This window comes from Callospermophilus lateralis, chromosome 6 (genome assembly GCF_048772815.1).
Source record: "Callospermophilus lateralis isolate mCalLat2 chromosome 6, mCalLat2.hap1, whole genome shotgun sequence".
Lineage (NCBI taxonomy): Eukaryota > Metazoa > Chordata > Mammalia > Rodentia > Sciuridae > Callospermophilus > Callospermophilus lateralis.
In genome coordinates, this window is record NC_135310.1 from 43,953,316 (window position 1) to 44,025,404 (window position 72,089).

General features: G+C 35.4%; 1 long non-coding RNA gene across 1 annotated transcript; it reads right to left on the reverse strand.

Annotated features, from left to right (window-relative positions):
* Positions 1 to 8,876: 8,876 nt before the first annotated feature.
* Positions 8,877 to 21,846, reverse strand: LOC143402352 (uncharacterized). Its single transcript, XR_013091713.2, has 3 exons — positions 21,758 to 21,846; positions 11,028 to 11,137; positions 8,877 to 10,304 (listed from the first exon to the last, which is right to left on the reverse strand). It is a non-coding gene; the product is annotated as an uncharacterized LOC143402352 (long non-coding RNA).
* Between the last annotated feature and the right edge of the window lie 50,243 nt (positions 21,847 to 72,089).

Here is a 72,089-nt window from a genome sequence, read left to right on the forward strand (position 1 = left end):
AGGAGAATTACGTAAAATCATACCAAAGGTTAATCTCTTCTTACTAATTTTCTGAACAGTGATATGATATCACTTTGTTATGTACCTTCCAACCAAGCTGTTAATAATTTTAAATCACCCAAGACTTACATATGACCAAGGACCTGGGGGGAAAAAATGAGACCATGGGACTCAATTTTGGACTCCAGCATTGGTTATCATAAGCTTGTGAGATAATATAATCACATATATTATTTTCAATTATATACATGAATATTTTATTTGAATATTCTACCTGAAAGAAGATATTTATAGACATAGCAGATAAAAGTTTTATCATTAACTTTGCACAATGGGTATCCCAATAATTTACAAACAGTAGCCCCTCCTTATGCATAGTTTCGCTTTCCATGGTTTCAGCTCAATCACAGTCCAAAAATATTAAATGGAACATTCTAGAAACAAACAATTTGTAAGTTTTAAATTGTGTGCTGTTTCAAGTAACATGATTAAATTTTGTGCATCCAGCTTCTTCTCACCAGAAATGTTGATCATCCTTTCATCCAGCATATCCAACTGGGCATACTACTCACCCATTATTCACTTAACTGATCAAATAGCAGATCATTTTTGCAATATCTCAGTGCTTGTATTTGTTACTTGAATACAAGAACTGAGAGCAGTGATTCTCTCAATTCAGGTATACCAAAAAGAAGCTATAAGGTACTGTTAAGTGAAAAGGTGAAAGTTCTTGACTTAAGAAGGAAAGGGAAAAAAAACATATGCTGAGTTTTTTAAGATGTATATATGGTAAGAATGAATTTCCTCTCCATGAAATTGTGAAGAAGGAAAAAGAAATTCATGCTAATTTTACTATTGCACCTACAACTGCAAAGTTACAGCCAGGGTACATAGTAATGTCTTAGTTAAGATGGAAAAGGCATTAGATTCCTGATGAAAGTCAAGGATAGAAAATGTGATCCTTCTAACAGCAACACCGTGAGTCAGAATGCACTGAGTCTGAATGAAGACTTCAGCACACTTCTTCTGAAACAAGGCAGCCAAGGCAGCCATTACAAATAAGGGATGATTACACAAATTCAGGAGCAGGTTTGGACAAAAAATATAACATTCACCAGATGGCTGCATAGGTCAATAAAGGACTTCTTGCTGCATTTCTGTGAGAGATAAATAAATTGATTAAGGAATGAGGGTTTCATACAAAGTTGTACTGAAACCAGGCTTTTTGGAAGAAAATGCCTAAAACAACTGACATTGATATAAGTGCAAACAAAGCACAAGGGCATAAAACAGGGAAGGACAGGGGCTGTCACTGTGCAGCAGTACTACAGGTTGTGTGATAAAGCCAAACATAGTAGACAAATTAACCAAAACAAACAAACAAACAAACAACTAAAATTGTATTTTGAGAGAAACATTCACATAACTTTATTACAATATATTATAATTGTTCTATTTTATTAATATTTTTAGTCTCTTATCTGCCTAATTTAAACTTTACCATAGGTATGTATTATAGAAATAACAGTGTCTATAAAGCTAAGTACTATTCATGGTTTCAGGTTTTCACTGGGATCCCTAGAATGTATGCCCATGGATAAGGGGAGATATAACCTGTTCATTGTAGAGAAACAAAAAAGTTCCTGCCACAGAAAGCACTGGAAGAGAATGCAGAATGCCAAAGAGCATTAAGATAAATGTGTCTTGCATTTTCTTTGTGCAAAATACTGTCTTAGCTTTATGACCTTTACTCTAAAGGTAAAGAATTCAAGAGAAAATCTGTGTCAAATGATACTGGAAAGAATAGAGTTTACTGTTCTTTGTGCTTTGAAAAACTCAAGTAAATATTTATGGATGTGGAACAAAAGCTATTCTTTAATTGGGATAATGTGTAGCTAGAGTAAGCCATCTCTTCTACTCCTTCTTGCCTACTCCCACCCTCACCCATAGCATCACTTATCAAATGATGCGCAGAATACATATTTTGAGTTCTCTGCCTCAAAACATTATGCAATCTCAGGTTTGGGGCACCAAAAATACCAAAAGTTGTTTTCTCTTTCCTTCTTGGAGGATTTCATTTGATCTTTGCAGTTTATCTTAAGAATCCTAAGACCTTGGTAAACTTGAGAGAATGATAGTTGCCTAGGAAATGTCCATGAGCCAGCTAGGTATCTCATTTCAGCTAATTTGATAACAGAAGGAACAGTACAGAATGCAGATATACAATTTGATGTTTTCATTCTCTTGCCTTTGTGATAATGGCAGTTTATATACTAGGAGAAGCACCATTTTTTTTCTTTCTTCTTCTAACAAAGGCAGTGAGATACTAAAGTTATTCTGAAAATGTATAATTTATGTGATTTTGAAGTACATGAGCAAGTTTTGAGCATTATCTGGAATCAAATATAATACTATATCATATTTGTGGGCATTTTAAAGCAAGTACAGTGACAGAACTATTTACTTTGCCTTCAATAGATTACTGTAACATTCAGAATGAAATGTTTGGAAAATGTATTAACTTTCCTATGTGGGGTCATTCACATTCAAGTTATTAACCTTCAATGGCAGGGCTGCAAATGTAACTCTCATGCTACAAAAACGTAATAGCTGCTTGTTTACTGCTGCATATTCTAATCTAAATGTGAGATTCCTGGGCAATATTTCCACAGCTGTTAGTCCACAAAAAGGCATAAATACCAAGTCTAAAGCCCCTTAGCGATGATGCTGTTATCTCTGAAGCTGTGTTTTTTATGCCCATTCTTTACTTTTCGGTCATAGCTCACATGCTCAGGCATTTGGTCCAGTTATTTGCACTTAAATGAGAACAGTCTATGGAATGGGAAACCATATGCAACCCAAATCTATAACTTCTCCATTTCAATCTATCAAGAACTGAACCATTAATTTGACCCCGAGCTGATGATTATTTTTTCATCTTCAAGAGATACGCCAGAATCACAATCGTCATGCAGTTGATTCTCTCATGTTTACCTGTCTCCATTCTGGCATCAAAACTCTACTCAGATGGCTGCTAATACCCTCTAAAAGCACTAGGTGTGAAAGTCTCCTTTCTGGTACCAGTTTCCTTGGGGAAGCTACTGAGGGACACTAAAGCCATTTTCTATATGCAAGTTCATGGGTTCCATCAATTGTTACAAAATAATGGTGAAATCTGAGTCATGATTGTTTATGTTTTCATATAAGACATTTAAACAACCCTAGATTAACATGTAGATAAACAAGTAGAATATCTTTTCTTACTTTGTTCCTCCCACAGAAGGTTTATAATTAACAATCATAGTAAACTGACACCTTCCACTTTGAGGGTTCAGAGAACAACAGCCAATATATAAATCATGGCCACCACATCAACAAAACTCAAGGTCTGGTTAGATAAATAAAGTGTAATTAGATTTTTATGTCTATGCTATTCAAGTTATTCATAGATTAGCAATATGTCAAAGGATTGGGATTAAAATATAGGCCGTAAGAATTGGAGAAGGAAGGAGAAAAAGAAAAGATGAGAGCTGAGATGGAGAAAGTAGAACTCAGGGTTGGCTGTGACAAATGGGTTGGGCTTAGAAATGTCTAGCAGGAGACACAGCATTATGGGTGCATACCTTAAATTTAATAGTGAAAGTTAAATGAGCCCATGAAAAAGTTAACTGATATTTTTAGCATGTTTTCCAGTTTGATATGTACAGGGTGATAAGTGTTGACAAACATATAAAATGGTATATTAAGGAGAGATTGTACCAAAAATTGTACTAAGTGCAGAGAGAGGAAAAAATACAAAAGTTTTCTATGTAAAGCCCTTACAATTTACGCACACGTGCAGTCATCGACATAAAAATATTTGGGCAACTCAGTAGCATTATTCTGGACAAAACAAAACAAAACTTAAAAAAGAAATTATATTGGTTTATACTGGGAAACTTTAACTCTTTTGTCATCAGAGAAAAAAAGAAAGAGAGCAAAAGGGAATAAACTGTCTTTTTGCTGTTCTCCATTTTAGCCAGAGTGTGTATATAAAAAGGGGAGAAGGAAAATGGGGAAAAGGAAAGTAATGACAGAGGCCAGGAAAACAGAAGTGAAGGACTCTGAAGGCTGTGGCGAAGGGAGTGGGGGCAATACCAGGAGATCTCCCACCAAGCTCCAAACTAGGCTGGTCCTGCCAATATCTGAAGTTTCCTTTATATATTACACTCAATTTTTCTTGATTTCCAATAAACTTTTAGATAATTACATTCCAGTTTTTATCAAAATCATCTGAAACACATTCAGCTGAAAAAATATATATAATTATAAATATTCAGGTTCAGAAGCTTTTAAGCAACTTGTCCAAAAAGAGACTAAATAGGCATAACAGGAAATGTATTTCTTACACATTAATAAAATATCATGAGATTTTCAAAAAGCAGTTATTTTTGCCAGATTTTAGGTGGGAAAAAAAAGAAGCATTTCCAGAAGAAAAATGAAATGAGTAGGAATATATCTAATGTTCAAATCAATAACTAAAATATAGGGATAAATGATGCGAATCTTAGATCAATTTAAGTTTGAAGTCCTGTACAGATTTTTTCTAAAAGCATAAACTATTTCATCTTTCCCAATACGTTGCAACCTTATTAAAGTTCATTGGCCCAATTAAAATGCAAAACAAAACCAAGGAAAAAAGTGCAAACGTGCTTTGAAATAGAAGCATCAAAGAGGGAAGGCAAAGAAAAAAAGCCTTCCCTTCCTGTTCTCTCTCCCCCACACATTTTCATCTGTCATATTGAAATAAATAAGGGAGCAAGAGTTTCTTTCTCCCACAGTGCTGTTTGTGGTTAAGGAAACAATAAAGGATATTGTTACAAATAGGTAGGCCATATAATGAGAAAAAGAAGTGGCCTGTGGTCATAGCTGCAGCTGTGTAGGCAAGACATAAAGTTTTCAAGGGTGTAAGAAAGGAGCTGGAAATGCCCATTAAAGAATAAAGAGGTTTTTGACTGCTGTGTACAATAAGATTATTTGGAACATATTAGCTACCTCTAAGCTTAAGTTCTGGCCCTAGTCTTTAAAGTTTATTAGTGATTTTTTTTTTCAATTTACCTTTTTCTGGAGAGCTTTTACTTTAGTATCTTTTTCTTCTCTACATGTTTTTTTAATTCTTCCCCAAATTGAGGTATTTTATATAAACAGCTTGGCAGAAACAGCACAAAAGTGCAATCTTTGTGCAGATTTGACTTGCACAGAAGGTCATGGGGTTTGTGCTATTAAAGGGAGCTAGGACAATGGTTTTCCTTATAACTCCCAAAAAAACTGCAGAATTCAACATCTCAGTCAGGGATTAAGGAATTAAAGTCATTATTATGAGAACTGATTTAAATGTCCCAATTTAGAGCTTGTTGATTGTGCGACATTCTGAAGTCAGGAAACTGAATGTCCATCCTACATTTCTTAGAGAACAAAATTGCAGGGAAAAAAAAATCCATTAACAATATAACCAGAGGCTCAGAAAATAGTCTCCCAAGTAGTTATACCCACTGTATCACTTAAATTATTAAGTATTAAGGTATTGTTTTTAAAAGATAGGCAAATGAATACACATTTTTATTTTTTATTTTATTTATTCTTAGTAGTTATATATGACAGCTGAATGCAATTCAATTCAAATTATACAAATAGAGCACAATTTTTCTTGTGTCTGGTGGAACATAGAGTCACACCATTCATGTTTTCATGTATGTACTTAGGTAATGATGTCCATCTTATTCCACCATCTTTCCTTCCTCCATGCCTCCACTTTCCCTCCCTCCCCTTTGCCCTATCTAAAGTTCATCTGTTCTCCCATACTGCCCGCCCCATCCCCATTATGAATCAGCAACCTTATATCAAAGAAGACATTTCAGCATTTGTTTTTTTGGTATTGGCTTATTTTACTTAGCATTATATTCTCCAACTTCATCCATTTACCTGCAAATGCCATGATTTTATTCTCTTTTAATGCTGAGTAATATTCCATTGTATATATATATACCACATTTTCTTTATTCATTCACCTACTGAAGGGTATCTAGGTTAGAGCCACAATTTAGCTATTGTGAATTGTGCTACTATGAACATTGATGTGGCTGTATACCTTAGTATGGTGTTTTTAAGTCCTTTGGGTATAAACCAAAGTGTGGGATAACTGGGTCAGATGGTAGTTTCATTACCAGTTTTCCAAGGAATCTCCATACTGCCTTCTATATTGGTTACACCAATTTGCAGTCCCACCAGCAATGTATGAGTGTGCCTTTTTACCCACATCCTTGCCAACACTTATTGTTGTTTATATTCTTGATAGCTGCCATTCTGACTGTAGTGAGATGAAATCTTAGAGTAGTTTTGATTTGCATTTCTCTAATTGCTAGAGATTTTGAACATTTTTTCATATATTTGTTGATTGATTGTATATCACATTCTGAGAAGTGTCTGTTCAGTTCCTTGGCCCATTTATTGATTGGGTTGTTTGGGTTTTTTTTTTTTTTTTTTTTTTTTTGGTGTGATGATTTTTGAGTTCTTTATGTATCCTAGAGATTGGTGCTCTATCTGATGTGCATGTAATAAAAATCTGCTCCCATTCTGTAGGCTCTCTATTCACTTCACTGATTGTTTCTTTGGCTGAGAAGAATCTTTTGAGTTTAAATTCATCCTATTTATTGCTAATACACATTTTTAAAGAAACTTTTCATTTTGTAATAATCCTAGTTATATAGAAAAGTTGCAGAGATAGTCCAGAAAGTTCCTATTTACCCTTCAGCCAATTTTCCCTGATATTACCCTCTTTTATTATCATGGTACATTTGACAATACTGAGAAGCCAACATTACAATGAACAAAACTTCAGATCTTATTCAGATTTTGCCAGTTTTTCTACTAATGTCTTTTTTATATACCAGAATTCAATCCAAGATACTGCACTACACTTACAAAAATGCTTATTTTCTTTAAAACATTTAGTACAGGATCTGGCATGTAATAATCATTTGCTAAATGTTATTTAATCTTCTAAGGCCATTTTCATACAGGTGAGATGGAATGTTTCTATGACTGTTATAACAAGAATATACTCTCAAGTATATTCTTACATTAATTCTGTTGTCAAAAAAAATCAACTAATACAAAATAAGGGATAGTTTACATTTGTAATACAACCAAACTATAGGTTGTTTCAAAAAAGGATTTCCATCTCTAGGACTTTTTTTTTTTTTTTTTTTTTTTTGGTGCTAGAAATTGAACCCAGGGGCAGTTACCACTAAGCTACATTTTCAGCCTTTTTTATGTTTTTATTTTGAGATAGGTTGCTGAGGATGGCCTTGAACTTGGGATCCTCCTGCCTCAGCCTCCAGAGTCACTGGGAGACCACCACACCAGGCTCTAGGATATATTTTAATGGTGGAAAAAAATGCCTCATTTAACTCCATTAACTGATTCATTTACTCAACAAAAATTTTTCAAGTGCCTACAATATATGATACAGTGTGCAACAGGCTGAGGTACAGTGATGCACAAGTCAGACTTAGTCTCTTTCTTACATGAAAAAAAATGTTTACATAATCTTAACTGAGCAGTTGATACAGAATCTGATTCACCAGAAAGGCCCTGAATCCTCTATCTACACTCAATCAAAATATTCATCCATATGTGGTGACTGATATGTAAAAGAGGGAAACAAGCAGTTTGCTTTAGCTCCTATTTCATAGATCTACAGAATCAAGGTGGACTTAGATGGAAATAAGGTGCAAGGCAAGGCTGTGTGTGACTCCAAATATGTGCCCTGCAGCCACCCCAGTGTTGCTACTTTAAAGAGAGGTGGCTACTATGTTAAATACTATTGAGTGCTTGTGCTATGGCAGACACTGTTCTAGGTATTCTGCATGTATTATTTCAAGTAAATCTCACAACCTCTGTATGAAGTAGACAATATTATCCTCCAATTGAGATGAGAAAATGAAGCAAAGTGGTCCAATGCAAGAAAAATATGAAAATATGAAGGAAGACACCCCACCCCCTTGAATAATCCTTTTTACTCATAACTTTCTGAATTTAGAGGCAGAAATTATTCCTGGGCATAAATAATGACATCAGCTTTATTTTCATTTTTATTGAAAGAACAATTAAAAAATTGAAATGAATCATCTTGACTTCTAGATTCTGAGAATCAATAAGAGTTTAGGAATAAAATCTTGGAATATTTTTCAAGTTATCTGAAATAACTATGAGCAAATTGATAATTAAACATAAATGTGATAAATGCTACTGGTGCCTTCATTTCACAGCTCAGTAAAAGCAGGAGTAGTTAAAGCATCTACCACTGCTGCACCTCTGTTGCCTGCTCTATCAAAAACAAACCTGTAAATCAGCCCCTTCCCTCCGAGGCCTCTTATACTATAATAGGTGCATTTCATTTTATTTCACATATAACTTTAAACTGTGTTGAATTGAAGTCAACATTTCCCCAAATAACTAAAGTGCAAAGTGGAGCAAAGTAGATACCACTAGAAACCTGTAGAAACATTGCTAGATATAAATGAAACAGAAGGAATTGCATCCAGCTAGGAAATGAAGGAAAGCTTCATGCAGAGGTGCAACATGAAGACTAAGTGGTATCTTAACAAATTGAGACAGATGGTAGGTAAGGAATTCATGAAAGAAACAGCACTGATAAAGGCAAAAAGTTAGGAAATCACTATCTGTCCTAGAAAAATCATTGGCCATAGTTTGGCCATAGATGACTGAGAGGGTGAAGGTAGTTGAGGCCCATATCTGGGTACACCACAATGATGAAGATATTGTACTTTGTACAGCCCCGTCCCCCACCCCCTCCCCCAAAAGGTAAGTATTTAAGAATTTTTTCCAAGGGGAAAATCATGACTTCCTGGAATCAGGGTGGGAAAGAAAAAAGAGAAGAGAAGATGTATATGCCAAAGCAGTGATTGACCTGGAATTAGGAGACAATAAAGGGACATCTGAACTGTTTGAGGAGACAAAATGACTAAGGAGATAGTCCTGTTATTCACAGAATCTGGAAAAATCACAGAGTCAGGATGTTTTTGAAAGAAATGTGATTTTTTTTTTTTTTTTTTTTTTAGGATATATCAGGTCTATGGTGCTTGTATAAGAGTTTGATGAAAAATTTCTGGCTTGGAAATCATCCTAATGAAGGTGACAATCAAAGCTGTTGGAGTGAAGAAAAAGAGATTGAAAACAATGAGAACACAGAAACCTCAGGGGAATACTGAAAAATTGAAATTAGAAAGGGATGAGAATAAAAGAGAGAAAGAGAGAGAGAGAGAGAGAGAGAGAGAGAGAGAGAGAGAGAGAGAAATGTCAGAGAGGTGGCAGGAAAACAAGGATGTGCTATATTATAAAAATATCAAGCCAGAATTTTAAGGACACAGGATTAGTGCCCAGCACAAGAATCTTTAAAATATGAAAGTCAATTTCTGAATTTAAAATATCCACTTCTCTGTTCTACTAAGCTTGTGGAATACTAGTTCTTTTAAACAATGTCCCAAGCAAAAAAAAAAAAAAAAAAATTAAGGAAAAAGTCACTTTTGAAAATATGGAAGTAAATCCATTAAGACTTTCAGCCAATCTGTAAATCTTTGTTAAGCAGTGATCAGATAAAGACACATATGCCACACATTTATTTGAAAGCTTCTGCTTATGATAAAACATTTTGTGGAAAAATCATTGAGCCTTTTAGGGCTTTGGAGAAAATATGTTTGCAATTATTCCATTACATTGCCTAACTGCAATTTGTCTTCATCCTGGGGGCTGGAAAGAATACTTTTTGAATTAGAATTTTTTCAATTTCAGTATGGTTCTTTGTTTGGTAGTTTTCTATGTATTTCCTCCATTTAAAACTTTTCAAATGCAAGTGGTTGCCAAACTAAACCTTCCTGCCACCAGAAATTTAATAGTCAGAAAAAAAGGTGAAATTACTCTGACAGATGAAGTTCCTTCAGATGTTGTACAATTAACACTTCTTTGAATACCTCACAATATAAGCAAAACCAAGATAAACTTCAAAAATGAACCAGGTGAATGGATGGTGGATAGATGGTAAGAGATTGAGACTGGGATGCCTACCAATTTAAAATTTCCAATATTGTGGTATAGTCTGCTTCCAAATGCCAATCCATTCCAATTTAGAATAAATAAGTAGATACTGTTTAGCAACTTTTTTGTTGTTGTTGTTATGCAAGTAGGAAGATGTTACCCAGACACACTGAAATTTCTTCATCTTTGGTATTGACCCATATCTTGAACTGTTGATAGAAACAGGAGAAAGAAAAAACAAGATGCATCACTACATGCATCTAGTTAGAATGAGAAATGCATATTTTATGAAACAATGTAGATCAAACAGCAGTATTAATATTCCTTTCATGGGCACACATTGGTCTAAATAAGATTTGATATACTAATTAATATTCAACAGTCAAACTGGTGTTATAAAATTTTATCTATGAAAAATACATCCTGAATTAAAAGGATAGAAATACAAGGAGCTTTCAAAATATAGTATATTCCTTAACTAAATACTACAAACTGAATATCTAGAAATCTACAGGTGTGTGTGTGTATATGTACACACACATACACTCATACACATATATGAAAAAAATGACAATTGTACATTAGAAAATAGCATTTTTAATATCTTTACTTGTAGCATTTTTGAAATGAGTGTTTATTAAAGAAATTCATTTTATTAAGCTGGCCTAGTATGACAGATTTCCTGCAGACATATATGGTATTAAAAACTACAGAAAAACTAAAGAGTTTATATTTCAGAACAGTCTAAATTTTGGAAAACAATGCATTGGTTATAGAAACCAAGGTAAATCTGGTAAACGTCCTTTTGTTTTATGGTCATTGAAACCAAAGAACAGAGGAAAGATTTAGTTTTATTTTGTATATGCAGTAGTTTTAAAAAGATAAAAAGAAACGTTCTCACCACCTCATGTCTGCTGTATTCTGAAACTTACACATCAGTGGCCTCCAATTCTATCTGCCCTACTTTGGTCATTTTGGAGCTCTGTTTCTCCTTTCACTAGGACACTCCTTAGAATACACATTGCACTGGTGAGTTTCCCAACTGAAAGAAGAAAAAGAGAGAAGAGCCAGGTTTTTCCGGCACACTTTCTTGACACTATCCCTCTCTGTGAAGTGGAACATTTCCTCATAGAACAAAAGACAGCACTTATTTAAGCAGCTTTTACTAATGCTATGATCACAGAGAAGGTGTGTTCTAGAACAATTCTTCCCACAAAATCCCTCTTGGGTAACCAACAGAGATTTAAGAATAAAGTTAGAGCCTTATTTTAGTGGTTTCCTGTTATTATTTACTATGCTGGTATATAAGAGTAAAGTGGTATTGATCATACAGCAGTAATTCAATACTTTAAGCATGCATCTGCCACAATCACAGCATTTCCTTGATGGGGGGAATTTATCCAAAATGATTTTCCCATATTACATAAATCATACTTCCTCAAACCACGTGCCCCTGGGTGGGCATGTGTTTGCATGGGCGCATAAACACACACACACACACACACACACACACACACACACAGAGACAATTTTGCTAACAGGGTTCTGTTTAAAATGAACCACAATTTAAAGCTGCATTATGTAATCCCAACATTTTTTTCACATGTTTAAACCATACCCTCTGTTCTGTGATCCAAAGCAGGAGGGTGGTTGATGACTATGGAATCTGCTAGCCTTTCTGATTTCATGTGCTTACATTGTGTATTAGCTATGGTTCTAACTTCTAGTTTTAATGGAAACCACTGGATTGTGTGTATGTGTCTGTGTATATGGTGTTTCAGAGAAACTTTCGCCACTTCTTATTTAAATTTGTTAAAAACAATGAGACTTTTCCATTTTCTCATTGTCCCTTGTGATTTCCCGTATGTATCTCATTTCCTTACTGTGTTACGGTAGATGCTTCCTTTCCCTATGGTCTTTTACCACCATGCCCCAAAATGCAGCCACACTGGGAAATCCAAGAAAGTTCTTACTTTTTCACTCAGTCCCTCCTATAACTTGGATGAAAAGTAAAAGGAGGGCAATTTAGGACATTTAATCTATACTATAGAATGACTTTGCTTTTTATCACAGACTAATTTTGATAGAAGAAAGGAGATCCATAACCAATAACCATCAAGAAGAATTCCAAGACTCACCTTTATTTCCCTGGATGACATGTGTTCCCTAACTAAGAGGAGGACACGTGGCCCATAGTGCATCTTTTCATCGGCACTGATCCAAAAAGAGTTCTAAAGTTGATTCAAGGGACTCTGAAGGAGAAGAGTATGGTGAATTTACAAGCAATGTGTTGTCATTAGTCTTGTATTCCTTCAAGTCCTTATCTTCACAGTGATTTGTAGGAGGACATATCAGTGCACATTTCAGAGCAGACTTTTCCTGAGATGATGTTCTGATCACCAATGATTTAAGTTCCATTTTACAGTAGGCAGTTTGTCACCTTTTGCGGTAAATCTATAGTAAGTCCAACAAATCTCCTGTTCTGAAACTTCTCTGTGCTCCCTTCCCCAAATTAAACATATCCATCTTCATTTTTTAAAAAAATAATCCAGCAATATCTTCTCAACACCCATTGGTCCTTCCAGATGTGTAAGTTCCTCTATCATGTGTGCATTTCATGCTCAGTGTCATCTCCCTCGCAGAAATAGTCCATTCCATCACAGACAAATGTGTAGATCAGATTAGGCATGACAGTAACTGGTAAAATGTTTGTGTTCTTCCTTTAATAGGAAGAATAAACTATGGGGAAATGCTAACAAATCATCAGAAATTAGATTTAAAAACTGAAAGACAATCCAGCCTAATTTCATGCATTAGCCACAAAATCTATAAAGCAGAGTCAGAGTTTCTGTTATTTACTTATTGAAAAAAAAAACTATCATAGGTATGGCATGTAGGGTGTAGGATGCTGAGGAGAAACTATTTCTGGAGAAAATATTATAACTGTTAAAAGTATTCTAAAACTGAAATGCAAATATGAGAAATCAATGAAGTAAATTGGGGAAATGACATTATGGCTTTATTTTATGCACAAATTTGTGTAAACTTCACAAATTTCTCAAATTGGTGTTCCAACATTTTAAACTCTGTACTCTTCTCTCACAATAAAGTATTACACCAAGCAGCATACAAAATAGAAGCTGCTTTAACAATACCTGAATGCTCCCACCTGTATTGGACCTCAGAGATTTCTTCAGTCCCCTAAATTTTCATAGGAACCTGTTATCAATTCTTTCTAGATCCGAAATATAATCCAAGCAAGGCTTAGTTCTAGAATATTGCTTCAGCAAAGTATGACCAATTGCATCATTTGGGGAAAAACTTACAAGGTCACATCTGATGAGAGCCATACTCTCTGCCCCAAATGAACTTCCACGACTAACTTCATGCCAATATTTTAGCCACACCAACATTATGGGAATAAACACTCAGGAATGCCAGGGGTCATCTAATTTGCATAATATCAATTCAATATTTTAAAAATATTTATTTAACATTCATTCACAGGAGAAGCTACATGCCACTTGGGGCAGGGTGGGGAGTTAAAGCGAGCCATGAGGCCTGGGCTCAATTCTATGCAGCCCACTTAACAAATTAAAGCTCCCCTTCTAAATTGGACCCACCCTCAATGGGAGGCAGCTTAATGACCATCTGTTTTTACTCAAAATACTGCTCAGGGGAAGGAGGCATCTCACCTCACATTTTATCAAAGTGTTTCCTTCCAATCTCAGACAAATATGTTCTCTGAGAAGAGGTCTGGCAAATATTTTATTTTTTCATCTTGTTAAATGTTGTGGGATGGTTCAGCAACATAAAACTATTTTATCAATCCTCATGGACTCTTCCCTCAAGTCCTGGCTTTGATTAAGATCCAGGAGAAAGCCTGCTGTTTTTTAGGACACCCTGCTTAATGTTTCTACAGAATCTAAAATTTTTTTATTCCAAATTTGCTATTCTTAAAAATAGGAATCATTAACCCTTTGTATAGGTGAGGAAACTGGGTCTCAGAAGTCAAGACAATAAAAAGTTCAGGTTGTATGATTCGTAAATTACAAAGTCTAGATTCAAAAAACATGGTTTCATGAAGCTCCAATTGTCCATGGCCTTGCCCCAGTATTTGCTACACCTGATGGTGCTAGTCCTCTATTTAAATCCTAAGAAACAAAGCCATTTTGTTTTTTGGGATTGGCTACCTTCACTTAGCATTATCTTCTCTAATTCCATCCATTTACCTGCAAATTCCATGATTTTATTCTCATTTATTGATGAGTAATATTCCATTGTGTATATATGCCAATTTTTTTATTCATTCATCTATTGAAGAGCATCTAGGTTGGTCCCACAGTTTAGCTATTGTGAATTTTGCTTCTATAAACATCCAATGTTTTCTCTGATATAAGGAGGCTGACTCATAGTGGGGTAGGGAGGGGGAGCATGGGAGGAATAGACAAACTTTAGATAGGGAAGAGGGGTAGGAGGGGATGGGAGAAGGCATGGGGTTAGAAATGATGGTGGAATGTGATGAACATTATTATCCAAAGTACATGTATAAAGACACAAATTGGAATGAATATACTTTGTATACAACCAGAGATATGAAAAACTGTGCTCTATCTGCATCATAAGAATGTAATGCATTCCACTGTCATATATATATATATATATATATATATATATATATATATATATATATATTTGTAAAATGACTCAAAGAATGACCAAAAAGTAAATACATTAAAGTAACATAAAGAAAGAAAGAGAGAAAGAGAGAAAGAGAGAAAGAAAGAAAGAAAGAAAGAAAGAAAGAAAGAAAGAAAGAAAAGAAAAGAAAAGAAACAAAGCTATTTAAAGGGCACAAGGCAAAGCAGCTTGACTTGTATGGACAGAAGGGCCTATGTCCGCTTTACCTTGGTTTTGTTTTTTCTAATGAAACCAAGGTTTATGTTGTGAAAAGAATCAAGGAAGAGTGAAGCTAAGCAGAAAGAGGTTAAAATAAGAAGGTTTAGTTTGCATTTTGGAAAACTGAAATAGTAAACACATTTTGTTACCATTGTTATCTAACATGTATTAAGCATTTACTACACAACCTATGAGCTAGTACTATTTTAATCACCATTTTTAAATTTCTGGTACCAAATGGCCACTGGAACTTCCTATCACATGTCTCTTACCCAGATCCTTAGGTGAGGGAGGAGGAGCTTCCGGAAGTCCATAACATAGAGATTGTAGGAATAGCTTGACCTGTAAATGCATTTCTCTGGGAAAAGTCTCAATAGTTTCGTTGGATCATTAAGAGAATTTATGAGGTAAAAATTATTAAGAAAACTCCTACAGCTTCATATTGTACTCGTAAAAAGAATTTTGTCCTTTCTAATTATCCTACACACTGCCTAGCCTCCTGCCTCTTCTGTCTTCAGGACTTTAGATGGAAATATTTAACCAGCTGTTGAGCATCACCCTTGTCAAGGACCACCTAAATCTCAGACCCAGCATACCTGCAAGTGTGCATGTGCCCATACACACGTTCTCCTCCTGCTTTGCAAGTCTCCTGTGACAGCACTGCCTCTCATCCATCCTGGAAAGCTTGTAGTCCTCCTATTAGTTTTCTTCTGCTTCTTTCAATCAAGCATCAACCACAGCTCATTATACCTCATAAGGGACTGCTGAACACATCCCATCTCTGACAGCCTTACCTTGATCTTTTCAACAATCTCCTCGTTGGTGTCTCTTTAAACCACCCACTCCATGTTACTCTAAGTGGCTCATCAAAGAGGCTAAGACCACATCGCACACAAGGTCAGTAAGGACTTTGTTTCCAATTTTCCATCTTTCTCATTATTTTGCCTTCACACTTTATATTCCATTTCCAGAACTACATCTTTTAGAAAACAAATGTCCTCCATATTTTGTTTTTCTTAAACTGTTGGCACTTCGCAGCACATTCATTCCAATCTCCCTCCCACCCACTGCTCCCCTTCTAACAAATTTCTATACAAATTAATGACTCTTTTTCTTGAAGCCTTCCTGAATGCCCAAGGGGAAATTAAATGCTTCTCCTCTGTGCTTCAGTCCAGATCAGTGGTTCTCAAACTGTAGTATGCAGCAGACACACCTGGAAGACTTGCTCAAGCATAGCTTGCTGACTCAGGTTTTGATTCATCAGATCTTGGGGTGAGGCCTGAGGGTTGACCGGGTCAGACAGTCACCATGTAGGATTTAGCTTCTTGCTTACTGGACCAGCATGACTGGGTAGCCATCTATGCCTGAGGTTCAAATAGCATTAGCCACTCTTTCCATAAAGGGTGCTGGAACTGGCAGGCAGGTGAGGTCAGCACTGCCTGTGAAGCACATCTGCCCCAAAGGTATTGACCTGTTTTGCTCCTAATCAGAAGTAACAGCATTTTAACCTCCTTCAACAGAAATCACTAGTGGTACAGTTTTAGAAATTTTATCTCCAAAGTTTTCAGAAGGCTGTAGGAGAAAATTATCAAAGCTCTTAAAGTTGTAACATCTGAAAATTACAGTAATCTTGAAACTTTTATCTCCTGAAGAATCAAACAGAACAATTATTTAATCCTGAAAATAATTTTAAGAGTGAGAGCAAAGAAAAACATTAGTTGCACAGGTATTTAGAAAACTAATGTCATATTTGCAAAAATAAAGTAGTCTTTTCAAACTGCTGAGAAATATGACAGTATAAAAAGAAATATTCAAGATATTTTTTTCATCCTGGAATAAATGATTTATCTACTTGAAAAGCAAATATATAAGCAGGTTTCTTGACAAGGACCTCTCCCATGGAGCAGTGTTTCTGAGGTTCATTATGTAAGTTGTATTACACAGATGGATGCAACAGCAGTAGAATCAACTTTATCTTAATTAATATGATCCTTTGCTTTGAGACTCTTTGAAAGTTATTTCCTTAGTTTAAGACATCATGGAAAAAGTTAATTTGTGTCCCTTTAAAAGATAACTTCTGGGCTGGGATTGTGGCTCAGCAGTAAACTGCTCACCTAGCACTTGCGAGGCCCTGGATTCGATCCTTAGCACCACATTAAAAAAATAAATAAAATAAAGATATTGTGTCCAACTAAAACTAAAAAATAAATAAATAAATAAATAAATATGTGAATGTGTGTGTATATGTATAAAGATAACTTCTGTGATCCTAGAGAAACACAGGAGCACAAAGAAAAATCTATCTCTTTCCTCCACCCATCCCTATTTGAAAATAGTCCTTTTTGTTAGCATTTACTAAATCAAGCTTGCTTCAACATGTTTCAAATTATGTAGCATGTTTAAGACATTACCTGCTTTGTTCACATGAATAAATACGAATCTCTTGCATGATCTGCTCAGTATCTGGTGCCTAATGAATGTTAAACATCCTGGACTCTGCTTCTCTCCTTTGATTTGAAAGAGGTGCTTGTTATTTGCCCTCTCAAACATGAATTAGAAAAAGAACTTCAACAGCCCCTTTCCCAGCAGTTATTTCTGCCAGATTTCTTTTGATCTGAACCAGATTCCCAACTGGCAGTCTCTCTGGATGACTATAAGTTCTTATAATTTTACAGGGAATGGTAACTTATTTCCTCAGTCCCCTCACACATTAGACAACTTGAATAGGCAGGTTTTTATAGATTTATTGGATTTATTAATGCCTTTAATAAAAATCACCTAGAATTATACCCTGGTAGCAGGACATTTCTATGTTGTTGGTGCACCCATGCTTACCAGCGATCAGAATCAACTTACTAGTTTGCATTTTTTCAAGTTATATCAATGGAAGAAATAGGTAGTTTTAATGTTTTTTTTTTTTTTTTTTTTTTTTTTTTTTTAACCTATTAAGAGATTGACCCAAGGGCTGGGGATGTGGCTCAAGCGGTAGCGCGCTCACCTGGCATGCGTGCGGCCCGGGTTCGATCCTCAGCACCACATACAAAGATGTTGTGTCCGCCGAAAACTAAGAAAATAAATAAATATTTTTTAAAAAAGAGATTGACCCAAGGTTCCCAATAGCTTGTGTTTTTAAATGAATTTTTCTTCCCTTTCTCCCAAACTTCTCTACATGACAGATGAACTCAGAATCCCATTGCAAAAGTCAAGGAAATGAGGGATATCAGAAGATAAAGTCATTTTCAAGGTAGGATAATGCCTCGTTTCAACCCAGCTGAGATTCTTGTCATCAGAAGACTCTTGCAAGAATGTTGGCATTTACCTGACAGAAAAGAAATACTTCTCTCTCCTTTCTATACTGTCCAAGGTATTTCTTGCCAACAAACACTCATCTTATTCCTATTCGTCACAGTTTAAAATGATCATATTCAGTCTTAAATTTTCTTCATAAATAAAATATCCTTATTTTCTTTTTTTGTGTTAATTTGTCTCTACTCATACTGTCTCCTCAAAATTCTTTGTCTATTTTAAGTTGTAAGGATCCCTAAATTAAGAGCAGGATATATGATGTCACCCAAAGAAGTAAAGAAAGGTACTTGAAAGAAAGTTATCAAAGACATTCAGTTATTTGATTTTGATCATCACAGATATAAAATACTAAAAGTTTCCTTGGAATTAAATTCTTGATAATCTACTGAGAAGGAAGGTAAGCTAACAAGATGTTAGGTTATTATTCTCATATTCCAACACATATGAGCATGCAAATATGTATGCTTAATATTTTCACAATTATTATTTCATAAATAACCCCAATAACTGTAAGAGGTATTATTACTTGCAAGTTTTAGACAAGAAACTAATGTTCAGAGATGTTACCAAGCTTTCTCATAAAAAGAAGTGACAAGCACATAGGAATATATTCCAGAATAGCAGTGATAATAATATTATATATATTCAAAAATAATATATATATATATACAACAAATATATAGATCTATATATTTAAATAGATAGATATAAATAAATGATGTGAAGGCATGTTGAATCTGAATATAGATTATTTATAGTTAATAAATTTCTTAATTTCTTCTTATTCCTGACTTCAATAAATTTAAGATCATCCTCTAAGCACTTATATACTGAAGTCAAAAGTTTGACTCTTACTACCACAAAGGAGTCAATTTTTCTAAGCATGAATTTCCCATTGATATGTGGGATAAGAAAAGAACATTGTTAGCATTTAAGGGCTATTTTAAAAAAGAAGAAAAAAAGAAAGATTTTTCTTCACAAACCAAAGCAGACACAGTGTTTGTGACTGTCATAAATTACTTCCTAGCAAGGAAGCACTTGTCCCTTGTCCCTTGTTCTTCCTGGGCTGCTCCCCACCCCACCCCACCCCCTTCAAGGGAAAAAAAAATAATAAAGTTGAGGTCTGCTGAGTCATTTTCATAGTGTTCTTTCATATGCTGGTATTGGTCACCTTACAAGTAATAATTTTTCCCAGTTGCCCTTGTGGACTATTTTCTATGTGCCTGTTATTATTAAGATACTCCACTCCTCTCAAAACCCCATGAGGTAGCTACTATTACATTCTCTCCCCAGCAATAACTAATGAGTCTAATGAAACATAGCTACCTCATTAAGGAACAAGGGAGAATGCTGAGATTCCAGTGCATGATTTCCTGTCTGCCATGGAAAATTCCAAGCCACATCCTGTGACTTGCCAGATTATAAGACTTTAATGTCACTATCTCACATGCTGAGAGTTTAAAAGAAAGGAAAGTACTAGCAAATTGTATGGATGGTAGATGAGTTAGACATTACTACCATTACTTGGAAATCCTTCCACAAGCAGAAAGTGGCTGCAAATGACAAGGTGCTTCTGACACCAACCCAGATTCCATGCACCTACCCTTATCACCACACTTTTTCTTTCTTCCTATTTCTGGTTTCTTGTTAGTTTATATTTTCCTGTATCACTTACTCATTTTCCTGTAAATATTGATCATCTTTTTTCTCCTATTGCAATGTAAACTTCTATATCTGTACAGTTTATATTCTTGTGTATACATAAATGGGTGAATGTAAGAATACATTTTGTTTGAAAGGATCTGACAAAGGGTATTTTTGTGTTGTTTGTTTTAAAAAACAAATTTCAAGTGTTAGTTACATCTACTATTCTGGATGCTAGAGAGATTTCTCCCCTTATGTAGCGGAGGGGAATATGAGTAGGGATTGAGTGATGAAGAGGGAGAAAAACTGAGTAGTAGGTAGCAGTGACCTCAAGAGCTCAAAGTGGAAAAAGATAAAAGTGCAATCAGATTTTTTGTGAGCTACCGTCCACATAGGATATCACCATTCATTTTCAATATTACTTGACTCATTTTTGAAATTCCCTTCAGTTCTTGTTTCTTCCATTTTTTAAAGAGAGTTTTCCAACCTATGGTCTATATTTATACACACACTTTCTAGTGGGCAATCTTGGTGCTGCCATTAAACATTCCTTATAATACCATCAATTTTAGCTTTAAGAAATCTACATTGATACCTATGATAATAGTAGAGTGGTACTTTCTTCCCCAACAGAGATGGTACTTTATGAGATTGTCACTTATACTTTCAGAACACCTTTTTTTGAAAGAGTATCTTTCAAATTCAATTGAAACGGAAAAATGGAATTACAATGATATTTAATGTCATGAAATAAAGGTAAACCTACAAATCTTGTGGTAAATGCTCTGGAATGATTATGTGGAATAGTGAGAAGAGCATGAACTTGAATCAGCCAAATGACCCTTCTGATTTTATCTTGTTTAGCTACAAAATGACGATAACAATTCCCCGGTAAGTTGTTAGGATTCAGATGAATTGCCAGGAATTCTGCCAAGCACAGAGTAGGGACTTAATAAAGCAAAATTATTACTATTAATTTATTTGACCCACTGAGCAGCACTGTAACAAAAAGAAAAGAAACAAATTTTAGTTTTTAATTTTTTTCCAGGAGGAAGCTGACCCTCCTTAATCACCCTCACCTCACTTTTTGCATTTTGAACTAAAAGCTTTGCTTACATCCCTGCCTCCCTTTCCTAGACAATGAGCTTTTCCGAATAGGGCCTACACTGTTAGCATGGCATTGCCAATGGCTAATTCTGTGCCAGGACATATAGTTTGATAGTTAATTTGATTTGTCCACTTGACTGAGCCATGGGATATCCCAACATTGGGCCAGACATTATTCTTGGTGTCTGTGAGGGTGTTTGGGAATGAGATTGACATTTGAATCCACAGACTGAGTAGATTGCCCTCCCTAATATGTGTAGGCCTTATCTAATCAACCAAAGAACTGAATAGAGCAACAAAGACTGAGCAAGAGGGAATCCTGCCTGCCTGACTGGCTGATCTATAACATTGGTGTCCCCACCTTGGGTCTCAAACCTCTCAGCCTTGCGTATGGAATTGACAACATTGGCTTTCAAGTTCTACATCTCTTGGACTTGGACTGGAACTCCATCAGCTCTTCTGGAGCTTCAGTTTGCTGTACAGACCTTGGATTTCTCAACCTCCATAATGATATAATCCAATTCTTTGTAATAAATTTCTCTCTTTCATTTATGTGTGAATGTATGTCTGTGTGTGTGTGTGTGTGTATACACATACACAAAATTCATCTCAAACCCAATTATGGAACTGATTTAAGTGAGTGAAACCTTCCCTAAGTCATGAGTTCTCTAGGAGGGACAACTCCTGATGGATTTTAAACACTCACCTTAGAAGAATCAGTTTAGAGTTTCAAATTGAACTTCAGGCTTTGATCCTCAAATCAATTTCTGATGGAGAAATGCAGCTCTGGTTTTGACTGAAGAAAGCTACAATATTGAAATGAGTTTTTGGACATTGAACAGCTGTTTTTAAAAATTCCATGATTCCATTTTAAGTGAGTAAGACACATGTGGATTAAATTTTCTCAAAATATACAAGTTTGAAACACTAAGGGAACCTGGTTTGGGTTTGGTTGGCTGAAAAGCATTTGCAATCCAATGCCTATCTCTTTCCTCCACAACTCTTGCTGAAAGTTTTCTTCTTGCAAACTGCTTTTCACTCACAAACTCCGCATATGCAAGAGTGATGTCAGGAATGAGAACAATATTGAAAATCAGTCCTGGAAGAAGTTGTTCCTGAAATTTAATAAACCGTGAACCAACTCTATGTGCAACTCCTATAAGTCTCTTTGATAACCTCGTACCACCAGAAAGTATCAGGCTGTTTTCAAATGACTTTAAAAATCACCTCTTGAAACAGTATATCATTGAAGCTTGGATCTTCATTATTTCTCAATTTATGAACTGTTCTTTTATTTTGGGAGGTAGTTATTTCACTCTGTTAGAAAGAACCTCTAGAATTACTTTTTAAACATAAGATACTTTCTAGGGGACAAAAAAAAAATTGCCTTTGTAAATCTCAGTAAAGTAGTAAATGTGCATTTAGATGGCCTTTTTCTGAAATGGTTTTAGTACCACAAAAACTATGAACTTCAGTTTTGAAAAAGACCGTTCACCTGGTCTTGAGTACAGTGGCAAGATTCACACTACAAACATCGGGTGGATATTTTTTCTGTTAGTTACATTTTTAATTTGGGGATTTATCTTAAGGAAACTGTAATGGTTAAATACAAGGAGTATTTCAGAGATGTAATTTCTATTGCATTTCTTTTAAGTCAGTAACGAACTGGTGGAAGGTCACATAGGGTAACTGGAAGATGCAGAGGGTCGCAGGGTATACATGACCAGGCAAGCTTACCACCAGACCACACTGCTCTGTGTACAGACATCCTGTGGTTAGCTGAGTCAATAACTGAAGCTCCCAAAGCTACTTTTCCCAACAAAAATAATGGGCTTTAATAAATTTGTCCTGACTGTTGTGTGAGGAGTGAAACAGAAAAAGGATCACCAGAAGGGGACTGTATTGTGATACTTACCACTCAACAACAATTATTGAACACCTCCTTTGTGAAGAATAATGCACTAACCAGGCCTGTTGGATACAAAGTATAAGATGTAACCCATACCTCTACAAAACTCTTGATTGAGTTTAGGAATATGAACTATGCAACCTCATACATTTCCCCCCTCCCTCTGTCATTCTCTACATATTTATGGAAACACAAATATGCACAAGTAAGCATGTGTGCATATTAAAAAAAATACACACATGTAAAAACTCAGTAAATGAAGGCCAGCATATAAGAAATTACCCTGAAGCTGTTACAAACAGTAACCATTCCAGAAGGGCTTATGTCAGGTTTTTTTTTTTTTTTTTTTTTTTTTTTTTTTTTTTTTTTTTTTAATGGGGAGTTAAAAGAGAATGAAAAGATGCAAGGAAGAAGAGACAACCAGCAGGAAGAATTTCTCTGGCATCACATGTTTTTGCTAATGTCCATGTTATAAGTGATTAGGCTTTGAAGCAAGGTGGTGATTATGAGGACAAGTACAGAAAGGCATGACTTTTGGAGACACTTGGGAAATAGGAGGCTATAATTCTCATACTTTTATTGTCCCTACCCTGGAGAACTGTCTGTGACCACCCATCTACAGAAATGCTTCTCAAGTGGCAAGGACTAGATTTGCTTTTTCCCAATCCATCATGAACTAATAGTTTTATAAAATGCAATAAAAATAAATTAGTAGAAAAATGAAATAAAAAATAACCACTCTTAAAATAAAGTCCTATTTTTTTTATTATGAAATTCAAACATAAGGTTACATTTTAGTAAATATAATAAGAACAAATCTAATTTGGGTAAAAAACAAAAAAAAAATCTGTAAATGTTGTTCATTAGTAATGTGCATGTAGGCAATTGCTACTACACTCATAACTTTTTTTTTGACTCACCATTATGACTAAACTAAAATTATTAGTAAAATAGTCACTCCCAACAACAAAAGCCTATTCCCACATTTAAAAAAAAATAAAGTGTATTGATACTTGGGGTTTTTAAATTTTTTTTTTAGTTGTCAATGGATCTTTTAATTAATTAATTAATTATATGTAGTGCTGAGTATCAAAACCAAGGACTCACACATGCCAGGCAAGCACTCTACCACTGAGCCACAATTCCAGCCCTGATACTTGGTTTTTAACATGACAAATGAGCTAGCTTTTCACTTATTAAATTATTTAATCTAAGTTGAATTGATGGCAACTCTACTTTCAGGGAATAATATATTTTTAAACTCCTTCTATATTTTGTTTTAATTACATTTCATAGTAAAGATAACACCTTGGATGTGTATTGATGGAAATGGAAAGAGCCACTCGGCATGTGCAGAAGTGTTCATTTTTAACTGATCCAAAATGAAACAAGGGCCACTGTAATTTTAAAATCTATATTTATTCCTTTATTGGTAACCAGTTCCAATTCTTTTTCCTGCAAAATTACAGTGAAATTATCTTTCAGTGAAAGAAAGAGATTCTAGATTTTATACTCATTTGGCTTCTAATTGACAAACCAACCTTAAAATATCACAAATCATAAAGTGGTTCTGTGAGCACAAAATTTGTACCCAGCCAACAGCTCTAGTGAGGTGATGTGATGGTATGTATTCTGTTTAACTAGTTCTCTAACACCATGGGACTGTTGAGCCATGTCAAATTGCTATAAAAGTTTCTAAACACCTACTCTCATCTGAACGCTTCTTGTTGCAGAAAGGAAATAAACAATATACAGAGAGCCCCAGTGCACAGATGACAGTTCAAATGGTCCTGTCGTAGAGTTTGGCCTCATCGTCACCGCCTCTTCTTGGTTTCAGCTTCCAGTATATTCTCTTCATAATCCTTATCATATTTATGATATAATAATTATTTGTTTGTTAATGTTTTTATATCAGTTTTCTACACTAAAATGTGTTTCCATTAGAGCATGGACAAGGTCTACCTTGTCACAATTGTGTGTCCAGCACGTTTCATAAGTGTGTTTTGAGCACATAAGGGTCCAAATGAATATTTGCTGAGTGAATGAATTAGGATTTATTTTAAAAGCAAAGGCACAGTCAATGAAGACTGCCAATGGTTTGGAGAAGGAGTGGGGGGAGGGAAATTAATATTTATGCAGTCTTTATTACCTGCCAAGCCTTATGCAGGCACTTTCTCTCATTTCATCCTCAACTAGGCCCGTGAAGCAGGTGTCATTATTCCTGTTTTACAGATAAGGGAATTGAGGTTTAGAGAGGTTAAGAAACACGCACAATGTCATATAGTTCGTAAATGATAAAGTTAGGAATTGAAGTGTTTTGACACCAACACTGAGAGGATTTGCTGATTGATCCTATGTGTATAGGATGCTAGGAAAATGGATAACTGGCCAAACATTAAAAAAACAGAATAAGAAATATCAAAGAGTAAAACTGGGGTTTGAAGGAAGAAAATAGAAATTCAGTTTTAGCAGGTTGAGTTTTGGGGGGAATCATTTGCATATGAGTCTGGAATTGGACTAAAAGTTTCTGAGATGAAGATAATGATTTGAAATTGGAATTACTATTATATCTATAGTTGACTTTAAAACACTTCCACATATACAGTGTGATATTTTATGGAGAATACTTAGATTACAATTTTAGCCAGGTGCTATATGTATCTAATCAAAGTATGCACAGTCTAGGAGGAATAGCTGACTGTCTGCTCAAACCCCTGTATTCCACAGGTGGCTCCCATCAGTACAGCACTTTTGTCATCTGTATCTCCATTGAAACTGATGCTTTGCTAATTTACATAGTAAATGTCTGAAATGCATTTTTATTAACGAGATGAGTGACTTTTAACTGTTTCCATGAAATGTGCTTTCAGCGAAAATAAAGCTATTATTAGTGTTAGAAATTCTCCCTTCTATCCCTCTGAGTACATTAAAAAAAAAAAAAAGAGTAGAAAACTAGCAAGGTCAGTGTCTAGTACTCTCAGGGATAATGCCACAGACAAGTACCAGCCATGAACTTGGGAGGATTCTGACTGCCAGATGCTGAGGAAAGTGATGACAGAACCAGCACCTCTGGAATTTCCTCAGGGCTACAGGACAGGTTACACATATTGCTTATTTTGTGATCACACTATAATAAATATTTAGACAATAAATACTTTAGATGTGTAGCAGAATTTCATGATACTTGCTTTCCATATTACTTATTGGTTGTAATGGAATTTACCTAACTGCCAATGCTCCCCAAACTTCTTCTGTATCTACCATAATCTACTAAAAGGAACTTGAGAGTTGCATTCAGATCACCTCACAGCAAGAGTTGTCTAATTGAGACATCCGGGAGGGTAAGAAGAATGAGAATAACACAGGACAAACACTTGAGAATGGTCAGTATTTGGAAATCTTGGAGAAAAGGGAGTCTATAAAAGAGATAAAAATGATCAATAGGAAAGGATCCAAAGAGCCAAAAATAATTAACTCATCACCAAAACCAAAGCACTTCAGAGTTTCTAAGGAAGGGATGATGAGCAATTTCAAATGCTTTAAAACAGTCAGGGAACACCCACTTTTTATTAGAAGTGCCAGTTTTAATGATGAGTGTTTGACTGATGACCCCTGTGTCATCTGAACCAAGGTGAAGGGCAGATGGAAGGATAGGTGCTGGTTTTCACTACATTGGAGAGTGAATGAACAGAGACAACATAGAAACAAAGAGTAACTGCTGGAGTCTGACCATTAGAAGAGGAAGAAGTAAGGTTAAAAGGAGCATACAGAAGTGGTTGTTACTTGTGTTTTTTTTTTTTATCTTTCTTTTTAAGGACAGAGTATTTCTATTAATTAATAAATTTATTTATTTATTTATCGGTACTGGGAATTGAACCCAAGGATGCTTTGCCACTGAGTTACATTCCCAGCTCTTTTTTATTTTTTATTTTGAGTCTTATTAAGTTGCTTAGGGCCTCATTAAGTTGCTAAGGCTGGCCTCAAACTTGCTATCCTCCTGACTCAGCCTGCCTCCTGAGTCAATGGGATTACACGTGTATGGCACCACACATATAAATTGAAGAGGCAATTTAAAAAAAAAAAAAAAAAAAAAAAAAAAAAAGCTAATACTTGAAGCAAGAACTTCAAGCAGGAACTTCAAAAAGAGAAAATGGATCAAGAGGACATGTGGGGAAAACACCAAGAATGTGAATGAAGATGTGGCTAAGACTGGGTTGCAGAAACTTGTGCGCTTACACTGACTGCTTTTGGTTTCACCTCAAGGGAGAGGTATGTGTAAGGTGGCAGGTCTACCTGTATTAAAGTGTAGAGACAGGAAAGAAACCTAAGAGAAATTATGATCTGAGGAACTGGAGATCACGAAGCATTTCTTTGGATTGCAAGACTGCTGACTACCTTCACTATGGATTAGGACCTCATAAAGACAACCCATAACTGAATGTATGTACTTTCTCAAAGAGGTCTCCCTTCGTATTTCCCGGGCATCCAACTCACACTAAAAGCAATTATTAATGTGTTGCTTAGTGTTTATTTTTCCACAAGATAGAAAACTCAACACTTATAAATGCAATGGTTATAGCAATATGAATGCTGCTAAATCATAAACACTTTGCCATAATGATGCAGCTTTATTTCTATAAAATTAATTTCCAGCACTAAAAAACGACAAAATCATGGATTTTGCAGGGAAATGGATGGCATTAGAGCAGATAATGCTAAGTGAAGCTAGCCAATCCTTAAAAAACAAATGCCAAATGTCTTCTTGGATATAAAGAGAGCAACTAAGATCAGAACAGGGAAGAAGAGCATGAGGAAAAGATTAACATTTAACAGAGACCAGTGGGGTGGGAGAGAGAGAGAGAGAAGGGAAACTGTATGGAAATGGAAGGAGACCCTCATTGTTACACAAAATTACATATAAGAGTTTGTGAGGGGAAAGGGAAAAAAACAAAAAAACAAGGGAGAGAATTAAACAACAGCAGATGGGGTAGAGAGGGAAGATGAAAGGGAAGGGGAGGGGGGATAGTAGGGGATAGGAAAGGTAGCAGAATACAACAGTCATTAATATGGTATTATGTAAAAATGTGGATGTGTAACCGATGTGATTCTGCAACTTGTATTTGGGGTAAAAATGGGAGTTCATAACCCACTTGAATCAAATGTATGGAAGATGATATGCCATGAGCTTTGTAATGTTTTGAACAACCAATAAAAAAAAAGAAAAAATAATAATTTCCAGAAAAACTTTGCATTTAAATTAACCAAGAAGTAATTTTTATATACTGCATAGAAGTATCAATTCTTTTTATCTTTGATCTGAAGGGAACTCAGAAATAACCAGATAAAATTACTCTTTTTGTTTGTTTGTTTAATTTTAGTTTATCATCATAAAATAAAACTGGTCTTTAAATTTTTTTAAAAAAACTAACATATGTACTGTACTTGGAATATTTGAAGGCTATTTTAGCATTTCATTAAAATCTATTGCCTAAAACAGGATTTTTGACTTTGGGGCATTAATAGAATATACAAAAGCTATTTGGAAAATAATTTGAATATCTACTTTTTAAAATTTTTTGCTCCTGCAGAACATTGCCTTTTATACCTTCAAACCTTTTCTCTCTCCAAGGACAGGCACTGTGTCCTTGTCCGTTACCAGCATCCTGTTTATAGCCAACATCCTTATAAACCTGGAGGTATTGTATTCCCCACCCCACAGCAGCAGGCACGTGTGCATGGACTAACATCCTGTGTGGAAAAGCATTTGAGTTTCTAACATCACAACACTGTGTTCTATGAGTGCGTGGGAGAATTTTCTCAGAGGCGTTTAAACAATTGGCCATCACACCTTTTTGAAGTTCATAAAAATCATTTTAGCTTTCAAAGATTTTCCAATAAAGGAACAAAACAATAGAGACTAGAAGTTTTACACAATCTTTTGAACATGGTTAGATGTCAGCAAACACAATAGAGATTTGTCACAAATTAATATTTGTATTATATAATAGCCTTTAGTGGAGATTTGAAGTGAATGAAAAAAAAAATGGAGACGTCAAGATCTAATTTTATTGTTCTTCATTTTCTTCAAGTCAAGCAAAGATGTTCATTTAGGGGAAGAACAAGAAAAAAGGAACATAAATATAAATGTTCTTGAAAATATCTTTCTAACATAAATTTCAAATATATCTCCCAAATCTACTCTACTATGTGCATAAATATCCTCAGATTCCCCACACTGACTGCAATTCAAGCATGAGTTGTTCCAAAACCATACATTTGGCATACAAAAACATCATTGACTCCTACAGTAAATTATAAATTATTTACAAAAGAGTTTGGGCTACTTAAACCAAGAAACTAAGTGAGAGTATGACTCTGATGGAAAAAAAAAAAATGCTCCTTTACTTACACATTTTTCCCAGTCTGTACAAAGTCCAGTTGCAACTTCTTGCCTCTCAACACTGGGTCCTAGAAATAAGAAACCACAGACTTGCAATGAGAGGAAATAAGTCATCATTACTCTAAAATTAAAGTACCTATTCCTGCTTTACAGTTTATCAGATGTTTGGTCCGGATGCTGATTGTTTTAAAACTCTGTCTAAACATAGTGTATTTCCTAAAGGAATGTTAGCAAACACTTGCTCCTAGTGACAACATTCTAAATTTTATTAGCATAGCAAAGACAAATGAGTGAATGGCATAGTACTAGGCAGGACTGGATATTTCCCAAGAAAGCTAAACCTGTGGAAGAACATGATTTGTGCTTTTAACTGTAAATTATTAATTACCAGCCACCACAGATTAACCTTAGTGCTAAGTTCTTAGAAGTGAAATACACCCCTCTTCCAATCATGAACCTCTTTACCCATTTTTTTTTCTAGTTTTTACTAAGACTATGTATCAGGGAACAAAAACTTACAAAATCCATCAAATAAACTTTAGAATTAGTTCACCCTTTCTTTCAGAACCCCGTCCCTATCACATCTTACAAACACTTGTGGTTTGGTTTTTCTTAGAGGAGAACAACTTTTAGTGATGGAAACTTGTCTGGGCCACAATGTTTATTTTCTCAAGGTTGTTTTTTTATGTTGTAAATTGGAAAAGAATCCACTTGTCTGGATTGAAGTTTTTGCCTGTGGGGGATTACAACAGCTTTCCTCTATTTTTCCCCCCTTCATTTTGAAGGTCCCCCTACTTTCAGTCTCTTCCTAAACGAAGAATCATTATTTGACTGAAGTTTATTTTCAGCACACGACCAAAACTTCTTTTGAAGAAGCTCAAAATAACACAGGAAATACTGCCGGGCTAATGGCTCAGATTCCTACAGTTCTTTAAACTTACAGAAAGAAATGAAGTGGATCAGTGTGTGGGTTAAGGGCTCTTAGGATTTTTTTTTTTTTTAATAAAATAGAAATTAGTAGATCCAGCAGGTACACAGAAGTCTGGAATTCATTTTGGTAAATAGTAAGATTTAATAAGGTGGATCAGCGAAGCCCCATTTAGCACTTTGGAATTGTCTTGAGGAAATGGTCTTTCACAGGATTGATTGTGCAATGGCAGCTGAGTCACATAGGAAGTTATGAGCCTGAGTCCTGTTAAGATGCCATTGAGTCCAATAAATATTATGCTTTTCGTCTTCCATCTCTTTCAACACATCTGCATCGTCTTCTTGGTTTGAAGGTCACCCAGCTGCTTTCTGAGTAACCACTGCTAATCTTTCCTGCTATTGATTTTAGTTTTCCTCTTTTTTACTTAATTAATAATCCATGTAGAATTTTGGTCTTTTGTTCACTCTGGTTTCCTATATGATCTGATGAGGTAGAGGTCAGACAATTCACAATGTAAGAGTGCTGCCTTTCACTTAATTAGCCTGGCTGCTAAAATAAGCTGCAGGTAACTGGAAGTCATTGTAATCAGAAGACTACTATCTACCTACAAGGGTACTACATGGTTTATAGTATGATTTTTAAGTGTTGTTAGTAATTGATAAGAGCCATATAATGGTATCATATACAAAAGCCAAGTGTTTTTTAATGCTTTTACATGTTTTTAATGTTTTTCTCACATGACCTAGTGTGATCAAAAGAACATAAAGTATCAAGCAAAAAAAGAGTGTCGAATACCCATGGAAAAGCTAACATGGAAAATATCTGTGACCTTAAAAAGTAGTTTGTGCGTGAAAACTCTTTTTTTAATGGACTAGATTTTAGATTGCATTCTAATACTGAATAAAACAACTCAAGGGACTGGTATTTACTGTTCCTTGTTATTTTTTGTTGTTTTTGTTTTGATTTGTTAATAATAGTAGAGGCATTTGATAGGAAGCTCTAAATCCTTTTGATAGGAGTCCTCTAAGTTCTAGGACAGCTTCGCCTGAACTCTGGATATTGCTAATAGGCATAAAGTTGGCTCTTATATATGTGGTCAGGCCTTTAACTCACCAAGTAATTACTAGATACCTGAGGTACCTGCTGCAGTAATGCCTTGACGATGGGTACAGAGGAAGTAAAAGCTGTCGTCCTGTGTGTTAGAAACTTCTGACTCTGTGGCATAAGAAAATGAGTGGCTTTATTGTCCCTTCTTCCTCTAACCAGCTCTTAACTCACTTACTGCTCTTTTGCTCAGTACATTGTGTAAGTATCTGTAACGTTTCCCATCAAAAACAGATCCAGGGCTCCAACTACCACGTGTGAACTGAAGAGTCCAGATTTTCTATTTCTGGTCCCAAACCCTTGCTGAAGCTTCAGGACCATTTTCCTTTGCTTTCTGGACAGATCCATGTGTAAGTCCCCCAAGTCCTTCGAATACTGCACGTTGATATATATTCTCTAAACCCCTCCCATATATATCTTTTACCTTCTACAAGCCTGTGAGTGGCACACAAAATTGGGAAGTTTGGAATTTTCAGTTTCATATCACATTAGGAAGACCTGTCCAGTCTCCCTCTGAACACCTCTCTGTTGCCAGTTTCAGGCCCTAGATTAGAGGTCCCCAAGTTTCACTTAACCTCTACAGTAGACTCACTCACTGGTCTCTCTGCTTTTAGTGTCTCCCCTCTCCCATCTGCCTAAATTTTTTCCTCTCAGTTACTTTTCTCAAATTCAGATATGATCGCTCTTGTACTCCCATGGTTAAGCCTCTGATGGCTCCCTGTCCTTCCAGAATGAACTTCATCAACCTTGATCATCTTGCGGTCTCTTTTCTGCCTGTCTTCTCTCCAGCCTCTTTGCCCATTCTCCTCTTTCCCACAGGCTGTCCCTGCTTTTGTGCTAAGAATCTCAATTTTTGGAGAACATAGAATTAGGTGGAGCTTAATAAAATGCAAACACTAGGTTCCTTATACCAGAACCTTCTTATTAGAGCTTTTGAACCACCCATTCTCACTACTGGCCTGACCTAGAATGCTCTCTCAGGGCTCAGCCTCCATCCTTCTTGTCTTTTTAGAAAATCTCCTCTTAGTTTTCAAGGTCTCTCTGAAAGAGTCCCTTCTGAAGGGTTTTCTACATGCTTCACAAAGTAGAAATCACTCCTTAGTCAATGTGTGCTTTAGGCACTTTAAAATTTTTGAATACATAGGTTTATAAATTATTTTTGTTCAGATTATACCAATTATTTGCCTTCCTATTTTATGATTCTCTATAATATTTATCACTACCTGACATATTATGTTTACTTATTTATTTCTTTGTTTCTCTCTCCAACTAGAATGGTATACTCCAGTGGATTAAGATTTCCAACTCTTTACTGAATAAAAAAAAAAAAAAAATCAAACATACAAAAATCAAGATTCTGGGTATCGTGGCACATGCCTGTAATCCCAACTACTCAGGAGACTGAGACAGGAGGATTGCAAGTTTTAGACCAGCCTCAGCAACTTAGTGAGGCCCTAAGCAACTTGTAAGACCCTGTCTGAAAATTATAAATTAAAAAAAGGACAGGGTATGTAGCTCAGTGGAAAAAAAAAAAAAAAAGCTTAAAGAATTGTACAAGAAACATCTTACCAACCCTTTCCACCCAGAGTCAATGACTGTTAACATACTGCCAGTGTTGGTACTGTTGCTATGTCTATTTCTCTAGAAACAAATATAGCTACATACTTTCTTTTTTTTCTTTTAAGCAAATCAGAGAATTTTATTTTATCTATTTTGCCAATTGCCAATTTTACCTGGCCAGGGACTGCTATCATCAGAGACCTAGTAGTTGTTTGTGACCAAAGTATTTAAGGAAGAAAATAGGGAAGAAAATCATACCCTGGGGGCTTTCCTATGGAATTTTGCAAATATCAAGCAAGAAGAAAATAGGGGCTGAAAATGCCCATTAGCAGAACGAGCAAAAACAGAAAACCATATCCTCATTTATGGGGGTCTATATCCTCATTTGTATAGGTCTACCCCAAAACAATTTAAAAATAACACCTCGAGAACAGCCTGTGTAACAAGATTCTCATAGAAACCAAGAAGATGGAGTCCCTATGGCTATACTAACTTATGTTTGTCTAAAGTTATTTGTTATAGTTAACTACTGTTCTAGTAACCTATATCTGTCTCTATATTTATCTGTAACTATCTGTAACTATATTAGACCTCTGATCTTACATTTCTCATCTTATCTATATCTTATTGTTATATAATAAATATAGCGAATAGCAGTTAGAGAAAAGCAAATCAAAACTAAGATTTCATTACACTCCAGTCATAATGGCAATTATCAAGAATACAGGAAACAATAAATGTTGGAAAGGATGTGGGGAAAAAGGTACACTCATACATTGCTGGTGAGACTGAAATTTAGTGCAACCATTATGGAAAGCAGTATGGAGATTCCTCAGAAAACTTGGAATGGAACCACCATTTGACCAGCTATCCCACTTCTCAGTTTATATCCAAAGAACTTAAAATCAGTATACTACAGTGATATAGCCACATCCATGTTTATAGCGGCTTGATTCACAATAGTCAAACCATGGAACCAACCTAGATGTCCTTCAACAGTTGAGTGAATAAAGCAAATGTGGTATATATACATGACGGAATATTATTCAGCCTTAAAAAACAATTATGGTATGGGCTGGGGATGTGGCTCAAGTGGTAGCGCGCTCACCTGGCATGTGTGTGGCCCGGGTTCGATCCTCAGCACCACATACAAACAAAGATGTTGTGTCCGCAGAAAACTAAAAATAAATATTAAAATTTTCTCTCTCTCTCTTAAAAATAAGAATTATGGTATTTGCAGGTAAATGGATAGAGCTAGAGAATATCATGCTAAACAAAATAAACCAATCTCCCCCCCCCAAAAAAGGTTAAATGTTTTCTCTGATATGCAGATGTTATTCACAATAAGGGTAGGGGGAGCTAGGGAAGAATGGAGATACTTTGGACTAGGCAGAGGGGAATGAAGGGAGGGGAGGGGGTATGGGGGTATGAAGGACAGTAGAATGAATCAAATGTTTTTACCCTATGTGCATATATAACTATATGACAGGTATGATTCTACATCATGTACAACCAGAAGAATCAGAAGTTATACTCCATTATGTATGATGTGTCAAAATGCATTCTACTGTCATGTATAACTAATTAGAACAAATAAAAAGAAGTTTAAAAAGTCATCTAATTATGTGCAATTTTATAAAACATATGTAAGCACTTGACCACAAAGGAGAACTCATAAATGGCTTTAAAGTTAATTTGAATGTATTTCTCCTGTTGAAGACTATATAAAGCCTTTCCCCCCCCACCCCGTAATCATTTGGTAGAAAGTTGTATACATCTCCTGATTTCTCCTTCTACAGTGGGAGCTTCATTAAATGCTTATATAATTTAAATGACAGGAAGAACACTATTTTAATTACAATAAAATTTATAAGTCCAAGAGTTGAATTATATAATCAACTCTATATATAGTATGTATGTGTGTGCATATATATATATATATATATGCACACACACACATATCAATAATATATAATCAAGGCATGATCTGGGAGGAAATAATTCAGGAAAAGAAAAGAAAGCTTATGTGTTTGAAGAGGAATCTGCTTTCGAGTCTTAAGGGAAACGGTGTCACAATAGAGAGGAAATCTCTGTTTCAGATACAGTAATCTTTTCTGACCTTAAGCAGTTATCACATAAATAAAAGATCTTGGTCACAAAGGAGAACCTGTGACCAATAAGAAAGCTTAGTTTCTGTCACCAGTGTTGAGGATAACTACTCAAGACCATTCCAGAAGATGAAGAAGTAATTAACATTATCTTAGAAAAGAGATAGCAACATTTGCAAAAAATATTTTGTGCCATACTATAGATTGTATCCTGAAATTAAAATAAACTATTAATTTTGGTTTTCCTATCTTTAATTGACTTTCTCCTAATATTCAGGTAAACATGTTTGCTTTCTACTGTAGTTGTGGACCCTGCTCTGAATGAGGAGGCCAAATGGTGAGGATCCACATTCAGTCATGCCTGCAGAGTGCTGGGTAACCTTTCATCACCACTGCCCTGAGTTTGGTTTCTTCTTCTTTTAAAGAAGCTGAATTAGAATCAGTAGTTTACATACTGTTGGTAATAGAATTCTTTACATGCTGCATTTTTTTCTGGCTCATATTTCAAAATTTAAAACATAAAGAAAGACTCAAGTGAAAAAACCTGACCCTCCTCCTGACCCTTAACAATCCAGTTTCCCCACTGAATGGTCTGAGATCCCAGTTTCTCATGTATCTCTTCAGTGATATTCTAAGCATAAATATGAAATGTATTTATAAAATATATTTGCATATAAATGGTTAGTTATATTATTCATACAATTCTGTGCCTGGCTCTTTATCTTAAAGAATATATATTGGAAATTCTATCAGAGTGTGTATTACTCATTGTTTTTTATAGTTACATGATAGTGCATTAGATGGATATGCTGTGATTTATTTAACCAGCCCCCCATTAGTATAGACTTTGGTTGTTTCAATCTTTTGTAATTACAAACAACATTTCAGTGAATAAATTTGTATATATGTCATTTCCACCAGTATATACAATAGAATAGAGCCACAAAGGTGAAATTACCCAAAGAATATGTCGATTTGTAATTTTTGAAAATCTTCCCAAATAGAAGCTCTGCTAATTTACATTCTCAGCAGGGATGTATAAAAAGGTACAATGTTTTCCTACACGTGCCAACATAGTACATCATGAAAAATCTTTATTATTTGTAATTTGGTAAATAAAATAAAACATCAGTGCTGTTTTAATTTTCATTTCATTGATAATAAGTGATTGGACTCTATATGTATATACATTCCTATTCAATTCCCACTTTTATTTGAATCATATTAAGTACATGAATTATACCATAATGAGATTGTTTTAGTTATTGATATTGTTTTAGTTAGCTTTTTCTCTGCTTGGCTTTCAATATTGATAATGTTTGATATTGTTTTAGTTAGCTTTTTCTCTGCTTGGCTTTCAATATCTTCCTGGTATTATATCATACTTTGTTGCTACTTTTATTTATGCACTCATTTATTTATTTAGGTGCCGAGGGATTGAACCCAGGGATATTTACCTCTGATTTACATCCTTATCCCTTTTTATTTTTTGAGACAAAGTCTCACAAAGTTTCAGAGACTGACCTCAAACTTGCCATACTCCTGCCTCGGCTTTCTAAGTCTCTGGGATGACAGGCGTGCATCCAGTGTACCTGGCTTGTATCATACTTAGAAAGACCTTTCCTAGTCCAAGAATAATTTTAAAACCCCTTCGTGATTTTCTATATAATAAAGTCCTATAATAATTCACACAAAAATTTTATCTTCAATATATTCTTATGACTACAGGTTCTCTTCCTTACTCAGTTGCATTTTCAAATAGGGATGAACTAAATTCCTTATTTCAAGTTAGATGTCAGTTGAGGTACAAAGAGAAGAGCCAATCTGGGGAAAGGAATAGCAGGCAACTCCCTCTGAAAGTATTCTCTGCTCCTGTTCTCTCCAGAGAGAGCTCAAAATGGATTCCACCTCTTCTTCAGAGTCCTGAGTTGATGCTGCCAAACTTGAACCAATAATCTTCCTTGATTATATATTTAACTTGACATGATGAACTGTCATAAGGGGGCATGAACCAAGGCTAAGACTGGGTATGGGCAGCAATGCCCTCATCACAGAATGTTCAGCCTTCTAGGTCCACAGGCTCCTTCTTATTTTAGTTACTGCATTAACCTCACTGCTATGCACAGTTAAAAACAATTGAATTTATACAATTGGTTTTAGGTACCCTATTTGGTTATTTTTTTCTTTTTTTTAAAGCATTACAATTCTTATTACACATATAGAGCACAATTTTTCATATCTCTGAATATAAAGTATGTTCAACCCAATTTATGCCTTTATACATGTACTTTGTTATTTTTATTTTTTGCATTAAAATTCTTAATACATATATACCACAATTTTTGTATCTCTGTATATAAAGTATGTTGACACCCAATTCACCCCTATTTGTTTTATTGGTAAGATTTTACTCTATGTTATGATTTTTTAACATTTAAAACTATGAACCATCAAGAATTCATTTTGATGGCCAGGCATAATGGTGAACACCTGTACTCCTAGTGGCTCAGGAGGCTGAGACAGGAGGATTGTGAGTTCAAAGCCAACCTCATCAAGGGCAAGGTGCAAAGCAGCTCAGTGAGACCCTGTCTCTAAATAAAATACAAAATAGGGCTGGGGATGTAGCTCAGTGGCCACCTGTCCCTGAGTTCAATCCAGGTACCACCCCCCGCCCCTATCAAAAAAGAGAATTCATTTTGATATAAAGTATGAAATCTGTGTGGATTTGGCCTCTCCAGATGATAGATACCAAAAATCAACCAAGGTTATTTATACCTAGGAAATAATGTTTTCCATTAACACAAAAATGTCACCTTTGCCTACTGTATACAGTGTGATATTTGTTTCTCAAAGACTAAATAGTCAGTTTAGTATGTGTGTGTGTATATATATATATATATGTATGTATATACATACATATATATATATATATACACACCCCTGAACTTCTTATTTTGTCCATTGATATGTCCAGGTAAGTGATTGTTACATTGTTTTAGCCATTGTTGGGGTTTTTTGTTTGTTTGTTTGGTTGGTTAGTTTATTTGGTTTTAGATACTGAGAACTGAACCCAGGGGAACTTTACCACTGAGCTACATCCCCAGCCCTTTTTTTTTTTTTTTTTTTTAATTTTACAACAGGATCTGGCTAATCTGCTTAGGCTGGCCTCAAACCTACAATCTTCCTGCTTCATCCTATCTTTCCTTATTAATTTATGGCTGTTCATATATTTTTTTTTTTCAGTAAGGTTGAGGATTATCTTGTCTAGTTTGAATTCCTGGGTTTTTTTTTTTAATTTAATTATAGAAAATTCATGGATTCTACTTCAGTGAAAATTGACATAATTGATGTTCAATTTTATTATCTAAGTATACATTGTTTTGTTTTTGTTTTTCTTGTTAATGATTTTTTAAGAGCTCCTCAAATGGAGCTGGGGTTGTGGCTTAGCTGTAGAGTGCTCTTCTAGCACAGGAGAAATGCTGGGTTCGATCCTCAGCACCACATAAAAATAAATAAATAATATAAGAGTATTATGTCCAACTACAACTAAAAAAAAAAAATTTAAAAAGAGCTCCTCAGTTATTTAGAGGTTTTTTAAATCAATCTTATATATATTGCACAAAATATATTCCAAGGTACTTAATTGTTTGATGCTATTGAAATTTTTAAAATCCTCTAAAATATGTTTTCTAACTGATTATTATCTGAATAACAACTATCAATTTTTTCTTGAGAAACTTACGAGAATTACTTTTTGCTTTTAAAGATTTTGATTTTTATCAAATCAATTGAGCTTTCCAGATGGATAATCAAATTATTTGTAAATATTGGTATCTTCGACTCCTCCTTTTCCATATGTATAACTCCAGTTCCTTCCTTTATCTAAGAGCTGGGCTAGGATATCTAGTTCAATGTTAAATAATGACAATAACAGCAGATATTCCTGATTCTAATGCAACTTTTCCTAGTGTTTTACCATTAAATATATCTTGGCTTTGGTGTTGAAGAAAATATTTTATGTCATAAAAGCAGCCACCTATTTCTATTTTCAAAATTTTTATCAAGAATGCACTTTGTTATATCTTTTGATTGTCTTTAAAAATAATTACAAATGCTTCCTAACTCTTATAGATATAGGTGAATTGTATTTTTCCAAAAATTCTCCTGTTAATCTGGATTTTCAAATTTATTTGAATTGAACTGAGCACGGAACAAAATAATCTTATTTCTTCCACTTCCATTTATTTGTGATTATTTCCCATGTGTTCTATATTTGGAGCACATGTGCTTTTCCCCACTTCTCCATTAAATTAAATATGAAATATATTTATTTTGTTTCTCAAAGTATTAAACAGTCTGTTTATCAGTTCCATGACTTTTCTGATTTCTCATCACAAATCTATCCTACCCTCTTTTACACGAACATCTTCCTTATGCTTTCTGGAAAGTTAACTTGCTACTTTCCTGGGGCTATAATGCCCTCCTTCCTTTGTCCTGGGTGAAATTCTGTCTTGTTCCTGCAGTTTAGCTAATCAGCACCTTCTCTGATCTCTCATCAGAGGTCAGCTGTGGCCTACCTTCATGTCCATTCATCACTGCACATTTAACTTGCTTCACCTTGTATACATTTGAAGACATGGGCTATCTCTTACTGCTCCAACACAGTGCTTACAATGCAATAGAATTCAAGAAATGTTCAATAATGAATTGATAACGATTTCAGTGGACACACACACAGTGCTTACTTTTATTATCCATCATTTTGAAGGTACATCTGGAATCTTTATATAGGTTAAAATTCAGTGAAATGGATTCGAGTCAATAGGGAGTGAAGATAATTGTTCACAGAAAATAAATTTTTCATGGTATGGATCAATTACTTACCAGTATATCTTCTTATATGTTCTTTTTCAAAGATAGAACTGAATTTATTGTATTTTGTAGAAAAGATGCCAAACTGCTTTCTGCTCTCTGCCTCTCTTTTTCTTCCTCTTTGGGCAGCCCCCAATAAATCTCTTGGTTGAAAAGATGCCAAACTGTGGACCTGCTTATTCAAAATGGGCCGAATTTTTTCAGGCTATATATGAACGGATAAAGCATTTATAATTATGTACTCTGTTTGGGCCAACATTCTTTAAAGTTATTTTTTATATTTAAAACCATTCTTTGCCATAAGTGAAGCAGTCCCTTCCATCTACAAACATAATGTGATTTTAGACATCTCATAAAAACATCACTCTTCCAGCATACCTTTTTATTGAGCTTACTGAAGCCCATAAATGTGGTTTGACTAAAGATTACTTTTATCTTTCAAAATGAAAAGCCTTTGGAAAATAACAGACATTATCACATAATCAAAAAATGAGTAGATCATCTACTTTATACAAATGCTTTGAAGACTGAATCTATTGGACTTTTCCCCTGGAGTCTTTAGCTAGGTAAGTCTTAAGAAAACTAAGCAGGCTATTGAGCGAAAGAGTGTGGAGAAGGAAGAGGAAGAGCGCAGGTTTCTCACCCTACAGATTTGCTTATAGCTGTCATCATTTTTTAGCCTGATGGGCCAAGCACTGGATTAACGTGAAGCCCAAAACCAATACTACATCAATTTATGACATGAACTGGTATTATTAAGTGCTCACTGTGTGCTAGGTACCAGTGGTTCTAAGTGCTTGAGATAAATCAATGAACCAAACAGATAAAAAAATTAAATCAATTATATAATTTGGAGGATAATAAACATCATGAGAATGAGGGCAATTTAAAGTAGAGATCAAGCATGTAAGAATCAGGACAGGTAACTTTTTTTTTTTTTCTGCGCTGGACATTGAACACAGGGGCACATGCATGCCGTAGGGTGCAATAATATGATGAGGGTAAGCTTTGCGGAGCCAGCACATTTGTGCAAAGATTTAAATGTTAGGGAAATTAGAGAAACTAGTGTTCTTGGTAGAATAAACAACCAGTCCAAGGCACTAAGACAGGCACATGCTTGGCAAGTTCAAGAAGCACAGTGAAGTCAGTGCATACTTTAATTTATATCATTCTGCCTATTTTCTTTTTTTTTCTTTTCTTTTTTTTTTTTTTTTTGGTACCAGTGATTGAACTAAGGGGCACTGAACCACTGAGCTACATCCCCAGCCTCATTTTGTATTTTATTTAGAGACAGGGTCTCACTGAGTTGCTTAGTGCCTCGCTAAGTTGCTGAGTCTGTCTTTGAACTAGTGATCCTCCTGTCTCAGCCTCCCCATCCACTGGGATTATAGGCGTGACACCACGACTGGCCCATTCCTCTTATTTCTTATGAAGAAATCATTATGAAGTAAGGATAGCATCAGAGAAATCAGTTGGTGAACTGTGCACTAATCTAGATGAACACAATGGAGTCTTCAGGCGGGGTAGAACCACAGGAAGTAGTAAGAAGTGATCAGGTGTTTCTTGAAGGTAGAGCCAATGGGATATTTTGGAGGTAGAAAGCAACCAGTGGCATGAGAGGAAAACCAGAGGAGTGTGGTAGCCTTGAAGATAAAAGATTATATCTACAACAGGGAGTCTTTAACTGTACAGCATGCCGAATAAAGTGAGTCCCAAGAACTGAACAAGGCATTTAGCAGCATGAATGTTATTGGTGACTCTACAATAGTGAATAGACTAGTGGGGGCAAAAATCAATAGAAGAGGATTTCGTAGGTAGAGACCCTGAGCATAGACAGCTCTTTTCAGAGACATAGATACAATTATAATGTCTGTTTTACAAGGCCTGAGGAGGTTTTGATCCTGCACAAGGTCATACAATAGTAACTATTAGAGTTGGGACCCGAAGCCAGGTTGTTTGAATCTAGAGACTTCTCTTTTCCCTACTGCCCTCCACTTCTTGGAATCTGTCCTTCTCACAGATATAGCAATTCTCTGAAAGAAGCAGTGTGGAGGAGAGGTAGCCATTTATTACATGTCTTCTGTATTTTCCCACCAGGAATCCACACCAATATTTCTACAACATCCCACAGCATATGTTCTCTTCTCACTTCTTAGTGCCATTTCTTGGCTACTTTCTTGGCACCTCACTGTGCAACTATTTATCTTCATCCATGTGTCTCCTTCCTGTGTTAATCAGCTTTCCTCTGCTTCGGCCAAAATATCTGACAACAACTTAGAGGAGAAAGGTTTATTTGGGCTCAAAGTTGCAGAGGTTCAGTCCACGGTTGGCTGACTTCATGGCTCTGGCCCAAAGTAAAGCCGAACATCATGATAGAAGAATTTGGTAGAGGAAAGCTATTCAGATCATGGTAACCAGGAAGCAGAGACTGAGTGGGAAACTAGGGACAAAATATTATCCCCAAGGGCACAACCCCAGTGATGGTCTTCGTCCAGTTATGCCCCACCTGCCTATAGTTTAACTCAGTTGTCTATTCAAATTATTAATCTCCAAATGGGTTAATCCACTGATTAGCTTACAATTTGATTAATATCATCATTTTACCTCTGAACATTCCTGCCTTGTCTAACACATGAACTTTTGGGGGGACACCTCATATCCAACCCATAATACTCTAAATATCTCTTCCTTACCTCCATGTCCATAGTCACTATATCCATTGCACTGAGTCTATACTTTGGTTTCCTAGAAATCAATACCCTTCAGTCCATTTCCCCCACCAGTAGACTTTTGTTCACTGAGACCTGTAAAATTCACCTCTGATCCTGGCTGAGAGGTAACACCTCATGTATGTAGAAGGTAAAGTGAAAAGTCTTTGTGTGCCTGTAAAGGTTAGAGGCTAGAACAATGGTAGGCAAGCAGCAAACCAAGATGGAAATTAAACCCCAGCAAGAGTGAGACTTCCAGTAATATACCTCGCAAGGCTGGTAGAAAATGGAGCTAAAGATGGAAGTGAGCAACATGGTGGATAGTATGACAAAGAGAAGAACCGGAGAAAGTTTTGCAAAATACAGGGAGTGAGTCTGATGACCACGGTCATGGGTCAATTACATGGCGAGGAACAGAGTGTGAACAAGCCCATGAGCACAGATGACGTGGCATGAAGAGTCCTGCTTTTGCTTTTCTCCTCCTGGCATGTCTCCTAGTAACTATGGTTTATTTGTTCCATAAAGCACTAGAAAAACTTTCCCTCAGACTGGAAATTTATAGTCATACTGACAAACTCAATATAAACAGAACTCCTATTTTACAAAGCACTCTGAATGGCTTGAAACACTCGTCTCCTCACAGGTACTGCTATCCTTTATTGACAGTACAAGTCTCATTTCTGCAATCTGATAAGATTATCTAGAACTCTTCAACCCTTTTGTGCATAGACTGAGTTCTTTCATGTGTGTCACCAGCCCAGTCTTAATGGAAGGGCATGACTCATGATCTCTCTATCTGAGTCATGAACTGAAGTTATGTGAATTAGTCTTAATTTGGTGCTTTCCAGTTATCAGTATAAGCCCTGCCTTCTGAGAGCTTTGTTTGGTTTTCCTTCCTGGCCCTTGGAACTCCCTTAATTGGTAGTTGATAACTTCCACTGTGAAAGTTGGCCCAATAGCAAGCAAAAGGAACAAAACAAATTGGCACTGAATAGAAACTGTGAGGGAGACTAATACGGTGCAAAGCTGAGATTTTGTAAATAAAATGTTTCTTATTTACTTCATTATAAAGCAATTAACTTTACCTTCTAATTATAGATTCCAAATGAATATGACAGCCCTAAAGAACTTGAGGAAAAAAAGGAGGGAAAATGGGAGGATTTATTTTATTTTTTTAAAAAAAGTAATAGGAGAAGCCAGGCTCACACCTGTAGTCCCAGGGACTTGGGAGGCTGAGGCAGGAAAATTACAAGTTTGAGGCCAGCCTTGGCAATTTAGCGAGACCCTGTCACAACATCAAAAATAAAAAGAGCTGGGCTGGTAGCTCAGTAGTAAAGTACCCCTGAGTTCATTCCCTGTACTACCAAAAAAAAAAAAAAAAAAAATCCCAAAGTGACAGGTAAAGTTCTGTACATTCATAACTAGAGGAGTCTCTGAGATAAATTATTATGCCAGAATTAAATCTGATGCCAAATTAGATTAAATAAAAAAGATAATATGCAAACACCAAGTGATTCTACCATATCTTGGTATCTTAGATAAAAAATAATCTGAGCTTGTAAATCATTTTATGTCCTGATGAAGTATGATATTTGAAAGGTCTTATTACCTAATAGCAGTTGAGGACCTACGAAATATGCCCAGAACCAAAATATATGGCAAAGGAAACATGCACATATGCTCCAATAATTCACTTACACATTACAACAGAGGAGAACATATTTGTCAAAACATTTAAAAGAAGGACTTTGAATGTGTGCCTGTCATTTCCTCTTTTTTTTATTGTTTCATTTCTATTTAACTTTCGCTTGTTTCTGTAGTTGTTTTCCTTTTTTGTTTGTTTGTTTGTTTTTCAGGAAGGATTATTAAATTTTTGCTGAATATTTCACAGAGATTTTCAGATCTTTAAGTAAGGAATGCTTGAAATCCTGGTAATCTTACAGCCTGTTGCTCATTAATAATAACTTACTTTAGAGTTAGCACTTAGTTTCTCATTCCCAGTAAATAATATAGAATTAGTTTTTATTTGATGTTGTAATATGTTTCTTCCCCCCAAAAAATTCATGTGCTTTTGGTCTATTTCAAGATATTAATAAAATGAGAAAGTCAAATGTTATTTAGCATCAAGGATAAAGCCAGTCTGTGGCTCCATGATTTTTATAGATTACAGATGTGGCTGTAATTCAGAAGTAGATTACTCTTGAATAGATGTATGTTACATTATCGTTCAATGAAAACAGATCTAATTCTCTCTTCGTTGTTCCTTGTTTCCTTTGAAAATATTCATGGCGCTGTTCTAGATGTCATAGATAAAGCCATAAACAAGAAAGATGTACCTATACCCTTCTCTCAAGAATCCTCACATCTGCCAGTTATTGAAATCTTTATACTATTCCAATTGTCACTGTCATGAGAAAAAATATATATAAGTAGATATACATTGATCTGAAAGTCCAGTCTTCCCTGAGGGAATGGCATGGCTGGGACCTGAATTATAAGAAAAATAAACCCAGCTGTAGAGGGGAATCTGGGGGTATGAATATTCTAAGCTGAAGTTTAGTGCCATGGTCAGGATCACAAGTAAGTAAGGATAGCTTGGTTTTCCCCACTGAACCCAAACCTGAAGATGCCACAGCCTTAAAATGGCATTTGGTGGATCATGGAACCTAAATTAAAGACTGGAAAAGACCATGAAGAACTGGAAGGTGGATCAAGCCCTCCAGAACCTGGGCATACTCTAATTAGGAACTTCTCGCTCTTCACATTTTACAGGCAGTGGGTGCTTACTCTGCTTCGCCTGGTAGAAAACAAGCTTCAGTCCAGTCAGCTCATCAGGACACCCTGGACTCTAGGTGGGTAAGAAGCATGGAATTGCTTGTGAGAAGGACTAACACCATCAGGAAGCCCTTACCAGGCAGCTACCCCAGGAGGAAGCAGCCCTGGGAAGAGCAATGCCTGGGACAGGTCTGATGTCACCTAAAGGCAACACCACTAAAGGCTGTTCTCCCTACAGTGCCCACCAGCCACCACACAAGCACCCTTCACATACCAAGAGGAGGTCAACAAGGATCTAAACTGTCATCCCTCCCTCCAGGACATATCACAAGCGTAGGAATGGGACAGTTCCACAAATATGAACACACAGCAATAAAAATACATCTGAAAAGCATAAGTGTAAGCTCTATGAAAAAAATCAATTTATCCATGAGAAAGAAAAAAATTAATGACTAGAATGAATAAAAAAATTCAATTAAAAGATTCATAATAACATTCCTACCAAGGATGAAATATTGTTAAACATAAATCAGCTGAGAAGATCTAATTAGAGATAACAGACTTGAAAAATGTGATACTGAAATAAAGGATTTAATTTATAAGGGAGGTTAAGAAAAGACAGTCTCAAAAATGATTCCACAAAGTTCATAAGTGACTCCACTGATTAATATTGAGATTACAATACAGATTTTTTTTTTCCTATTTGGTCATTGAATATAGTTGAGACACTTCCTCAAACTTTTCTTTATGACTTCTTCTTGAGCAAAAAGAAAATGATCAGGTAATTATCTTTAAAATTATCTTTAGTAAACAACACAAAGGGTATATACTTATGGCATAAACTTCAACATGAAATATGTAAAGAAAAGGTGGCTCAACATATAGTTTGTTTTCCTGTTTCTTTAACATAACTAAGACAACACCATGGTATTCTATGACTTTCTTTTTTCATATAAAATACATATTTAAATATATATCTACTACATATTTTTCCATGCCAGTATGTATAGCTCACTTCTTTTTTAAAAATATTTTTTCTTGTATCTTTCTACTTTACAATTTTAAAATATTCATAATTACATGCTCATTCATTTAAAATCAACACAAAAGTTTATTCACAGCAAAGTCAGAATCCCTTTCCATCAGTCTGTCTCTTTTTCCTGTTATCCTTTTACACTTATTCATACAAGTGTGTGTGAACTGAAAGATAGGAAAAAGAGTTTCCACTGAAACACTCTGATGCTGGGTGTGGTGATGCACAATTGTAAGGAGGCTGAAGCAGGAGGATCACATGTTCAAGGCCAGCCTCAGCAACTAATGAAGGCCCTAAGCAATTTAGCAAGAGCCTATATCAAAAGAAAAATTATAAAAAATTTAAAAGGGCTGAGAATGATGCTCAATGGTTAAGCACCCTTGGGTTCAGTGTCTTATACCAAAAGAGAGAGAAAGAGAGAGAGAGAGAGAGAGAGAGAGAGAGAGGCAAAAAGAAAAAGAAACAAGGATTCCATTTTACAATAAATGGATAACAAGAAAAAGAGACAGATTGAAGGGAAGGGATTCTGACTTTGCTGTGTATAAACTTTTGTGTTGATTTTAAACTAATGATCATGTAATTATGAATGTTTTAAAATTGTAAACACTTACAGTTTGAATATAAATGATTTCAGATTATATAATCTATGATCCCATAGTTTGCTTTTTGACTAAATAATATTTTTTGGCAGTCATCGCAGGTCAGCACATGGAACTACCAGTGTGATGAATGAGAATTTTTGGTTTTACCTTTCCAGTACAGATAGCATCTAGGTATTTCACCAAAGCTATTTGGAAATCTATTAGGTTGAACTTTATTCTAATGATAAACCAGTTGTTTGCCTTAAGGGTTCTCCTTTATAAACAGCAATAATACACAAATGTCTGTCTGGAACAAACAGTGGCAAACTATAAACAGTATTTGTGTATTCCTTTTCTTGGAGTTTATGGACTTGATTAACCTTGCATTCCTTCCTCCAGGCAGCTCTTGGCTTTTCCAAATATTGTAGCTGAAAAATCAGAATTGAATTAATTTGAAATATCAAGTAATTATTAGTCTACAGATTTTTCTACAAAAACATTAAAAGACATACTGGGGGGTCATAAATACAAAGGGAATACAGAGTTATGATAACCACTTAATTTTAAGAATCACTGCATTTCAGAAAAGCCTCATGTTTTCATTAAAATAGCTTGGCTTCTCTTTTGTGGTTATATCTCTGGTTTAGTTCAACTATATTAATAATAACCTATTAGTTTATAGTAAAAAAAATACTATTTTCACTATTATACCCACAAGGTTTTATATAATCACTGGAAAAGGCATTTCAGTTTGGTCCTTCAAATACAGATCTTTCTTCTTTGAACTGCTTAGCATTGATGAGGTAACATTTTTGTTAGCCTTATTAAATCTTAATTTATCCCCCCAAATTCAAAAATGTTACAGAGAAACTTTTAATTGATGTTTTCTTTAATTATTTTATAACTGAAAACACGAGAACAAAGGGGGAAAGGAGAAATAAAACATGAAATATAAAAACAGAGCAGTAGAGAATTTCCTATGTAGTTCAGTATAAAAGATATCCAGTTAAAGACAGGAAATAGTGCTACTAGCCATACAAAAATTAAATAAACAGTGCTTAAATTAATAAAATGTTCATGTTGCCCCAAAATTATTTTTCTTCCTCTTTTTACTCTAGTTGAAAATAATTTCATGCCCAGCAGCTCAAGAGGCTGAGGCAGGAGAATCACAAGTTCAAAGTTAAACTTTGTGTGTATGTTTTTATTTTTTCCTGGGATCCTAAACAAAGACACTGGTACCTCCAAGGGAAGCATGAGAATGAATTTATGTCCACTGAGACACAATATGCACAAAGCATTAGAGGAACCACAAATTCTTTTATTATCTTGGGGAGAAATGTTGCACAATAAAATAAAATTAAATTAAATCATGTTCCTTTTCTTTCCCTGGTTTAAAGATGATGCTTTGATAAACCGAATTTACAATTTTATTTATTTACTTCTTTATGTCAAGCTTGTCTTTGGGAAATTGTATAATTTAAGTAATAATATACAAAAACATTATTTTAGGCTTGAGACTCTATGACTTGTAAAGTATTTCACACATGTTATTTTATATCATCTTCATGACTCTATGATGTAGATAAATCAGGGATGATTATCTCTGCTTTGAATTAGTTTGAGCCTAGGAATAGCGTTACAAAATAAGCCTATGTTTACACCTTGTATTATGTAAAGAAACAAAGTCTTTAAAAAACCTAAAGCTAAGTGGCCCAGATCAGGTAAGAGATTTGTTTAAAATTTCACAGATGAATTTTGTATAACAGATTCTGGACCAAAAATCCCAGATCTTTGATGGATAGTCTATTTTTCATTTCCCTAAATCCTAGACAACCAATATGGAGTCCACTTGTAGACTTGTAGATTTCTCCTTTAGTCTCCCATCTTTCTTCCTTTATAGAACATGCATATTCTGGAGAAATCAATTTAAAAGTTCCCTGTAATTTTTCTGTAGGGTTTTCTTCCATCCTCTTAAACTAAATCTAATCTCCCCCAGAAACAAAATGAAGTTTCTGTGCTAGAAGCAGCTCCAGGTTTATGTGTGAACACAGCAGTGGACCTGACAAACTAAGCACAGTTATGTGTGCTTTAACAAATTAACTCAATTCTCACCACCACCTAAGAAGACTGGCACTATTCATTAGCCCAATTTATAGTAGAGAACACTGCAGAACCAGAAAAGTTTGAAGAAATTATCCAAATCAACAATAATTAAGTGAGAGAGCCCAAATGTATATCCTGATGTTTAGATTCCTAAGTATATCCTTTTAGCCATGTTGTTAGAAAGCGTCTTTATACTTACAGAACCTGGTTATACCAATTCTACACACTTGCACTATGTGAATTCAACATCTTACAAGAACTGCAGCAATTAATTACACTTCATAAGGACCACCTTCATGCCATGCCATTACCAGTGACCAGGTTCCTCAGCACAACTTATTCATAATGTCCTTGTGTTCACAAAAATTATGAAAAACTTGGGAATGGTAGAAGGATGGATACATGAGCTTTTGATATCTCACTGGAGCATTGTTTTTTAAGCTCAATAAAGAATTATTGGCATGAAATTTTTTTCACATAATGTTTATTACTGATTAGAGCCTAAACTCTTAAGATGCTACCTGTTATTTTATACATTTTGTCTTGTAGACCATTCAAATAATGTACATCTGGTTGGAATTATAACCCTAAAAGATATGACTTTATTGTACGTTAGGATATTAATCACATTCATGTATAACCTAGATATTCAACATTTTTTATTCAATACATATCAGTTCCTCAAATGCTCACTGAGCCAGTTTATCATCCAGTTCCCTTAATTTGTGAGTTAAGTTAAATCTCTGACATACACAGTATTTGCATAATATTCACGTATTTTAATGTTCTTTAAAATTATTCCTGGAAGTCACCATGTTTATTGTCACTTAGCTTTCTTGTGCTGATCATGAAGGAGAAAGCACAGAAGAGTGGTTATATACAAAAATGAAATACAGGCCCGTAATGATGACTTCAATCACTATGCCCTAATTATTAAGTCTTGGTTGACAGTTACTCATAGATCACAAAATTCTGTAAAAACTAAAAATGAACTATCCAGCATTTCATTGCTGTGGGGAAAAAAAAATCATAAATAGTACCAGATTTCACTAACAGGACAGTCGGTGGGGGTGAACAGGGAGACAACAATGCCAACCACACACAGTCATTGTTGAATATTTCCTCCACCAGTTTAAAATGGAACACAACACAGGGGCACTTGAAGGCAAAGAGAAATGGGTACCCATTGGAGAAAGACACCAACAGTTTCTTGAGCCATCAAATTCAGAGCAATACCCAATTCAGGTAAGAACAAGGTCACTTTATTGTTTCTAGCTGTCATTTTTCACATTTACTAGAAAAGGTTTCTAGAGGTTGGTTTATTTTATTTTATTTTTTTAGCAAATTTCTTGGCTCTGTTCCTTTATTTTAGAATGATTCAAAGCCGCATATGGAGAAAAAAAAAAACGCTCATAATTAGTGTTGAGCTTCCATTTCCTCTAAAGGTAGGAGGTTCCATGTTTTTATTAACCAGTAAACCCTATGGGCTACAGCAGAACAAAGATAACAGCTGGAATTCTTTTAAATAAATGGTTTGATAAACAAACAACAAAGACCTTTTCTCTAGTTTTGTGAATTGTTTATATGATTATTAAATTTTGATGCATCAAACTCTAATGTTTTACTTTATCTGCATAAAATTCTGATTTCTTTGGTCCCAGGTAATTTTGATAGAAATAGACTATTACTAAATAGGGCTATGGAATATCAAAAGATTTTCCACTTATTATAATAGGTACTAAATAATAACTAAAAACAAGCAAACAAAGAGAATAATAAAAATATTATGATAGAATTCTATGACAAAGTATTTGATTTTCATAAAAAGTAACTGTTCTCCTGTTGGAGTCAATGTTAAGAGTATTAGAATCAGTGCTTTGTGGGCATAAAATTTTATAGTTCTTAAATTTCACTTAAGATGACTTCATATAATACATAGCTTATAGGCTTTCTGGAGGGATGGTTTATGTACATAGCCAAAGGATTATGTTAAGTGTCAAAGTATTCCCTTAAAGAATAAATAATTGAATTTAAGTTCTATAATTTTGATTTCATCCATTTTAATTAGGATCCTGTGATTTAGTGTACAAAAAATGCAAATAAATAAATGGTTTGAGCAAACTTGACATGTTTAAAGAAGTTAACTTATATGAATCAAGTGTTTATATGAAAACTATCAACTTCTGGGTGTATTATGTGCCAGGTAATTCATTACTTCCTACTCCCTAAATATTTCACTGTGTTCCACAACATTATACCTGATAAATCTCTCTTTGTCAAAACCTGCCCTAACCTTCAAGGACCATAAATTCCAACCCTAGAAACCCTTCAGCAGATTTCACTTCTATTTCTTTGGGCTGACTTGGATCTTATGCTAAAACAGTATCTGTGAGAGATTTCCTTCTATCAATTGTCATTTACCACCTGAGGTTGGAGTTTAAAGCTACCAATCCTCAGAGACAGGTTTACACAGAGGAAAGCAGATGCCTGAACAATAGTAGGGTTTGATTTGAAAGAAAAAACAGGAGAGTGACCTTTAAGAAGAATCCAATGGCATTGACTAAAAGATACCCCTTTGCTCTTGTTTGATTTTGTTTCTCTGGCCATAGCTGAGTTTCTCAGAACTGGATTCATCACCCAGGCTTAGATGACATGAGCAATTCTCTAGGATCTTTGAGCTCAGAACCACAAAATATAATTGATATTGAAGATAGTGAGCACTGGGGGTGGCAGGTAGGGGTTCACCAGAAAGGGGTGGAGGGGGAGTTCTGGCAACCACCTGTTGCCAACCACAGCAGTCCTGGAATTCTTGTATAACTCTTCCCTTCCTGTGCTTCAATAATGTGATCCAATAAACCCTTCTTTGCTAAAGGTAATTTTCGTGAGTCTTATGCTCTTTGGACCTATCAGGTCTTTAGTAATAAAGTGGCATTTCTGTTAATCTCCTCTGCACCTTTGTGGTAACTACTACCCATTCATCTCCCTTCTCATAAAACAGCATCCTGTGAATGAGGCTGATTTCTTCACTCTACCCTCAGCTCCAGAGACAGGCCCTGATTCTTCTTAGCTGATCAACACATCTCATTCCCTGTCCAGAGTAATTGTTTCAGAGATAAGCCATAATGATTGGTTCAGATGGTTTACACTGAGTCAATGTGACTCACACACACAGGACTTCTTAAGTTTGGGGAGCAGGAAGAGTTCTGGTGATCTAACGTAACCTCTGACCAGGACAGCATAAATCCAGCTTCACTGTCTGGGCTTGAATCCTTATTCCACTTTCCTGTGACTCAGTTTCTGCATCTCTAACATGGAGATAATTATACTAGTGTCATCAGATTTTTTTGTAAGTTGAAAATGAATTAATCCATGCGAAACTGTAAGAATAGTGCCTGACACTTAGTGCTCAATAGATGCTACTTATTACTATTAGTATTCTCTAGATTACTAGTTATTGAATATTTAAATACTTCTTTTTACTTAAACCAATTTATACTAGAATTTCTGTCTCATGTAACAATAACAACAATAACAAAATAACACATGGAGAAGATAGGGAATTATGCTTCTTGCTCCCATCTAGAGCTGCATACATTTATGTTCTACATGTCATACCACCCAAAGGAAGGAAGAGCATGACCAAGTTAGCCAGAGGCAAACATGGTCAGGTGTAATAAACCTCCATGTTCTTCTGCAGGGAGCACTGCCCTTTTCACATTTAACTGTTCCTTAACTGTATGCAGCTTACTGGTCAGTAGCTCTTGGAATTACCTGGAGGCCATGTAAAAATAAAAGTTATCAGGTCTCACCCCCCTGGCTTTTTATCAAATAAGTATGATGGTTAATTTTACATGTCAACTCAAGTGGGCCATGGGCAACCTAGATTAAATATTGTTTCTGGTTATCCATGAGGGTGTTTCTGGGTGAGATTAGATTTGAATCCATAGGTCAGTAAGGTAGATGTTCCTTTGCAAAGTCTCTGGGTATCAGAGTGGTGAGGCCCTGAATAGAACAAACAGCAAATGAAGGAAGAACGGCCCCTTTATTCCTATCTTGCTACTTTACCTGGGACATCCCATCTCACCGTCTCCTGTCTTTGGACTTCGATTTATACCATTAGCTCTGCTGGTTCTCAGATGTTCAGTCTCACACTGATTGACACCACTGCCTTCCATGGGTTTCCAGTGCACAGATGGCAGACTGAGAGATTTCTCACTTTTGTAATCACATGAGCCAATTCCTCATAACAAAGAGGGGAAGGGGAACAAGCTAGGAATTCTATTAGTTCTGTCTCAGGAGAAACCTGACTAATACAGAAAGTCTGGGGTGGTACCTACAGATCTGCACTTCTAACAAGTTCCCAGGAGATGCTGATGCTGCTGGTCCCTAGATCCCACTTTAAAAGTCACTATTGTATGACATGGAATCCTAGCTACAGAGTACATAGGGTACAAAGATGCCTGTCTCCTCTGGTATTCTTTGTAAACCATAGAGTAGCTTGCTGAGGATGAAAGAATTGACTGATAACCAACAGGTTATCATATATCAGATGAATTTAAAAAAAAAATTGGTTATATCATCTTTTATGGTTCTTTCTACTCATTAATTTTACCCCAAAGAAAACAATTTTTGTTAACCATTAGACAAAAGCATCTATTATTATTATAGTGCATTGAGTCATTAAATGTCATAAAAACTACCAAGGTAGAGGAGGAAAATGTTGGCTAGAATAAAATATATATTTGGAAGCAAATACCTAGTAACAAAGGGGAAAAAACACTCAATATATTCTTTAAGTATAAGAAAACTATTAATTATATTGAATTGAGGTTTATTTTTTTACTTTTGTAATAACTATTTTCTCACCAATTACTGTTATTTTCAAAAGTTAAACAAGTTATTGGGACATTTTAAGGTAGTACTAGTGAGAGGAAGTTTATAAAAAAAAGTCATGAAAGTGAGTATAGCCAATAATTCAGATAAATACATGTAGAGTGTTTAAAATACATCAATTTGTGTTATTTTGTTACTTGAATATTCACATATTTTTAATATTCTCTTTAAGACATGTAAATTAGAAAACTATTGACCCATTGCAAAATTTTCAAAATAGCCAAAGTTGTCAGTTTGAATAGATCATATTAAATTAATAAATATCTTCTAAGAATCTTCCTACAAAATATTATGGTAGAAATTATTTTTTTTACATATTCACTGCATAATTACTAGAATACAAAGAACCACTAAAACCAAACCAATATCTTTTATCATCTTCTTTGTTTATTTGTTTTAGTAATCTAAAGACTCAAAGACTCAGACAAATTCTTTTCAGCTCAGTTTTTCTTTGAAAAAGAAAAGGAAAAAAAAAGAAAGAAAAAATATTTCCATGCTAAAACCTCATGGGCCATGTTTTATCCCCACAGAAAATGTTAATGGCTTAGTAAAACTACCCTAAATTTATGGGTTCATTTAAATACAGAATAAGGCTAACTGTAGTGGTACAAAAAGCACCACTATGACAAATAATAGAAAATTTATCTTGATATTCTGCCCAATACATATTCACTCGGGTTGAGAAAGGCATAAAAAGCAAAAGCAAACCAGAGGAAAAGAGCTGAATGAATGGGGCCCTAGGAAATGAAGTGTCAGCGGTCCCCATAATTCTGATTGCCGTGCATTGGTTTCTCTGCCTCTACATAGGCAGTAAGAATGTAGAACCTTTTAGAGTTTTTTCCTTGCTAAAATCACAATAAGAGTTCAAGCTATATGACAAAGGAATTCAGGGTTTGGGGAAAGTCTGTCTGTTTTAAAGTATTCATTCCATGTATATATTACAAATAAAATTTAAGCTAAATAATGTTCTGAAATAATTACCTAGTTATACATTGTACTGGTATAAAACCAGTAGCTTTATTATATATCCAGAAAAGAAAGCTATTTGAAAATGTAAGTGAAATAAAACTAGCTCTATTTACAATCCCTTTAAAACAATGTACCACACAAGAAAGGAAAGTGTGAGTTGGACGGATTGGCAGGGTCTGGAACATAATAGACTTATCTTCAGATTCTTGGACATCATACAAGTGCTTAAGAAGGGCAGAGACATGGTCATACTAAATAGAATGAGGTTGGCCTCAAACTTGCAATCCTCCAGCTTCAGCCTCCTGAGTTGCTGGGATTATAGGCATATGCCACGGTACCTCAGTCTTTCAGACTGACTTTGGCTGCTGTGTAGAGAATGGTTTGTGAGAGCAATAAGGGTTCAAAAGTCAACAGTCCAGCTGAGTGGAAATAGAGAACTGGATTGGGGTATGTTGTAAAGTACTTAGCACAAGTTCTTGTGGGAAGTAAACACTAATTGAAATTACTATCACTAATTAAAACTATTAATCAAAATACCCTCAAATTTGTTTTACAATTTTCTTCTGAATCATGTCAAATCCAGACAAAATAGGATAGTTAAAGCCTTCTATTTTTCAAGTTCATTATTATTGTTATTATTTTTATTCCACCTCACCAAAACCTTTCTAATCCAAGACTTTTCTATTGAGTAGACGGGGGGAAAAAAAGGCTTCAGGTCTCAGGGCATGAATTCTTCACCTTCCAAATGTCAAATCTTGAACTTTTCCCTAAATCCACACTAATTATTTTCTCATGAGATATAACTAAGAGGTATTTCTCCTGCTCAAGGCTAGTCATTCCCTTAACTCTGGATTCCAGCCCTTGCAGTTCTCTTAAACCCACTTACGTCTCTGCTTGGTTATCATTTCTCTCTCTCCCGCTCTGTGCTATCCTGACCCACTTGTCTTCTTCCTCCCCACACTACTGAGAATTAAACCCAGGCCTTGTGAATGCTACGCAAGCACTCACCACTGAGCTACAACCCCAGCCCTTTTTTCATTTTATTTTTATTTTACGACAGTGTCTCATTAATACCCAGCTGACCTGGAAATTGCAATATACCTACCTGCCTCAGACTCCCAAGTAGGTAGGATTATAGGCCTGCTCCACTGTACCCTACCGTAAAACCACGTGGTTTTTGTTTGTTTGTTTTGTTTTGTTCTTTGCTGTTGTTTTTGGTATTGGGAATCAATCGAACCCATTGGTCCTCTGTGACTAAACTATACCCCCAGACCATTTATTTTTAATTTTTAGGCAGGGTCTTGCTAAGTTGACTAGGCTGACCTGGAACTTACAATTTTCCTTCCTGGGCCTCTGGGCCTCTTGAGTTATAGGAATTGCAGGCCACCACACCTGGCTTATCCACTTTTTAATCTACACACTCTTTCCCACATTTAAATGTCCTCTGCTTTTCCAGCTTCTAAAAAATACCAACTCTCCACTCTACTTCACTTCAAAATTTTCTCAAGTTTCCAGATCTTTTATCATCTTCTTTGTTTATTTGATATTCCTTTTCTTCACTTGTGTTCTCCATTTCCTTTATTCCCCTCATTCCTTCAACCTCACACAAGAGAGGGAGAAAGAGGTCCGAGACAATGTATAACCTTATGGGGACCTGACCCAGTGACCGACTTTCTTCAACTAGTGCCTACCCCCTACAACTTGCACCTTCACCCAAATGTCCATTCAATTACAAACCCATCAGTGGATCAATCCACTGATATGATCAGAACCTTATTCTTGATCACTCACTTTCCAAAAGCCCCACCTCTGAATATTGCTGCATTGGTGACCAAACCTTCAAGACATGAGCCTGGGGGTCATTTTAGACTCAACCCATAACATTCTTCATTGTTGGCAATTGGTCTCATAGCCCAGTTATTCCCAAGAAATCATCTTCAAGCATTATTTTTCTCAATATGCATGAGAAGTTTAGGATTCATGAACTGGTTTTGATATTTTTTTAATTTTTGCATTTTTGTGGCATCTTACCATTTTAAGGATTTAGCTAAAACTACCTTTTTAATTTAATTTTTTGGTGGCACTAGGGATTGAACCCATGACCTCCAACATGCTACAAAAGCATTTTACCACAAGTTACACTCCAGGGCTTATAACTTCCATTTTTAATTCCTTTTCCAGAATTATATGTGACATGGAACCTGAGATAGTCTATAAGAATAGGAACAATATTTCTGAGAAAAAGGAGAGGGCAATTTCTTGGAAATAAAGGAAAAAAGCATTTCAAGAATAGAAGATGGCTCAACAATGTTGAAGGCTTATTAGAAGGCAAAGAAGAGAAAGACTGAGAATTATTCATTTTCTTTGGAAGCAACAAGGTTGTTGGTAACCTTGGAAAGAACAGCTCCCTTGGAGCAATGGATGCAGAAATTAAATTCTGTGGGGTTGGAGGAATGAGGGGAAGAAAGAGACATCATTACACCATATATTGCTAGCCAAAGAAACAACTGAACTTCACAAATTTGAACTAGTTTCTACTGAATGTGTCACTTTAACACTATGGTGAAGTTTAAAAAAAAATAAAAACAAGGTAAGCCATTGTTGAATCAGGAGACCATTTGTATCATTCTTTAATTATTCTTTTTCTATAGTATTTTTTAAACACATCATGCCCAATATCTTAACTTTTCCTCCCACTATTGTTCCCATCTGTGATATCTCTGCCTCATCCATTCACTCAGGTAAACAATATAAATTCTACTAGACTTTAAGGCCTATCTTAAATCCTTCTTGCTCTGGGTATTCTCTCTTCTGTCTCTGTGACCCACTGACCCCTGCCTTCTCTGAGCTTCTCTCTACTCTTACTTTAACATATTTCACACTTCATGCATTGGCTTATCTTCTCAACAATCTTATCAGATCTTTTTGAATTTATGCCAAGTATCATATTATTTTTCATGTTCTATTTCAGATGAAAACCTAACTCACTTCCTCAAGAAATATTATTTTAGAGCCTATTTTAGGTCAGATTCTATGTGTGGAGTGATAAATGCTTATGGATTTAGAAATAGTGTAGCCTGCCTGACATGTTGAATATAGGTGGAATCAGTCAATGATGCTTCAGATGTGCATTTTACTTTATGAGGCACATTTTACTTTGTTCTGAAGGGAGAAAAGGCCAGTAAAGTTGTGCTGCTTTTAAATTCTGCAGGTTTCATTGCCCAGTAGTTTCACAGCTTTAGGACTTTGGACTCGTTGCTCATCTTACAGATTTTCATTAGAAAATAATGTTCAGTGTTCAGAAAATACCTGAAAAAAATGTTTTCTCTTCTCTTCCCTGAGCCATGTCTTCATGATCTCTTCTTCTATTTTTCTTCTTTATGTTGTTCTTTTTCATAGTTAAAATATTGTTATTTATAACCAAAAACAGATGTTTAAAATAAATAATATAAATAATAAATTATAGAAAAACATCACTTAAAGGAAATGTGCCAAAATATTGACAGTGTTTAGGCTTTTAAAAATTGTTTTACTAATAAACATGTAGCATGTGTATGATAAAAACAATATTTTGGGGTTAATTTTGTGAAATGTGTTCTGTCTCTTTCTTTTACAGGACTTTAAACTTAAATGAATCCCAGATGTTTTTCCATCCCCACCTTGATTGGGGTAGAGCTTTAGTGGAAGAGTATAAATGGTTTGGGACTTGGCAAGTATTATTCTTAATCCTGAAGCCCCTGAAATAAAAATGTGCTGTGTTTATTTGCATAAGCATTTCATTCATACATACGTGTGTGTGTGTGTGTGTGTGTGTGTGTGTGTGTGTGTGTGTGTGTATGACTAGTTTAGGAATTTGAGGAATGGAGAGAAATCTCCCAGGCACATCTGGCCTTTCAGAGGCCTTTTTCAGGTCTAGATATCCTCCAATTTAGTTTTCCAAATCTGTGTATAAATTAGTCAGCTTCTCGTTATGATAGCAAGATTCCTAAGGCAGGAAAACTTTATGAAGAAAAAAGGTTTATTTAGCTCACAGTCAGGATGGTGTAGGGTATGGGACTGCCATCTGCTCAATTCTGGTGAAGGCCTCTTAACTGTCAGAGTCCTGGGGTGGCACAGGGCATCATGTGGCAAGACACACAGAGCACATGCACTTAGGTCTATTTAGACTTCATTTCACTCTTTGCCATCACATATGCACATATATATGCCAAAGGGGAACTGGGCAAACATTATTTTATGGAAGGGCTACGGATAACTGTATTTATGGTATTATAAAAATTTACTCATGAAAATGTTCAATAATGCTTTTTCCTTAAATGAACAAAACACTAAGCTAAGTCAAACCTTTTTTTTTTTTTTTGTCTAGAATATTCAAGAGACAACCTGCCTGTGGTGCTGATAACATCAGAGATGAATATTCCAGTTGCTTAAATGAACGCATTTAATAATCTTTTTGGACATCTCCAAAGGCATTTCCATTAGTGAAAATCCGAAACTATTTTATCTGGGTCATCTTTATAGTTATTTATTTTGACTGTGATGCCTTCTATTGTATTTTCATCTTAATTTAAAAGTTCAAGTAAGTATTAAATCACAAAGCATTAAGACAATATGAATGATTGATTGCCTGATACTCCTTTCCAATGTATTATAAACTATTTGAAATGACTTTTTTTTTCCCCACCTGAATCTCAAGTCTTCTTTAAAGAGGCCAAGATAAAGACTGCTCAAAAGAAGAAGGGGGAAAAAAGACATAAAGAGATCTTTTAGGCACAGAAAAAAAGTAGGTAGAGAAGAAGAAGAAAACTGGAAGACCACATTTTTAAGGAACTAAGAGTAATGAGATCGATTCCCTAATGGTGGCAACAATAATTAAGTTGTCTAAACCCAAGACCTCCCTTTTCTTTGGTGTAATATTTTAGATCCATCCACTCTCATAATTTACTGACCACAAACCAAAGAAAAGGATTCTCTTCCATCCCTAACTATCACTCACTCTACCAGGAGAAGAAAAAAGAAACAGAACCAAATTCTAAAGTAGAAATAAGATCAAATGCAATAGTTTCTCCAGTTGACTCAAAGTAAAGTCCACAGCTCACCTATAATTGAAAATACAGCCCTTCCTTTTCTATCTCAAGGTTTACTCCCTATCTCCCTAAAGAAAAAAAGGATCATTTTCAACATTTTGTATCGGTCACCTAAATCCACAGATCCACCTGACTACAACCCAACCTCAGGGAATCCCCAATTTTTCCTTCTCCCCATGCCTCATATTCTTCTACTTCAATTCTCAGAGCTCCCAGAGCCTGTACCTAACACTCTGCCCATATCCCCACCACCACCATCTCCGACAGCACCCCATCTCTTGAATTGACTTCCAGAGTTCTTCTAAGAAAACTTATGAAGGCTAATACCACATGTTTGGTCATGTCTCCTACCTCTGGGCTCCCTCCCCTTCCTCTCTCAGTTACCTTTTGTTTTCTTGTTTTGTTTTGTGTGCTACATTTCTATTCCTTTGAAGCTACTATATACTTTTAAAGTTTAGACTGAGAAAGCATTTTGTTTTGAAAATCAAGAACTAATCGGGAAGAAATAATCATAATTATATGTGATAATGCAATTATCAACTTAGGATAAAATAACTATAATAAAATCTAGTGAAAGTATTAATGGAATTATTCAGGTATTCTTTAAAACATTCATGAAGTTTCATTTTTATTCATTATAACAAAAGATAATTAGTGCTGGGATATCATCTATGAAAAGCTGAGTTTTCATCATTTCCTATAATCACCTAAATCATAACTATAGTTTAATATACTAAAATGTTTCACTATTCTACATTAATGAAAATTATGCTTTTTGATATTCATTAACTCAATATTTCACTGTCTTGGGGCTGGCTCAGTGGTAGAGCACTTGCCTAGTATGCATGAGGCACTGGGTTCGATCCTCACACCACATAAAAATAAATAAATAAAATAAAGGTAAGTGTCCATCTACAACTAAAAAAGTAAAAATTAAAAAAATATTTCACTGTCTCTCTTTTGTACTGAGGACTGAACCCAGGGCTGCTCTACACTAAGCTATATCCCAAGCCCTTTTTGTTTTTTATTTTGAGCCAGGGTCTCACTAAGTTATTCAGGCTGGTCTCAAACTTTTGATCCATCTGCCTCAGTCTCCCAAGTAACTGGGATTATGAATTTATACCACTACACCAAGCTTTTAACAAATATTTCTCTGGTGCCTATCATATTTGGGGTTACTGAGCTAAGCACTGGGGATAGAGCCTCGAACAAGAAGCAATCTCTTACTTAGAGTGAAATTTCAGGAAGACAAATAAACCAGCAACTTCAATATAATGTGGTAAATGCTTTCATGGTATTAAGACTATGAGTGAGAATAGAATCTATCCAGTTAGAATCTTAAAGATTTGGGAAGAGTGTTCAAAAGAAGGTAGCAAGATGAACTTGTACATTGCTGGTGGGACTGCAAATTGGTGCAACCACTCAGGAAAGCGTTATGAAGATTGTTTTGACCATTTGACCTGGTTATACCACTCCCCAATGTATATCCAAAGAAGTTAAAATCCGCCTACTACAGTGACATAGCCAACATCAACGTTTCTAGCAGCTCAATTCACAATAACTAAGTTATGGAACCAATCTAGGTGCCCTTCAACAGATGATTGGATAAAGAAAATGTGGTATATACACACAATGGAATATTATGTGTCCATGAAAAGGATAAGTTTCTGACATTTGCCAGTAAATGTATGGATCTGGAGACTACCATGCTAAATGAAATAACCAAGTCCCCCTCAAAAAAGGTTGAATGTTCTCTCTGAGATGTGGATGTTAACACACAACCAGGGATGGGGAGAATAGAAGGTCACAGGATTAGACAAAGAGGAATGAAGGGAAAGGTAGAGGAATAGGAATAGAAAACACAGTGGAACGAATCTGACATACTTTCCTATGTAAAATACATATATAGACCATAGTGAATCTTAACATCATGTACAACCACAAGACTGGGATCCTAATTAGAGTAAGATAAACTCCATATTTGTGTAAATAGGTCAAATATGCTCTACTGTCATGTGTAACTAAAAAGAACAAATTTTTTTTTCAAAAAAGAAAGTAGCAGATTGATACCAGTAGCCCATAATCTTAGGCTGAGGTAATATTTATTTAGCGACAAGAATTGGAAATAATTTTAAATAATGTAATGTTTAAAATAAGAAAAAAAGACAAAAAATAGAGGGAAAAAAAGAGTAAATGTCTTATTTCTTATCTTAAAAAACACCCTCCAAAATCAAAGAACAAGAAACAAAAGAATTAATTGATCTGCAATAAACTAAGATATTTGTAACCCTGTCTATAACTGAATATAAATTTAGAAACCAAGTTTTTTTGTTTTGTTTTGTTGGGTTTTTTATTTTCATGGAATATGACCTAGCAGAGGACAGTGTTTAAATCCATGTGCTTAGGAAAAAAAAATTCTGATGCAAAATAACCTTGCCTGTGGTTCTGCTACTCTCAAATTTCAGTAATGGAGACATCAAGTATCTCTGAAGGTAGATATGACAAGGGTTTGAAGGTAGCAGGAATCTTTGCAATGGTTAAAGGAGCACCAATACTCTCAGTTTGCTCTAGCTGTGCTATTAAGTAACTAAACACTCTTGATGCACTGCAAAAATGTATTCCTCCTCTCCACCTCCTGCCAAGAGAATTGAACCTGAATTGTTTCAGAGTTGGAAAACAAGACACAAAGCAATTCTACAGTAAAATGTTCGACAATTTCTGGATGGTGATGGTGAGAAAGTGAGAGAATTTAGTAAAACCACACATACTAAAAACTGTGAGCTAGCTCCTGGACCTCCCAGTCTCAAAATGCCAGGTGTCAGACTTACAACTTCAAAGCAGGAGTCTGACGTTCATCTCTGGGAACACTAAAAAGCCATATAGATCCTCCATTCCAATGGCCAGAGTGTCCCAAGAGCTTCAAAGTTGTTTCTCTATTGGTGTTGCCTTTTTTGGATATGTTATCGATCATCAGAGTGCATTGAGGGACAGGCTGAAACACAAAGATGATGACAAAAACAAACTATAAAATGTTCTTCAGAAAGAGCTAAGCTGATTGGGGGGAAAAGAAATAGTGAAGGAACTTTGATTCACATGCTTGAAATAAGATAATTATTTTTGTGAAACAAGATTAAGATTAAATAAGAATAATCAAACCAAGAGCTGTGGCACACACCTATCATCTTAGAGGCTTGGCATGCTGAAGTAGGAGGATCGAAAGTTCAAGGTCAGCTGGGGCAACTTAACAGAGACCCTGTCTCAAAAATAAAAAATAAGAAAAAAGCTGGGGACATGGCTTAGTGGTAGAGTGTCCCTGGGTTCAATCCACAGTATTAATTAATTAATTAGTTAATTAAAGTGAACCCAGACAATGCTTTACTAAATAATTTTATGTAGCTTCCAGAGTATAATTCTAAAAATTAAGCAGGGTAGTAGCTGGTGCACTCATATAATCCCAGTGACTCAGGAGGCTGAGGACCACAAGTTCCATGTTAGCCTGGGCAATTTAGTGAGACCCTCTCTCAAAATAAATGAAAAAGAACTGAGTTTAAACCTCTGAGTTTAATTCCCAGATTCCTAGTATGAAAGAAAGGAAGAAAGAAAGAAAGGAAGAAAGAGAGAAAGAGAGAGAGAGAAAGAAGAAAGAAAGAAAGAAAGAAAGAAAGAAAGAAAGAAAGAAAGAAAGAAAGAAAGAAAGGAAGGAAGGAAGGAAGGAGGGGGGAGGGAGGGAGGGAGGGAGGAAGGGAGGAAGGAAGGAAGGGTTACATTGATTAAAATTTAAATTTCTAAATATAATAAAACATTTTAAGGGTATTTAATATAGTTTGACCATATAGATACACACAGAAAGTAGTAAAAAAAAAAAAAAACAAAAAAACAAAAACAGTTAAAACTCTTACTGTATCAGTTTCCTGGTTGGGCTGGCCTTTCAACCAGCACATCCTCTGTTAGTGAATCACCAGTGATTGTGTAAACACGTTCCTCTTCAAGTTTCCAACCCCAGCACAAATTGTTTAGAAAGTTCTATCTGGTAAATGTTGACAGAAATCTTAGAATATTTCCATAAGAAATTTATAAGTAACATGAGGAAACAAAAAATGTATCTTTCTTCTGAGATTATTACTCAACCTGTCTTTCTGAGTTTATCTGCCAACGATGTGCCTTGGGAATGATGGCTTCTCCGTTTAAAGGCATTCCTTCTCCACCAAAAGAGCCCCCGCTCTACCTGCAAAAGAACACTCCATACACTTTCTATTGATTTCCATCTAGTTCATGTCACATTTAAAAGCCAGTATGTGCCATAAATCCCAGTAAATCAGTTACAAATATTGCTTCCTTTCATCTCTGTAATCTTGTGAGATAAATATCATATTGAAAGCTAGGCTCAGAGAGTTTACTTGACCATCCATAGGCACACCATGGGCTTGGAACTAACGCATCCTGGAACATCTACCTCTTGCTCAAAAGAAAGTAGATCCCCCCCAACCTCCGCAATCAGTATTTAATGCTATACAGTTTCCAAATATTTGTTGAGTAATCTAGATCTTTACTGTCAACAGAGATTAAGTGTTCTGTTTACTTTGGATTATTAAATCTAATTTGATACATTTAGTCTGTTTATGTCTCTCTACACCAACACAAGCAAATCTAAAGATGCAGAAACGTGTCTAAAGGAATTTCCAACTTCTAAAAGATTCAAAACTGAAGCTTCTACATGTGGAAGTATCTGAAGGAATGTATACTGGTGTCTGTAATTTACTCTGAAATACATCAAAAATTAAGATGGATTGGTGGATAAACAGAATAATAAATGGCTAGCACATAATAAAGCATTGTAGAATATATAGGTGTTCACTGTAAAATAATTTCGATTCTTCTACTTGTTTAAAAACATAATAAAATACTGGGGGGAAATTAAGGAATCTAGACTACATTGACTAGTAAAAATATAATGAGAACCACAAATTCAAACTACATATATAATTTTAAAAGTTTTGATAGTCACATTTAAAAAGAAAAAATGGTAAAAATTATAATATATTTAAGCAAACATAATAAAATGTCATTTTCTATATGGAATCAGTGAAAGAAAAAACATATTTTTTTCAGCCAGTCTTCAAAAGGTAGTGTGTGTTTTCTACTTACACACTTCTCAATTTGGAGTATCCACATTTCATGTACTAAATAGCTACATGTGACCATTGACTATTTTACTAGCAGTGTGTGTCTCCATAAAAATATACTGGCTATCATGTGCATAAATTTATTTTAAGCAGCTGCATAAAGCAAATACAGTAAAAGAAAGAAAAATAATTTTATGAGAGAATCATAATGTAATAGATTGCCACAATTTTCCGATAAACCTCCCAAACCAAAAAAAAAAAAAAAAAAAAGAAAAAGAATCACATAAAAGTTTTATATATTTAAAGTATGTATTCTATTAAGGTTCTGCTTATTTTTGGAAGGAGGAAATAAATCACTTGACAGGTGAATATGGAACAAGGACTTATAAACCACATTTTTAAAAAACTACTAACTCTTGCTCCCCCTACTCTTCTTTATTTTTCCATAGTTACAGACAAAATAGAGCATACATTTATGGGGGAAAAAAGAACTAGTTTCCAAACATAAGATATATTTCACTAGGTTTGCAGCATTTTTCCATCATTTTCCTCATTTCTCTCTCTTCATTACTTGCTGTGATAACACACTTCTAATTAAGATTAGAAGTATTTACCCTGTAAATAAATATAGAAAGACAACATCAAATGTAGATGACACAACATCTCTTTTGGAATTTCTGAGATTAGAAAACACTGGCTGGGTACAGGGTGCATGCCTATAACTCCAGTGGCTCTGGAGGCTGAGGCAGGAGGATCATGAATTCAAAGCCAACCTCAGCAATTTATCTAGGCCCTAAGCAACTCAGCAAGATGCTGTCTCTAAATAAAATATAAAAAAAGGCTGGGGATGTTGCTCAGTGATAAAGGGCCCCTAGATTCAGTCCCTGGTACAAAAAGTAAATAATAAAAAAGAAATCACTGGCTTATCTTTCCAAGAGGAGGAAACTATTATCTAAAAGATTAAAAGTTTTCATAAAAATTCTCTTCTCTAGCACATGTAATGGTATAATGTTAGTTTTAGGGGTTTTGCCTATAGTTTCTTAGTGATTAAAGCAAATATAATGAGTTCCCAAATTTTTCACCAAAGGAAAAGATGAAAATCAAATAGATTAGATTAATCTGGTATATTAAGTTTAATATAGTATCCTGTTCAGGAATAAAGTGCAGTCCTATTAAACTGAAACTATGGGCAGCCTGTAGCCAATGGATGCTAGAGGACACAGCCCTGCCCCTTTTGTCTTAATTCATGACAACCCTGAAGGGCCACCTCAGCTCTACAGCTTCCAAAATCATCACCTCTAGCTTTTGTTGCAACTGGCACAGGGTTCAACCTCTCCCTCTTTTTAAAACTTGCTTCCTTCACTCTCTTACAGGTATTTTTTTGTAAGTATTTTCCAGTGAACTTACTAAATACAAGTAAATCTTCATCTCACAGTTTACGTCCAGGGAACCTTCCCCAAGAAAACCATAGCAGACTTTTTTTAATCTTCCTGAGCACATGGAAGAATTAGTCCAACAGCTCTAACTCTAGTGCCCTTAGAGTTAGAGCCGTTGGACTAATCTGGCTATGACTTGAGTGATGTGTATCATTCCCAGTCCTAGACATTGAATTGTGGATGTAAATTCTTCACTAATTTTGCCCTTTTTCAGGTACCTGAGATCTCACCTATTGCAGACATAGCTATGTCTGTTGATTTGAATAAGCTTCAGTACTTATGTCTAGAATCTAAGACCAATGGGATAATATTCAATGTGATTAAATCACCAAGGTTCTGCCTTCCTGAGGTTGGTGAGCTCTTAACAAGGGGCTCAAGGGAAGTAGATAGGCTGTTGTTGTTATTGTCCTTCCCCTGCACCCCCCCCCCACTTTTTGTAGTTGTAAACGAACAGAATGCCTTTAATTTTATTTGTTTATTTTTATGTGGTACTAAGGATCAAATCCAGTGCCTCACACATGCTAGGCAAGTGCTCTACCACTGACCTACAGCCCCAGCCCTGTCCTTCCCCTTTTATTTCATGTGAAGATGCAGTAAGAAGGCTCTCACCAAACACCAATGTTTATACTAATCTTGGCTGCCCATCCTCCAGAATTGTAAGAAATAAATCATTATTCATTATAAATTATCCAGTCTTGTGTATTTAATTAGCAACACAAATGGACTAGAGTGTGAGGTCTTATGGACTGGGATGCCTAGTCCCTGAATGACCACATAGAGCAGAGCCTCCCTATCCCTGCCTCCTATTGACCTAGACTGGATCTGCAGTAGGGAAAGACAAACAAACCTTTAGGTTAAACCACTAATGAACTGCTCCTTCTTTTTTTGTTTTTCCCCTGTCTTTTGTGGTGTTAGGGATTAAACCCAGGACTTTTAATACTAGGTAAGCCCCTTACCACTGAGATAAATCCCTATCCCTGAGATTAACTAGTTATTGCTATTAGCCTCTCCTAGCTAATACAATGCCTATAAGCATACTCATCTCTTTGAATAATATATTTTCTTGATAATGAATGAAAAGCAATGCTTTTGGGAGTTGCATTATATCATACTAATTGAACCCAGAAATTCCGTGATATTTATTTTGATGACTAAATAAACAAAATTTTCCTCCTTTTATTTCCCCTCTTACTTTTGGATTCCCAAAATATTATTGTGGAAAAAGTTTAGAGATTTGACTTTGACAATTCCAGATTTTATATCCATTAGTTTAAAAAAATGTGAATATAATACAGCATTAGAAAGTTATTATGAGAATGAAATGGGATAATATTTTTGGAAACCCCTGGCATATTATAGATAGTCAATGTTAGTTTTCTTTCCACCTTTCTATCTTAAAACAAGAATTTCAGATAAATATAGCATCACTGTAGTTTTAAACCATTTGATTGGGTGTTTCCACATGGACAATCTCAAGAGAGAGATCCTTTGAAATTCAAAGTAAATAAAGCAATTAGACCTGGGCATCAAGAGCATGGTTTATATCACAAGTGAATCAACAATGTCTACAAGGTTCAGCTACTTATAAATAGGAGTTCAGACTGAGGTTTGTGGGGAAAAAAATCATTCGCAATTTTAAACTATTTTCTTCTTTTCTTTCACCTATTATAGAGTAATAACTCAGGTCATTTATCTCTTCCTGTGTTGCAAACTATGTCTTCATTAGAACAATATATTGATGATTTACAAGAAATACAGACCATTTAAGATGATTTACAAGAAATACAGCCATAGAGGAGTATGCTAAATTTTACCATGTCAGGTTTTATAAAAGGGTAACAATCCTTTATTGTTATGTGCTAAAATAGCTACAGATAAAATAATAGAATGTCAAGGATTTCTTTTAAAATAATGTATTGGAAAGAAGTGGGTAGGGTATAAATGAAACAAGATTATAATCAAGCAATGATAGTAAAACTAAAATAAGGAAGTAGAATCCACTTAACTGTTATATCTACTTTATAACATTTATTTACATACGTATATTTTTGAAATTGCTCATGATAAAATACCTTTAAAAATTAAAGAATGATTTCTGAAATAAAACCATATAATGGATTTATTTAATAAATATCTCAGTTCTGTCTTAGTCTAAAGCAGGTAAAAGAAAATGAATGAAATTAGAAAAAACATATCTGTGTCACATCCAGTTGGTTGGGCATGGTTGGGGCTGAAGGATAGGGATTATTGGATGGGAAAATACATGCCCATTGCAAGAGGCAGAAGTAACTCAGCACAATGGTGTGGAAATTCTGTATGACAACGTGGTCGGTAATTCTGCATCCTTTAATATTATCAGAAAAGATAAATCAAGGTAAGTAAACAAAATAACTCATGAAAATGTTGATAATTAAAGCATATGTCTTTTAAATGACTCTGTGGGTAAGTTCTATATAGACCAAACCAAACATGACACCTGGCCACCTCTGGTTTACAATGAACCATCTTGGCACCTTAACATCTGTCATCACCTACAGGGAAGTAACAGATGGTGAAACACCCCAGCACCTAAGTCTCACAGGACAACTGCAGCAGCCCTTGATTTTGTTTACTTGCCTTACTCCACTGCCTTATGTCCACTTTTGCTTTCTGTGCCCAGTCTCTCTGCTTAACCCTTTGGCTGGAATGACTGCTTGGACTTTCACCTACATTTTCTCTACTGAATACTATATGTCAGATCTTTAAAGACCCAGGGCCCTGCCCAGCCCCATTCTCAGCAAAAATCTCCACAAACTCCCAAGTTTTGGAGATTTCAAAAATGCTGTTCAGTTTTGCAAGTACCCTGCTTTTCTATAAGGCTTATTTGATAAGAAGTTTGTTTGTAGTTATGTTAAATATTAATTTATATGACTTTACTAAATATAAAACACAAGCCAGATTTGGACATGGTGGCACACACCGGAAATCGCAGCAACTCAGGAGGCTGAGCCAGGTGGATTGCAAATTAGAGGCCATCCTCAGTAATTTCGAAAAGCCCTAAGTAATTTGGAGAGAGACTTTTCTAAAAAAAAAAAAAAAAAAAAAAGGGAGATAGAGAGAAAGGGCTGGGGATATAGCTCAGTGCTCAGTGGTAAATACCCCTGGGTTAAATCCCCAGTAACAAACAAACACAAGCCAGATGTGGTGCCTATAATCTCAGCTATTCAAGAGGCTGAGACAGGAGAATCATCAGTTTAAGCAACCTTGAAAAGCCCTGTGTTGCCAAAAGGAAAAAAAAAAAAAAATATATATATATATATATATATATATATATATATATATACATATATATATAAAATTTGTTCATGACAAATGTCAAGTTGGAAAATCACTATCTTGATGAGTATAAACATATCTAACATTTGACCATCAAACTGACCTAGCCATTTCCTCTGTGCCTTCATGCATGTATAATATATAGTAAACTTTCACATATCATTTTAAAGGTAACACCAACTTGCTTGCTGTTCTTGAGACTGGACATAGTCATATAAATGTTGATTTTAGTTAGGTTTAATTTGTATGAATGTTACTCTTTGTAAAAAGAACTTAGCATACAGATGTTAAATGCTTAAAATATTAGAGACAGCCAGGTGTGGTGGCACACACCTGTAATTCCAGTGTTTCTGGAGTTTGAGGCAGACGGATTCCAAGTTCAAGGTCAACTTCAGCAATTTAGCAAGACCCTGTGTCAACATAAAAAAAAAAAAAAAATTGAATGACCTGGGATGTGGTTCAGTGACAAAGTGCACCTGGGTTCAATTTTCAGTGCTAAACAGAATAAAATAAAAATCACTGTGTGAGTCTATTTCCTTTAACTTTTACATCCTCTTTTCTCTAAACAAATATACCAAAATTGCCTACTTCTATAAAATATTTGCTACAATGAACATCATTTCTGGTTCTTCTGCATGTGCATCTCTCCTGCAATGTGCCCTTGGCAGGGTTAATGTCAATGAGTTTGTACAACAAGCTTACTCTGACATTCAAAACTTCCTCCCAGTGCCAGGTATAGTGGGTCACATTCATAATCCCAGGGACTTGAAAGGCTAAGGCAGGAGGCTACAAATTTGAGGCTACCTGAGCAACTTAGACCCTATTTCAAAGTAAAAAATAAAAGGGGCTAGGACTGTAGCTGAGTAGTAAAGCACACTGAGGCTCAATCCCTAGTACCAGGAAACAACAACAACAACATGAAAATCTCCCCAAAAGTCTTTCCTAGTAGACATCAGTCTTTATTCTTAGCTTGCAATCTTTAATCTGTTGATCTGCAAGTATCTCAGAGAAATGATAACACATTATAGAGAAATTCGAGTCTTGACAAGTTGCAAATCTTCATGTGTGTTCTAAGCCAAAAAAAATAAGATTTCAATATCAAGAGTTTGTCAAAATATATCATCTACACTAAAGACAGAGGAGGGAAAAGAAATTAGAAAAGCCATAAGCAAAGGCTTCTAAAATTTCATAGATGTCATAAACCCTCCCCAAAGTAATATAATGATACTCATACACTGAGAGTAAATACAAGATGAAGTTTCTGCAAAAATGTCGGGAGTGCTGAAACTTAAGAGGAAACTCAGAGAAAATTAGAGTGTATTTGGCATCTCGGTGACATAAATGTGTGTTGGCCTGGACTGCAGGAGAGCTGTCTGGAAAACTTGATAGCATGGGCCTGAGGATTTCAGAGGAATGCCCAGTGGCAGAGAAGAGCACTGTGAAATACAGAATTCAGCAGGGGCATTAGAGGTCTGTATATGAAATTTTCTACAGACGAGAGGCGGCGCTTGCTCAAAGAGTGTGTGGAGATGGTGCCATTAAACAATTTAATCTCCAGTTCAGAAACCTAATTTTCAGTTCAGAACTGCCAGGAAGACAGGGATTAAAAGAAAAACAGGAAGTCAAGATAATTTCTAAATATGCAAGTTGGGGAACAAGGAGACTCAGGTAAGAACCTGGTGGATCAGGGTATCACCAGGTTTCCACTTAGAAACTAGTAAGGGCCTACTGGGGTCTTTGGGTGGTGATAATAACATAAATCTTCACTTTATCATTTACTAGATGTTAGATATTTTCTTGATTCTGGATATGGGGCTGGGCTTTGACAGATTTAGGGATTCTATTAACTCTTCAGACTATTTATAAGAAGGACACATGGGAAGCATGAGATTGGAGTAATGTAGTTAACATCGGCTAATGCAAAAGAACTGAATGTCTAATCAAGGAGGTTTCAATCTTCAGTTGCAGAAATAATCCCTGAACATACCCGCTTCTGACTGAGACCTCTGTTGCTGAGACAAAACAGAAAATAACCATCACCTTTAATTTACACAAGCTTAAACATAAAGAAGTATCCGAGTCTTTAGTTTCTCCCTATAAATATAATAATAGAAGGAGGAGTTTTATTCAAATT